Genomic DNA, 67,248 nt, shown 5'->3' with positions numbered 1-67,248 from the left:
ATTCACCAGTTAACACTTGTTGTAATATCTGTAAATTTAGATTAAACTTATCCTTGCGTAGGACTCGTTGGATTCTTTACCAGTTAAGGCCATGCCTGGTAATATCTTTTGCTTTGGGATTTGTCTTTCTTCAAGTTCACATTCTTGCAATACCTCTTGCCAGAGACACAAGTCTCCTCTACAGATGAAAACATGACCCCCAAATCATGGATTTGAAAATGTGACTATTAAAAATGCATATCTCTTTAAACAATACAACAAATTTCTGGCCAATATTCTCATATTGGGATATTTTTGTCCAAAATTTTGTTCTTCTTTCAGAGGAGGGATAGATCATATGCCATGGAAGTACTGTAAAAGCACATTTTTGCGCTCAGCGGGTTATGGTGAATTTTGCATGTTTTTGATTTCACAAACAGTCAGGACAATTGAGTGAGCATTTCAAGTAGCTCATCACTGCCATGGTGGTTATGGGCTGTAGCAAAACATACTACGGTAAAAAAGCAATGGGCCCACATTTCGGCAGCAAATTCACTTACGCTAAAAGAATAGCAAACATGAAGAAAACTACAAGTAATATTCATAGCAGTTACACCCCTACAATAAACCAATCTTGAAACCAAAAATATGAAATGATATTGCATAGAACAGGCAAAAAAAAAAAAGAAAGAAATGTGCAATATTATTTTCATGTAAGTTTATGTCACAAGAATTGTGCAAAATTTTCCACTTTTAGGATATTCAGGCATTGTATCAACATGTGCGATGACTGTCTATAGGAGTTCATTCAGTGTACCTGTAAACATCAATCCATATAATTTTTAAGCACACTCCCACAAAAGAAAGATATTGCTTTGTGCCATCAATAGAGCAAGTCCTTAGAATTTCCATGTTAATGTTGTTAATTTCCTGCGCCTGCACAAATTTTGGATTATATTTCTCCTGTGAGATTTTGTTATGTGCTACACAATGCATACTTACCATGTAGCTACACATTGTAGTATTATCAAGAGCATTGCAAGTATTGTGCTAAGAGCTTGAAATGTTCAAATTGTTCATTGTGTGTGCTTTTGCTATCTAGGTCAGAGTCACAAAGAACACTTTGTCCATAATATGTTATAAAGTTTTCTTTTTGGTGGATACTAGATAGTAGCTTATTGCCAGCACCATCATTATGTATGCCTATGGGTTTCATGTTTGTGAAAAAAACAGTGTGAAGTTTCATAAAGAATTTTATGGAACAAAAAGTTTCAAGAAATCTTTGTTGATCATGTGACATATTGAAAGTCCTGGGTGTGAGAAGCTGCATCCAGAAAAGATGCAGTTGGCGTAATATAACCGACTAATTTCATTTGTAACAGCTTTGCGAGAACAAGTACACTAATGATGGACTGCAGTGCATAGAAATTCAGGTCATGTGGTATGTGGAAGATATCATGTTTATATGGATTCCACCTGTTTCAGTCTTATAGTAGTAGGTAAGATATAATTCCTGGATCAAACTTGAATTTATGGATGTGATTTTTTTTTTTTGTCAAGGGAAAGTAACCAAGTGGAAATTTTAAGGTCTTATTCAGAAGTATGCAAACCCAATTTTCCTAGAATTTCAACTTCAATTCATTAAATCCAACTTGTGTGATGCTTCTGTTGATAACCTTTTCCAGTGTACAATGTGCATTAAGTCTTCATTTCTTGTTTCTTTGTTTGTTTGTTTGTTTGTTTGTTTATTAGACTGGTTTACTTATCATCAAATGTCTTGTACAACAGGACCACAGTCTTATGTTATTTATCAACAGCTAAGAATCAGATTAATGTAGTGGTATTCTAATGTTGAGTCTGAGTTACCTAATTGTAAAGGAAATTTGCAAGCAAAGCCACTTTCCACTTTCCTTGCTTGGCCAAACCCTCATATAGGATTTTGCACCCTAATCTCCCTTTTCCCCAAAGAACCAGAAGCGAAACATGATTTTGATGTGGGGCATGAGGAGTAATTGTATGTCATGAGCTCAAACTTGTAAGCTGTTGGAAGATGACTTTCGTGGCATAGAGTGCTTACAATTACACGGTATTGTGGTATACTTACTGCCCATTAAATCTTTCTTTTTTAAATTTCTCTTTCCCTTTCAAGGGATGGCAAAGAGAGAGAGAGATTGAAAGAGATTTCAAGTACAGATGTTGCGTTCATGTACCAATTCATTATCACAGGGTCATTCGTAGGTAGTAGCAAGAATTTTTATGTCACCTCCAAGCTCCGAAGGAAAATATTCCCCTTATATAAGGCGCCGCATTGTTCCTGACAAGTAGGTGCCAAATTCTCTGTGAACTAGCTGTAAAAAGTGAGAGAAGGCAGATGAACTTTGACAAAGTGCATCAGGGCCCTGTTTTATCAAAAGATGAAATCAATTTTAAATTTCCCTACAACACAGGCTGCCATAGACTTACAGTTGAAATCAACTATATAATCAATTTTAACTCTTCATAAAACAGGGCCCAGGTGTCTTTAGTGTGTGGTACATTGGCTGTACCGATGATGACGGCCATAGTCCGATGCGTAGTGAGTTTTTGTTTGTCATCTGGGTTATTGAGAGGAAGAAATGGCATATAGTTTTCTCATTACACTGCATTTCAATTCCCTTTCAAAGACATTCTAGTGGTGCAGTGAGAAAGAAACATATTTTATTGTTTTGTACAATACTTCTAATGAAAGCACATGTTGTGCAAATTTTGATTGTGTATAATGTGCACAGATAATCTTATGACAATAAAATAGTTGTGTGAGTTTTTCTTTCTTCAGTGCTCAAAAAAAGGGACCACCATGCTAATACTGCCCTCCCCATTGGGCGATATGATTTATTACTGATATGTTAACAATTGGTTTCCTTCATCTACAGAAATTTAGAATGTAGTGCCTTACCTGGATGGCTGCGACTAGTGCATTCTGTTTCAGAAACAGGCATCGTATTGCAGTGACCCCTGCAGTGGAAATGACACATAGATATCTCCTCGAAAGTGCACAAGTATCATCTGTGTGCTATATTTTGTCATTTGTCAATATTGCGTTTGGATCATTGAAATAGTCCAAATTTCTGCCAGTGCATTCCTAATCAACATGAAAGACTCTGTGTAGATGTCGTTGATTTTCCCTGACTCGTGTTGAGAGGATTATGATTGCTTTACAAGTAATACATGTATTAATTATGCAAGCCTTAAGTGAGATATAATTATCAATAAAAGCAAAATACTCTTGAAATCATTGTATACAGCAGTAAAGAACAGAAGAAATTGCAAATAAAAGCTTATTTTGAATTCGAGTCAAGTTGGAGTTTTTGTAAAGCTTGTTTGGCAAGAATTGTGAATGATGCTGATCTATCTTTGTGTGTCGACGGGAAAGAGACCAATAAAGTAAAAGTAAATCAATCATTCCAACTGCATACATTTTGAAGGAGGAATGAGTGTGTTCCTACCTGGGAATTGTGACTTTTGTCTGATTCCACTTTGTCTTATGACTGTTTGGCCTCATCCAACATGATCTAATCCTGTATAGACCAAGTGGGTTTAGCTGTATTGGTGTTAGTCACTGTAGTAATTAGACCAAGTGGTATAGACCAAGATGCTATAAAGATTAGATTGTAAAAACTATGCATGTATATGAAGTGAAACCTGTCATTCAGAACATAAAGTTTTCATACCAATTTTCATTTCAAGGTACACTATTTGTCTTTCATACCAATTTCCATTTTAAGATAGGATACACTCAGTATATTTCACTGCTATATGTTGCTCTTGTAGTTGCAAAAGTAGACTGAAAATACCAACCAAATTTGTGGGGAAGAAGCCTACTCAAAACTAGCCCAAGAACTGTAAAACATAGATATACCCACACTTGAAGGATTATCAACACAATTAATACAGGTATGTCTGATCATTTTGATGAATTTTGTGTAACTACTAATTAAATATTGTGATGATGGTTTACTGTCTTTACATACTTAAATATTTTTTGGGGTGTTTCCCCCTCACAGTATGTTAAAGAAAAAGCAAATTTATGAATCAATGGGTGTTTGTTTTGGTGTGTGTGTGTGTGCTTTTTTATTATTTTAGGGAGGGGTTGTCAGCTTCCTTTGATAAGAATTTGAGCCATCGATATTAACGGGAATATATACAGCTGATACACTCTAATCTGAATGTTTAAAAGAAAATAATTATTGTTACATTGCATTGTGAATACTCAGAACAGAAATTGTTGCCAGTCCAACAGAGGTTGATAGTAAAATGACACGTTGTTATCGATCCACACAAGATGAAAAAGAACCAGTTCTCTTCCTTAAATACCCAACGTCACTTAAAAAAGTTTACAATGACGTGAAGACACATCTTTACTTAATTTAATAGAGATGGTAGAAGTTTTCTTTAGCAGAATAGGGACCCCCTCCCCGATCTCTGATTGGGGGGGGGGGGGGGGGGGAATCGTTCTGTTAACTGAGCCAGAACTAAGCACACACAAGAGAGTCAATTAAGAACACAAAAATAATGTATATGGGTTTGAAATCAGATGGTAAACGTTGCAGACATTGGGGTGTTTTTGTGTCATTGTTGTTTTCAGAGAACGATGATACTGGTGGTTACCGTTGCGCAAGTCTTGATAGATCCGAAGTGATCAAAATAATCTGCAACTCGTGTCTTTTTTTGACGATTAGAATCCGCGAAATGAACTGCGTGCAAATTAACGAAGTTTGTGAAAAAGTACATGTATATAATTATTAACAAGTGTGTATGCGTGTTTTGTGTGTGATGTTTATTTGTTTCAGCGATTGTTTGTTTGTTGTGAGTGTGTCAGAGGAATGCGGATGGCCGTTTGTAATGCCACATTAGTCATGACTGGAGCGGCCGGGGTGGATAAATTGGCATAGTTCGCCATAACAAGAACGCTCCCTGAGAGGGGGAAATAGACTGCGTGGGTGTGAAGCATGCTGACTCAACGCGGTCATTCACTTCCAATACAATCATTCTTCTGGTATTGTTTTAGCACTTTTTCCCCCTTTTCCTGGAGTGATTAATTCCACGCGACGAAAGTGTATCAGACAATCTTATGGACTCAAGGATGACCGCTATACGGGAGACGAATTGTTATTATAAAACTTTATACATCACTCCGTCGGAGGCGGGGTACCAATCGTAATTGACGGCGCACTATCACTCTCACTCAGCCATCGGCAAGTTATACTGTCTATTACATAATATTCAACCATGTCAACAATAGTCAGACAACGTCATTCAAAAACAGCGGACCGTGTAGGGGAGTAAACGTCATTCGCATCAGGAGTCCTGGCTTGTAACTTATCATGATTTCCTTATCATACAGATCAAGGAATGGTTAAGACAAAACAAGGAGCAGATCACAAAATTGACGAAGATGCTTAATTTATACATCAAGTTCGGAACACAGCGATTATACTGCTAACGCAAAAGCACCCTCTAGATATCGAACAAAATCACATTATGTGTATTACCTATATGCTTGAAAGTCAGTGAATAAACTAACATGGCGTCATAATTTAGACAACGCAAGGATGAGGCAGTCTTGGTCATGTGACTTTGCTTTCTTTTGCAAAATACCTAATCACCATGTGCGTCAAAATGACGCGTTGCTTTTTGCTCAGTTCGAACTTTAGGCTGGAAGCTCGTGAATGATCATGTCGGACAGTTGCACTAGTGTATGTCCGCTTCCAATTATTATGAAATAGAACAAAAACAAAAGTAGAACAGCACCGTACGAAAGACCCATGGCTCAAAATAACTGCATCGCACATCTGATTATTATTGTCAATTAATATAATTGTGATCACGATCGATAACGCATCAATCCGAATGTTGTGCGTATAAGACTTAGTGAACGTCTTTGTGCATAATACGTATTTTGACTATAGCTGTTACGAGGAATACCATTTGGCATGTTTTGCTAATCACTACATAAACTTAACTCTGAAAGAAGCAACTTGCGCAATGCCCAATCAGCGATCTATAAACTTGTTTCTCAAGTGATACATCCAGTAACATCTCATTTCGGCGTCGTGGATACAAAAACATGGATGTCTCATAACATTTTGCACGATTCTTTGACCCATTTCATAAACTGGACAATTTCGTCTTGCTTGCATGGTTACACTTTATAGACCAAAATCTCACTTGACATCACCGCTGGGCTGCTGCAGCGTCGCGTTGTCAATAATGATAATGATTTCATCTTTATCTTAATCACAACAACGACACAGAGTTTGTTGATATCTTCTCTCGGACGTGAAATTAGACTTTATTCGCTGACGAGACTTGAGGGAGTATTTGCCAACGTATCAAAACAAACTTCTTGGCAAGGGTGCGCACAAAACTCGTGGAAAGTGATTCGCGTCGCGTCAAAATATCGCCCCCTGTACTCCGTGTTTCCATGAAAGAGACCCGGCTAATGACATCGAGCGATTATTGCTCACTTGTATAAACGGACAGAAACAAAAAGGTGAAACGAATCATAACCAATCACACTCGTAACTGTTGCCATCTTGTTCAGCCGGTTCAATAAACGCGCAACACACACGCAATAGTTGATTCCATGTTTCCATGTCCGGACAACACGCCATGACGATGTCGAGACACATGTTGATATTCGCACGCAACGCGCAGAGTGCGTGGGCGTCACCCATATACGATCCTCCTGTTGGTATTATTTTCGCGCATGGCTGCAAGGACAAGTTGAACACCATTTGCGTCGGTTTGTTTGGGTCTGCACAACACTTTGAAAGCAAGAATGCATAAAATGACGTCAGGAATAGCAAAGACAAATTCAGCCCTTTGATCATCTCGATATCGGCAGAGAGATAAATTAAAGTCGTCCGAAAGAAACACAAACGCATTATTATTACGTTTTACATCTCCTGCGTGTTATCTATCTTTACCAATATATCTCAATACTTTCACCTGACAGCAACAATAAAAAGACGTTTGATATATGTGTGGTATATATATATATATATATATATATATATATACCTACATTATTATGTATAATTATATTCACATATCAATATCTTACATATCTATATATTCATATATTTCATGATCATAATATTATAATCTATGTATGTATGTATATGTATGTATGTATATACATTATAATCCCTTATTTAGCACTATTTATTCATTCATTTACCTATGTATTCATAAATTGATACATTTGTATATTGCTTAATATCCTGTTGAGGTTCTGTGACATCTTCCAATAGTGTCTCGAGACAATTTATCATGAGTTTCTCGACCATTAAAGGAAGTTGAGCGAAGTTGTAATGGTGCTACAGGTGCTCTAATTTAAGAGCTGTAAGTTGTTTTCCAAACTGATCCCATCGAATGAATTACTATACAGACAGCGAAGATGTGCGTAAAAGTCTGCATCCCTTCCATGGCAGAACCAACCATCAGTAATTTTGTCGTCGTCGTTGTTGTTGTTGTTGCTGCTGCTGCTGCTGTTGCTGATGTTGCTGTTATTGTCGTCGTTCCCTTTACCTTTCTAAACATCGCTCAAAATGTCAAGGGTGTATGGGGAATCGGGATAAAGCAGTTCAGCTGGTGGCAACCGTCACGACTAACATTTCGAACGTGGACAGGTGGGTATCATAAGACCTTTTGACTCTGCTTGCAGCTTCGTGTAACTGCTATACAGTATGACAAGGGCATCTAAATTCTAGATTCTGTTCACACAGTCATGTACCCCTAACACAAATCACACACGTTTTGCATTTCAATAATGATTATTGTGTTATAATTTGCTTTGATATTCAAAACCGTGACCAAGAACAACCAGTTCTCGGCATTTTCCAAAACCATAGACACATTCCTTGTTGAGAAACGTTGAATAGTTGGTCCAATGTCTCAGTTATTGATCAGATGATGATAAAGGCAATGAAGGAGGGAAGATAAAACACCTAAAAGCATTGCAATGATATAAGGAGATATAACAAGAATAGCATTAAAATAACAATATGGCGTTTATCGACACACATCATAAGTGGGAATCATTCAAGGGAATACTTACGGCTTATATTGCACAGCACATAAAAGTCATGACATAATAATGAAGTCGTTGAAATCTCATCGATGAAAATTTCATCAGAAAATGTGTATACACTGCAATCAACCCTCTATACCTATTACTCTGATACTGGTTTAGCTGACTTTATATATATACGTCAGAATGAACATTTTTATGAATATAGACTTTAACTATATAATTATCTAAATAGTGAGCACTGCTGTATCCTTTAATGGGTTGGCTATAATGGTGAAGGTTTAGAATATATGTAATGGGAGTCTGATGTGGCATCCTCAGCACACACGCACACATACACATAAGCACGCACATACGCACTCACTTTTTGCATTTACAGTACTGTAATCTTTATTTGATTTCTGTAATTTCACAAACAACAACATTCATCTTGAAAGTGTAAACACAATATACACAAACAGCAATATTTTTGAGGAAAAAAAAAACACAATCTGTTCGTGACCCGAAATACATACAACTTACATTGAAACACATAGACTTACACACACACACACACACACACACACACACACACACACACACACACACACAACTTCCTACAAATGTATTTTGAAATACGTCTTCTGAACAGAGATCTTCACGTAGAATTCATAGAAAGCCATTTTGGTGTGTTTCTTTTACTTCCTTGTTTTATACTATAGATAATCACAATCTATAATAATAAATGTATGGGAATATTCAGTTCATGACCCTAGATTAATGTCATTCTGAATTGATTAAGTACTCGTAGTACTGTTTGGCTTCTACCTTTCGTCTGAACTGAGACGTGATATTGTTTGAAACCACGAAAGCGTACGATTTGGATACGGCTGCATTGATATATCGTGACGTATAAAAGATCATAATGAAGTACTAGTATATGGTTATACTCATTAGCCAGCATTACGACACTGTGGATGGCCATTATGTTTTCGCGTGAATGCACTGAGAAGTAACAATGTGTGAAATATTATTGATTGACACATGTCAGTTATTTGCCACCATCGTCTTCATTGATAAAACCCATGTGTTGAAATTATAATTCTGTGTTCATTTCGTTTCATAAAGTGAGTGATGAAAAACGATGATTATGCCTATTGAAACCAAGTATGCTGAGTACCCATTCGTCACGCTTATCACATTGAGAACAAAAAGAGTTCGACATGGCAGTGTGAACGTCATCAAACCGAGCCGCAAGTGAGATATCCGTCCGCCGAAAGGACCTGTTGAAAAAGTGAAGAATATCACGTCGATATTATTGGATCATGTTAGATTTACAGTAATCGCTCAGTAATGATATTTTAATCTGCTCATAAGAGACAGATAACGGCCGTGAGTAGGCATGTGTCATTCTACTTGAAATTCGGACGTGCATGACCTACTTACTTGCAAGGCCCACTGATGATCTCACAAGCGAGCTCGCCATAATAAAGCTTTAGAAGGACCTCATTCTTTAATCATATAGGGGGAGGTCTGTGAGATCTAGGAAGCATCGTACATAAAGAAGGAAGCCCCGATAGCCTACATTTTGTCGAGCGGCCTGATCACGTTTGCTGATCGTATCTGAAAGACAGTAACGCCCTCAGCCTCCGAAGCAGCGCTATTTTGTGGACGAAAATGTTATTTCGCCTCCAGTAACACTTGGCGTCATACTTCGTTAGTACGCCACTTCGGCGCGTGACGCATAGCCCCCAAAATGCGCGTGTTTCACACTGTTCGCGTTCGATTATTGCTGTCTAATTAAAACTAATCCCAAAGCGGCACTTTTTTGTTTCACATATTTGGCTCAAGTCTGTTTATATCGTAAGCACGGGTTGTGATTAGCGTCGCATCGTCTCCGAGTGTGATTTACTGCCTTCTTTCGGTATACCTCCCGTTGTTTTGTCGCTATTGCTAAATTCATGAAAGAAAATCACCAAGACGTTATCATTATGTAGGCTTATATAAGTCTTATAAGACTGACATCTACACGGTCTTGTTTTTCACTGATCTGTTTTAGGGCCTATATAGCACTGTTGTGTCCTTGAGTGTGAGAGATCATTGAAATTAACATGACAGTCATGTACACACGTGCGCAAACAAACAAACAATTCAAACGTTCTTTCATAAAGCAGCTTCCACCAATGAAACATACTATAACACTGTAATGGGTCGAGGAGCCAACGATATAGGCCTATACTATAATCATTTAACAGCATTCGTTAATGTAAGCAATATGTGACGGCTGTATTATGTTGTTGAAAAATAACAAAAATTGACTATGATATACTATACGAATTAAGGCACTGTTGAATCTCGTTTACCCTTTTCTGGAGAGCCCTCCATACACTTTAATTTCGTTGGTATTGATCTATGACATCATACCTCTTGGGTTTCCCATAGAGAATGACCTGTTTGACGTGTTTATTTATTGCTTCGCTTCGTCGTTATTGTTGGGTTATCAATGCAATTACAACTATTTCTAGAACAGATGATATACCATACGAAGGCACTGTTGAATCTCGTTTACCCTTTTCTGGAGAGCCCTCCATACACTTTAATTTCGTTGGTATTGACATCATACCTCTTGGGTTTCCCATAGAGAATGACCTGTTTGACGTGTTTATTTATTGCTTCGCTTCGTCGTTATTGTTGGGTTATCAATGCAATTTCAACTATTTCTAGAAGTTACAATCCATGAAGGGGCTATAAAACGAATATGTCAAGAAATAAACAAACCTAACATTTTAGTTCTAAGAAAGAGATAATGAATCAAGTGGGACATTAACATAAACCTTCGATGCGCTTTAGCATTAGTATAATTATCAATAATATATAATTCATAATTATTAGCACTAGCTCACCTCGCTTTTTACATAGGCGGGGGCCCGCGAAAGCGGGTGGTTACTCCTCCCCCCCCCCTCCCACAATAATACACAAACTTTTTAAAAAATAAAATGGAACAAAAACAAAAACAAACACCACGTCAGAGAAACCCACGAGTTTCGAGGGTTCCGCCCCGGGGGGTGGGGTGGGGGAGCATTGACCTTGACTCTACCAACCACGAGCGCTACATATTATAGTAGTCTATAGGCTTGCCCCTAGTATACCTACCACTATATCCCACCACCCCCCCCCCCCCCGCGCCTGTGCAGATATTTAAGGAGTTCTGAGCATATAGGCCCTATCTTCTCGATGATTTTATTTTCCTTTTCCCCGAACATTTCCATCAACCTGAAGCAAAAGTGACTGGTCAAAGGTGATCATTCTTTAGATAGACTTGTTCGGCATAGATAATCATTATGTACCAATGATTGAAGCTCTGGATATATCAGAAGCACAGCAGACTATGTACGGTATAATGTACAGTGTAGTTTAGAGATGCTGACCTGTACGAACAAACACAAACCCATGAACCTTTGCCATGAGTATGCCATGAGTATTTGCCGGTTTATCGTCTCTAGAGTCTGCGTGGTTTGCTTTCTTCTATGGAATTGGATGAAGTGTTGGACCTCTAAAGGAATTTTACACGACATGTTCATTGCACCGCTTTCTAGGAGGGGTGATGGGGGGTGGGGGTGAAAACGAAAGTGACTGCACAATTCTGACCTCATCGAGTCACTGGTTCCTTTCTCTACGGTCGGACGAATCTATTGCGTTGGTTTGTACTGACTGGAAGATTGGGGTGCTTTTCTAGGAAACCTTATGAACCACATTTTCGTGACCAAATACAAATATTTTAGCTACATTTTGATATAAAAACCCAAGAAGGGGGAAAAGAACAGAGATTCTCCCGACCCCAGCGGGGTGGTATAGGCTACGATCGCCCTCTGTTTGTACGGGGAGAGCGACACCGCCAGTGTGTCGCCGGAAAAGCTTACGTCACATATTATACTCAGTGTGCTTCGGACCCACCACTACCATCCCAGTTGACCGCAAACAGAGAGTTCACCCTTACTGCCTTCCTCTAATTTCTCACAAATGACCTTGATATTATTTGAATGAGGTATGATTTGCCTGAAAGATGTGCTAAATATATGTAAGTAGACTGGCGAGCTCGCTATTTCGTAGAATTTACGATAAATTGATGAATCAGAAAACGCGGATGAATATCATCATATATTTAGTATACACATTAGAGTAGTCTGGCTGTCGCCGCGACATATAACACAAGGAGTATGTGAGATTGCTTGCTTTGACGGCGTGGAATGTAATCCGCGCGACTCTGGGAAGACGAATGGCTTCATCTATGAATGAAACTTAATTTTCCTTTCGCAGAACCGCATACACTTTGGATGTGATACTTACACCATCTCAGTTTCAGTTAAGGGCTACTGTCAGTGAATCTAGGTAAGTGTCTAGGGCGAAAAACAACAAGTTCTATCGGCAATGCGCCATGTTTTGTGGCTTCTTTGGACGTCGGAGCGGTGTATTGTGCTAGTGGAGCGGCGCGGCGCCGATGGCTGCCTGCCTATGTGTACATGCCTAGCACTAGGATTTACCTGTTCACCACTGACTGTGTTTTGACTCAAGCGGGATCGGGAGTGCCGTATCTGCAAATACTGCATTTATCTCTTGATTGCTGATGATGGTAACTTGTGCATGTGATGCGTTCATTATCTAGCGAATGATTCGAAAGCAGTAGATTAAGGTCTGGTGGTCCTTACACGTAATGGTAAGCTGCTGGTCCGCACTTCTTACTTTAAATCGTTGTTGTGTATATTTTGATGTGATCAGACAACTCATCTCTCACAGTGGCTGTTGCCAGCCAGCAGTGCATGTGCAGTGCTGCCAATGCCGCCCATGGAACTGAAGGGAGTGGAATGCAAATTGGCTGTAAATACTATGGTATTACTAAAGCAATGAACTTCAGCATGTACACTTTGACTCCACAAGACCAGTCACCAGGTTCAACTCAGAGAATAGTTTCCCTTCTCAAAATTTAACAGCGATTTCACAATTTTTAGTCAGTAGACATATGTTTTGAACAATATGATGTAGTAGGCTACAATTCTATGTATTGAAATTTGGACAGCAGTCATACCAGAAAAAAGAACAACAAAATGCTATACAATATAGTACCAGACAGTACTCTCGCATAATCAGGTAATATTGGGCAAAGCATTTCTTCGCTGATTAAGCAAAGTACCTTAGCTGGAGAGCATGTTTCATTCATGTCACAGCTGCCACACTTATTATGCACCTACATGTATCTTCACCACATTACAGCATGCATGGTATGTTACAAAGCCACAGCCTCGTTAAAAGTTTCATATTAATACTATAGCCTTCGCAGAAACCCCAATTACTCGTATGATTGTTTCAAGGAAAGCAACATTTTGCAAATCGACAAATCTACATATAGACTATATGATGTGCATACACGTACACTAGAGCCCCAGAGAAATATGTGCATTCTTATTGGGTAGTAGCGAATTAGTAACTACATGTATATGCGATTTCTGTGGGCATCCAACAATATTTACAGCAATAATTTCATCATTGATTGTTGAATTCTGGTTGAGAAGCATTGTTGTGTTTAGCCAGTAATTGGTTGTAAATGATTAAACCCCTTTATCTAACATTGCCCCTGATCTAATCCTGATTCTTAGTCTTATGTTTAACCTTGCCCATTTACCCATGCTTATGAAGAAGGATTTATTCTCTGTAGAAATTGTTTTGAAAATATTAATGATAGCTGGCATGTGAAGTAGGCCCTATGGTGCTATGGCACTCTTGCCATCGAACAAGACAGCTGGTATTTCTATATTTTATTAATTAAGGGTGCCACTTGGTTTTCTGTTACAGTTGTTACTTTCGTAGTGGTAAATAGTACAGTGCTGCAGGTTTAACATGTTTACATACAGTACCTGGGCTTGGGGTATGTTTATTTATGACATGAGGATTTAAATGATCTTGTGACCCTTCTGTTTTTACATTTATGCAGGTCTGTCTTAAAAATGTAGTCTCTTTGATAGTAAATAGTTAGCTCTTGTTTTTGTTCAGAAGATCTAAACACCTTTTGATGATACATGCATAAAGTACTTTAAGTGTATTGTATGTTCTCTTCTGGAATCCTAGTTGGGTTTTGTTTTGTTTTATTTTGACAACACTGTCACACAACCCTGGCAATACATACATGTATATTGACATGCTTGCATGACAATCCAGATTGTATTCAATCATAGTTTATTCCTGTGTGATCATGCATGTCCTGTTTACAAAAGTTTGCATAAATCTGTGCAATATACTAAGTAACTTGTGTGTACCAGCACACAGATATGAGAAGAGACAAAGTGATGGTTAAGATGCCAATGCTTACCAGTGTGGGGAAGTGAAATGTTCATCAGTGCGGTGACACAACATTTGCTCTTGCGATATTTGCTCAGGTGTTATTTTCTCCAAGGACATTCCAAAATTTTCATTAGCGTTGTTATAGAGTTTTAAGTTTAGTTTGATGTGAGGATTAGAATTAGGTTTATGTTTGTGGATAGAATTTATGTTTGGCTTAGCATGCAGATATCTAATGGGAGCAATTGTCGCAGGAACAAATGTCATGGAACCCATCAGTACAGATGATTATGTAATTATGTATCAAACTTTGTGCTCAGTCAGCCTATTTTCAAGCAAATTTTTCTTGAAACATTCAGAGGCAGTTACAAGTGAAAAAAAAAGATATACAGGTTTTGGTATCTGTGTGTTTATGTGTACGGTATATAGTAGCATATTTAATTCTTCATGTAATGAGAGGGAAAGTGTTTTTTGTGATTTGAATACATGCTTCATATTATCCTATGTTGAGAAAAAGGGATGTTTTCATTCTTACTAGAATACAGTGGATGAAGTAAGGGGGGGGGGGCAGCTCTCTGGTGAAGGACAGGATTCCTGCAAAGAAAATCTTTTCATTATGATAGCTGCAATATAAACAAAAAGAAGGAAAAGGTGAACATATCAGCGATATGATTAGTCAGTTGCCAACAGGCGGGTGTTGATATCACATAGCTGTCGTGTCAGTATAATCAGCTTGTATAAGAATGAGTGCAAAAGGTGTTGAACAATTTACTGCTTGAGCCACTGGGTTTCTGTGGCAACAGCCATAACAGGAATGTCTCATTGTCTTGTGGTAGTTTTTGGAATGAATTCTTCTAGGCCAGGCAAATGCACTAACTGTATGTGAACCCAAAAATGCTCGGCAAACTCAACATAATGATATTGATGTAATGTTTTCTTTTATATGCCGGAACCGTGTGAGGAAAAAAAAAATGAATTTGCTCATACTTGGAGGTAAAAGATCTTCCAACTGTCTCACTTTTTTCTTCAAATAGACATATTTTATTGGTTGCAGTGGTATGAAAAGAAAGTTTCCTAAGCCATGAATGTACTTGTTTGAAAGTATGCTGCAAGGGTTCTCAGATCCAGACAGTGCATGATGTGCTCAATATATTATGTGGGTATATGGTGTATTTCATGTATTGGGAGTTGTAGGGCAATTTGGTGTGAGGTTGAATTTGCAAACAGGAACCATAGTTATTGAGTTGGAAATTTAAAGTTTTAGCCCCTGTCCTCAGAAGACAACTTTGTGATTTCCAAACTTGGGAGACGATGTACAGTGCATCTTTTCTTTCTTTTTAAATACATGAGGCAATATTTTCATGAGTTGGTAATTTTGCAGTTATATTGGTTGACTTGTCAATTTTGCAACAATAAAAACACTGCAAAATGTACATGTACATCGTACAAGTGTATGAGGAAAAAAAAAAGGAACTGGGAACTTGCTGTGAACATGCCATCATATATAATCAGATATTTTGATGGATCAAGGCAGTGAACATTGTATGTAGGTAGATAAAGCTTTCTGAACTGTTGTATGGAGGCAAGAACTGTTAGCCTGGAATACACTAGTTAGCGTACATTAAGCATGTTTCCTCAGTCCATGCCAGTAAACAGTGTGTACAACTGTACACTATTGGTAGTGTGTGTGGGGAAAAGGGCTGCAAACTTGCCTTCTTGTATCAAATATCATCAACTCGACACGACTGTTGAAAATCCTACCAAATACGCATATTTGATCCTGTGCCAGGAGATACTAGGAAATTCTCTAATCATGTCATTCAGAGGTTATTAGCTTGTTACTGTTAGATCATTTCCCTTGTTGTAGGGGTTGCTGATATACATGAACATCAGTTAGTGTTTTGTGAAAACTGAGAAGAGCTGAACTGAGGGAGAAAAACACAAACAAAATACTTAAATGCTATCCCAAGCTTTGCTCTACTACATTTGTATTTATTACATTAAACACACTGCACTATTTACAGTTTATATTCAGTTATGAAACTTGTAGAGGTTTTGATATAATGGATTTGTAATGAGCTTGCTTGCCCTATTGCAAGGTTTTACTATAATCGTTGATGTCAAACGAAATGTTAGAATCTACAGTACAGGACGTAATATCTAGAAATGACTGTAATCTTGATTTCAAAATCTCTTCTAAGTTGTATATACAAGTTGTAGTGCACAATTATTACCTGTGTTGTGTTTGACTGGTAAGTGTGTGACATAATCATGGCCAATGGAATCCCTTCAAACATGACAAACATTAATACATGGAGATAATTTGTATCATGTGTTTATGATCCAAAGCTTTCTTGGACTAGACAGACAGGACTTGTTACAAGTTGGCAATCATTTTAGATTGCTGCAATTGTAAATACTGTGAGACCAGAAACATTTGTGGCATGAAACTTACATGAATTGGCACAGGCATTCAGTGCATTGTGTAGACAAGAACTTTTGCATGCATTTTTCTTTTGCACATCTTGGCTCTTTGTGAAATTTGTGAAAGTGTCATGCACTTGAAATGTTCTGGTTTTATTGTATTAAAGTGCTTTTTGAAGCTTATTCCCAGTGATCACTGGGACATATATGCAGCTTGTCCCAGTAAACCACTTTGTTATCAAGTTTTCAAGAATTTTCATTGATTCAATTAATTGTTAAAGAGGTGGATGGCAAGCAGGTTGTGTTATAAATGCAGCTGGTGGAAGGCATAATTTACACAATATGTTCCATTTTGGAATGAGATCATCACAAATATTACATTGTATGTGTATGTGGCACACTTTTACATAATTATTAGTGCATCTGTCTATCCCTGTCATCATCAAGAGATTGTGGGTCCTTAGATTTAAAACGGGCAGTGTTTTTTGTACATTGGCTCTCAGCATTTGTTTGCGATGACATGGTATGAGTGACGTGCACGGTAAACCCTAAGAGGCTTTGCTGCTGTCACACATCACTTCCATTTCTTTTCAGTGTAATCAAAGAATGTTCAGAGAGCCCATACCACTATGCTGCACTCTCACTATTCTTTGATTTGGGACACAAGTCCTTAGCTGACACCCTTTGGAACTCCAATAGGAATTTGTAACACTTCTTATGTTCCATCAATTGGTTGTTGTTCTATAAACCTCACTGGATAAGAAAGATATTAAATTTTGTGTTATGTTGTAAAGTAGGTCCAAAAGGAGCAAGGTATTATATTTTTGGAACAAGGAGTCCAAATCCTTTTAAGTGAATAAGCCCCTGTTCTTGTTTGATAAACAAGTGACCTGAACTTAGCACCAATTATAATTTAATTTTAACTTATGGGCTTATTTTATTTTACAAAGAAAGTAAAAATCAAACACTGTAAACAAGAATTTGTAGACGTTACAACTTTGCTGTAATCTTGAGTTGGTTAGGGGAGCAAGCCTCCATAACAGTGATTAAGGATATTTATCGTTTTCCCGGAACTCGTAACTGAATTTCTGATTTAGGAATTGGATGTCATTGTGAAGTGTGAAGAGAAGCCGTGACTGCTGTAAGAGAACGACAAACTGATAATTCAATCAGTTTAATTTCACCCTCACTGGTGGCAAGCCTCTGTGACAGGTCTGCTTTCCAGTTGATGATTGTTGAAGGGGTGCCAGGAAGGTCGTCCGAGGAGGAAACATACGTTTGCCAACAAACACAAGATCCGACCTGTCAAATTACACTCCTCTGGAGTCGGGGTTTGAATTCTGAGTCTCTCTAGTGTCAGGAAGCAATGGAGGGGTTCTCCATCAGAGCACATCAGAGGAATGAAATCTTTCAAATTAGTCAAGATGATGGTGGACTGATGCATGTAGACAAGGAAAATACAAGTGTATGGCTGAGCCAGCTGCTTTCCTTTCTTAGAATGTGTGGTACAATGCAGTATGGGGCATTTAAGAGACTGTCTTCAGTGCAAAATACAACATTCATACTTTTGCAGTTATAGCACTGTGGCAGGAGTATCCAACATATGTAATTAAATATTTTACATGTACAATTTGTAAGTCTTATATGCATTTCTAAGACCTTATTTTGTTGAGAATCATTGATGGAATACATGTGGAATAAATGTTTATAAAATCTGATTTATTTAATATTCTATTCACAAATATACAAGGGTTTAAGCAGCAGCATGGTTACATGATTTAGACCACTTAGCTTCTATGCCCTAATCCCTAACTACTCATACCAGTAAAGCGCTACTCTGAAAAAGATTTTGGATTGTGTGCATTCATTTTGTTCACTGTTAGCAATGAAATGGCTGTTATGCTTGTTCTACAGTCTTTACAACAGTACCACATTTGAATGGCCATGTATGTACATGTATAGTAATGTTGAATTCAGTGGAATTCTCACTGGTCTGTTGCCTTATTTTTTTGTGGGTGGATGTGAAACAGCTTTCTCCTTGGATTGATTCTCATTAGACTAACATCATTTCTGTTTGTTTTTCTCCCTCTCTTTTGTGTGCATGCGTCACCAACGTCACAGATCCTGGACTGCACTGATAGCCAGGAAAAAGATCACTCCATCCACTGACCGCTTGCACATAACTCGCGCATTTTGGAATTCACACATTTCTACTCTTGTCCTGCACATTTCCCCGGTGGGGTAAAAACCCAGGAGCTGCGAGCTCTGAGACAAAGATGACGATGGCAAGTCTCTTCTCCTTCACGAGCCCAGTGGTGAAGCGGCTGCTGGGCTGGAAGCAGGGCGACGAGGAAGAGAAGTGGGCGGAGAAGGCCGTGGACTCGCTGGTGAAGAAGCTGAAGAAGAAGAAGGGGGCCATGGAGGAACTGGAACGGGCCCTCTCGTGCCCCGGTGAGCTGAGCAAGTGCGTGACGATACCCCGCTCGCTGGACGGCCGCCTGCAGGTGTCGCACAGGAAGGGGCTGCCCCACGTCATATACTGCAGGGTCTGGCGCTGGCCGGACCTGCAGAGCCACCATGAACTCAAGGCACTGGACTGTTGTGAATATGCATTTGGGAAGAAGCAAAAAGAGGTCTGCATCAATCCCTATCACTACAAGAGAGTTGAGAGTCCTGGTGAGTTAAACGACTGTTTAATATTAATCTATTCCACTCTTAGTTTAATGTTTCACATTCTTTTGATATAATCATATTTCACATTCAGTATTATTTTCATGGTCAAAGTTGCAAAAACGTGTACCTTTGGCTTGAAAGAGAATATCAAGGAGACCCTAATATGTTATGAAATTTAAGATACACAAAGAGGCACAGGGTATTTTCATGGTGTCAGTAAATGGACCTGGGGGCAGTTGAGAAAAATTTCCTTCACAACGTTGCTCTATTCTACATGGCAATTTCTGGAGAAATAGAATAAAGAGTCCATCTTGTATAGTGTCACACTCCCTTCCTCTTAATTTTGTCACCTAAAATTAGTCATGGAGTTATACCCGAAGATCTATGCTGTCACTGTGTAAGGTGAACTGTATTCACAAGGTGATACTCTCATAATGTGATACCTGTGAAATTGATATTTGTTCTGTCTGATTAAATGTAGTATTTTTCTTCTCAAAGAGCTTTTGGTGTGGACAGAATTCCTTTGCGAAGTGAAGAGAGAATTCCTTCACAAAGACTGATCAGAGCTTTACGCATACTATGCTGAAAATATGATTCTCCACTACACTAAAGAGAAGGCTCAGTAAAGGGGCTTTATTGTAATCATTTTCTCTTTGCAGTTATGTAGCTCACTCAGAATGACCAGTATACTTAATATGCTCAACACAGGCAAGTTCAGTGTAAGTTTAACTTAGTATATATTGAAAAAAAAAAAATCACAATAGTGTATGCTACAAACAAGAAATATGGTGCTGTCAGTATGTACATTTCATTTCTCATTCATTGACAAATTCTTTTTGTCTCAGAAATCTTTACTGTTTCACAGTTACATTCATGTAAAATGCTTCAGGGATATCACTACCAATCTGCCCCTTAAACGACAGCACCTGTCTATTGATTTGTGCACCAATAAGACCAAGTAAAAGCAATTTCCGTACAGTAAAGCAGAGGACCATTGTAAAGCTGTTCTGCACATACAAGTAGGCGTGAGTCATGCATCATTTCTATTTGTTGCATTTCAATTCCCAATCGAACTCAAAATGCCTCGCGACACCTTTCTCCTGTTGTTGTCTAACCTTGATGATTAATGGTCGAGCAATGAATAACTGGGAACGAAGGCTGCCAATACACCGGAGATGCCATTGAATAAAAGCACTTCCTGTGAGCTCAACAATAGGGGAATTATTGGAGTAGACTGATCATCCGTAAGATGTTTCAAGACTGGGCGAAGAGGAATCAATAATATAAGTGAAGTCAGTGAATATTCCAAGAAAGAAACCTTCAATTGAACAACCCGCCCACACATACACACCAGAGAGTCCCTACAGCCAGTAGAATGAAGCATGTCAACTGCTGGCATTAGAAACTTAACTCTTGAGAGTGGTATTTGTGTGCATGTGTTTGTGTGTGTGTGTGTGTGTGTGTGTTTTTGCATGGGTCAACTGTATTTTTAGCACTGTGTCTTGATGTTTGTGTGCTAGGAGAAAAAGAACATGCTTTTTATGTGAGTGTATGTGTGTGTTTGTGAGTAAGGTCTGATTGGGTTTGTGTGTTCACTCCAGTGCACAAAGACTCTGAAAGAAAGCCCAGGATTAGCGGAAGTAACTGAAAATAAACTTAGAAATGTAGTCATACGCCAGGGGGTCACATATGAGACAGAGAGAGATAGAGAAAAAAAAAGAAAGAAAAGACATAGGCATTGAAATCTCCATGTCCATTAAATACTAAAGCCGGAAATATACATTTCTCATCTAAGATTAATGATTCTGTACATGAGTCCCTTTTTTGACACATAGAAAATGTCGAGAGATGCTCCCCAAAGTGCAATATGTTGTACTGAAATATATCCCCATCATTTCAATACAAAATGCTGACTAGTGCAAGCCTCTTGGCTATGCTGAAAAGCTCATTCTACAAAATAACTGGATCAGTTCTTGACATGATGAAAGTACTGTATCACTTGTGCAAGTGTAGATAGAGACGTGAAAGTGAAAATATTGTATGTTCCAATGCTACTCATGTCTACACATACAAACAATATCCTGTATGCCAGGGTACAGCATATGGAGTTGAAACCATGCAATTCTCAGATATGATAACTTCATTTTTGACTGGCAGATAGCATCCGTGGACAGGTGTGCACGGCGTGGTTGCCTCTGGCTGTGCTGTCCAATCCCTGCCTATCCTCCCGGCCTGTGTGAAAACCAATCCTGCCATCCCAGTATGACTCATGCAGTCTCGCACTAACCCCTCTCTCCTCTTGCTTACTTTTACCCCATCCTCTTTATCTCTCACTCTCTCTCTCTCTCCTTCTCTCTCCATCTCTGTTTTTTTCTCTCTCGCTCTCTCGCTGTCTCGCCGGTCTGCCCTCCCTCATCGCATCACTCGTTTGCGTTCACTTGCCTCTCTCTACAGGATGTGTTTTCAGTTGGGTCTGTCATTATGCCCATCGTGTTAACAACATAACACCTCCGTGTATGCTAATTCATGGCACTTGCAGATCACACTGCAGTATAATTATATGAAGTAGCTACTTACAATGGGTTTCTTCACTGCAGACTAAGCCAGTGGAAGTCTGTGTAAAATAGAAATTGTATAATTCAAGATGACATGTCTTTACATGATATCGTCAGCTGGGAACCAGAAGGGCGCCTTTGTATTCTAAGATTTGAGCACAAATAAAAACAAAACAATCAATTTTCATCAAATGAAAAGTTTATTTGATCAAAAGTGGGTACATTTATAAGCATTGTTCCAATAGATGAAATCATTTGATTGAAAATGAAAATAGTTAAAAAAATTGACATCATAATGCAGAGGAGATGGAGCTCTACTGCACAACATGATACTGTGCACACCAACAACTCAGTACCCCTCAAAATTGTGATAAAGCCTTGCTGGTTCTTGCCCGACGATGTTCTTCCCACTTTATATGTGTTTTGTTACGTTAACTCATGTGTTGTCAGAGGTAATGTATTGAGCAATACATCAGATAATCCCACTAAATTGAAGGTAAACCAAAACTCAAAAGAAGTTGAAAATGAATTAGAGCATCTAGAAGAAATTCTGTTATTGTATTATGGGTACTTTTTAGAAGAATGATTTAAAGAGTTGTGCAGTCAGAAGTTCTACAAATTTGACACACCATCCTTCATTTATATAAACGTAGGCCTATATCTCAGTCTTTCTAACCTCAAAACATCACTTTTGTGGGACTAGTGATTGATAGTCTTACATGACACCAGACACACCTCTCAATCAGTCTAAATGATGTTTGTAATATCTAGATTTTACGGAATTTCTGTGTAGTTGCCAAAACCGTGTAATGCACACGCTAATAGATCATGCATGAAGATAAAATGCGTAATGGTTTCTGCTATAAATGTCTGTGCTGTTCTCCCATTCCTTTACCCTTGCTCTTCACTCAGACCTCATATAATCATCTTCAAGCTGGTCATGTATTGTCCCCCCTCCTCCCCACCCCCAACCTATCCCCAACCTACCCCCCCCCCAAACCGTCTTCTGTCCCCCAGCGACACACATTCTTTGTCGTGCCATGTGCCACGCTGACAGCTCATCATCACCCTGAGGCTGCCATAAGCTGGATCAGGCAAATGCAGCATGGAAAGGTTTTATTGAATTAGGACACCCCCTGTTCTCTCTCTCTCTTTCCATTTCTCCCCTTCTGTTTAGGGGGTTCATTGGTTTTCTCTCCCCATCCTTTTTTTTTTCTCCTTTTTCTGTCTCTCAGCTCCACATTATGAATGTTGGCCCGCAGACAAAATGCCTTGATTTCCACTGTGTTGCCAGTGTAGTGGGGTAGCTGGAGAGTATTGGGGGGTGGGCGCTATGCCAGCATGTCTGACCCCAAGAGTGACAGAAGAGTGATGATATGTAGTATTGGGGGGGGGGGGGGGGGATTTGATTGTTTAGCAAAGGTTCATTTGCAAGACCTACATAAGGGGATCATATTCATATTACATTTGCAATTATTATCATATTTCCGCTGATGTACACTGAATTTAACATTTGGCAGTTACTGTAAAACACGATATATTCGCGGCATGAAAATTTCACGTATTGGAGCTGACTCCCTTTCTCGCAGCATGAAATTTTCGCGAATTGCCACTGGCACTCAATGCATATTGTGTAGGCAAGAACTTTCGCGTGCATTTTAATTTTGCGAGTGTTGGCGCTCGCAAAATTCGCGAAATTAAAATGCACGCAAACATTCCTTGTTTTACAGTATATAACTGACTGCTTGTCACCACTTCTTTTAATCACATAATTATGGTGTAGTCTTCAGTTAGATTTAGCATTTAAACAGAGACTCCAACCCAAAGTACCTTCTGATCTGGAGATTCTCCCGCCTGAAACCCCGAGCAAACGGGAGACTCAAAGTTGATGTGTGCGAAGCGCGAAATTCCCAGGGTTCTAGATGCTCTCTGGTGCTATCTAAGGCTTATTTTTTCAACATACGATAGAAATATGTAAGAAATCCTTTCCAACGGGAGACAAAGAGCCAGGGCGGGAGAAATTAAATCTCAAACGGGAGAACGGGAGATTTTGCAAAAATGGGTTTTCGGCGGGAGATCTCCCGTCGAAAACGGGAGAGTTGGAGTCTCTGTTTAAACCATTGAATGATCTGCATAGGTATACACTGTTATGTATGGCCAAAATGCCAAATATTCCAATGGATTTTTTTTTTTTAAAGTTATTTCTCTGTGGTACTCAGAAGTCATGTAACTGATCGGCTGCTACATGTATACGTGCACCAATATAGTTTCACCATAGTGTTCCAAGAAGTGAAGCAAAAATGATGGTACATGTACTGTACATAACTACAGTGTACAATAATGCTGCTATAATCAGAGCCAGTTTGCACGCAAATGGGATAAGATTTCAGCCCGACTTTGCATTGCTCATGACAGAGCCTATGTTGGCACACATCTGTACTTCTAAGGGTCTAAAATATGCTTAGCCATGCACGTGCAGATATTGCGTTTGGCGCATGCATAAAGATTTGAATACATGTGAGGACATTTGTCTAAAAGTAAGGTGATTATCTCGTGTGCTGGTGTTGTAGGTAGTGTACAATGTAGTATCTCTTTCTGTGTAGCAGTGAGAGATAGCATGCAGGCCTTTATATGCTAGGCAATGTTTGTGGTGTTTTATGTGGGTTATTGTATGTGATTCCCCCTCAAAAAAAAAGAAATGAAGAATAGATTAAAAAAAAGAGAATGAGGAAACACAATCTATAACGTTCTGCAATAGTTCAATTGTGGTTGATTATTCCATTGTGCTTCTAGTGTATCTTGCCTGTTGTGTGGTCTTGTCTGGTCAGTGATTATATTACATGTGATTTCTCAGAAATGATTAATAACAGCACTCAAGTCAAAGCCTAAAATGATAGTGTATTGATTTGGGGGAAGGCCATGAGATGCCTTGTGGCTTCATGTTTAGTCGTACAGCAGAGAATTAAGTAGGTTGTTGAATTGATCAGCCATGGATTTAGTGCTTACAAAACAAATTGTGTCAAACTGTGTGTTGCTTTTTACAGTGGCTCAAGCTAGCTGTACCGGTAGTCACTTTATGTGGCTGTTAGAATCATGCCACCATATTACATAAACTATTCTTAATTTCACTGAAGTAATGCTTGATGGTCAAATACCTATTTGAATAGACTGCTTCTTTGTTGAAAAACAACAACAACAACAACAACACCCTTTTTTGTGCCATTTCAGTTCCTTTTCTATACTACTGTATACGCCAAATATTTCGCGAGGTTTTTATTTTAGCAAATTTCGCGAGTCAAGTGCTATTCGCGAAATTAAAGACACGCGAAAATATTGACTCTGGTCCTGATAAGAATGTGGCGTATGCGTGTACACTTCTCCGTTCAGTGTACAGGACTCCACGATCGCGAATTTAACCACTTGCGAAATCGTCCGGAAGTCCCAATTCGCGAACATTTAGACTCGCGAAATATATGGCGTATACAGTATGTAGCAAGTATATGTATGAATCTCTGAAAAGTGTCCAAGTTCAAATTCATGTCCTTTTTCATGCCATTTTGTATGCAGTAGTACATGAGGAAGAGGTGCAAAAGTTTGAGGTTCTTTTGTTTGTGTGTGCATTTGTAGATCTTGATGTGTATAGAATTACAAATGTTCAAGTATCTTGTTTTCATGGGTACCCTGTTCAAGTGTACACTGCTTCCACTGCTGGCTAGCAGTTTTCCTTGACATAGAGTGAGTAAATAAGGGAGGTCATGGCTGATACATTCATTCACCTTTTCACTACTCAAGGCTGGACTTGATTGCCCACATTATGTGGGCATTTGCAGTAGGGGCCAGTACACAGTATTGACCTCTGTGATATTGTTTAACAAATCAAACAAACCTTGTGTATATATGTGTGTGTGTCTGTCTGTCTGTGTGTGTTAGGGGTGGTGAGGTAGGCTGTTCAGGAAATCTGTAAATTGCATTAACTGGAACAAGACAAAAGGCTAGATATTCCTAAATTCAGTTGACACCACCTCCTTCTAAGCCCCAACAGAATTCTACAAACTGTGTGATGAGAGAGGGAAAAGGATCAGACCCTTCATAAAACAAGGGAAAAGCATGCCTACTATGCTTGCACACTTACCTTGTACAATGCACATGTACAATTGATTTGTGCACCCACTGTGTAGGCCCTATGTGATTTCAAAAGGGCCAAAGGGTAGATGATTGAGTGAAAACTGCAGTAATGCCATCTTTCCACACTGGACAGATTGGTGAACGCTGAAAACAAAAGAGTCTTTTGTAGTGTTCGGTGTTTGGTGTCAACAAAGTGACAAGCACTTGGAGTCATGGCTGACAAAGTTTCAGCACTGTGCAACATGCTGATCAAAAGGTGCATTCACATTTGAATTACTGTAGTATTAGGCCTAAATATCATTGTAACTTCTTAATAGCACCATTCTCATTGACAAAATTCTACTGTAATGCATACTGCAGTAATTCACGTGGTACCATTCTCATTCACAAAATACCATGGCATTTCACCCTCAATGTGAATGCACCTAAAGTTTACAAGTGAGTGAACAGTGTGAACACATGTATGCACTCTTGTGCATTGTTTTTTTTTTGTTTATTTCAGCGTGTTTTACATTCTATGCAACCTTGTCTGTAAAAACAAGCTTAAATTTTAGAAAAAGAAGCGCTCGCCTTTTACCTCTTGTTTGTTTCTTTCAATGCTGTGTATTTGCCTTTGGTACACTTTTACTGAGTTGTAACTGTACTTTATCATCCAGGAAAATTACATCCTGGAAATTTTGCATTGCACTATGTGCCGCTTGACTAATGTGAAATTATGCCTAACATTCTTTCAGTCATTAACAGCATAGTGATATCCCTATACCCAGCAGAGTACAAGTGACTGTTGGTTGGCGAGTGAAATTTTGAAGATGTAAGAGAAAATAGTATATGAACTGCTTTGTAGTGTTCTTCTAGGTGTGTGAAGAGACTAGTCTGTCAACAAGCATGGTCACTGTGTAGCCTTTGTCACAGGTCCCTTTGCTGCTGTAGTGTTTGCAAGAGAAGCAAGCAGAGGGTTATATGTGAGACTAGTCGAGCCACCAGTGAGAGCCAAGACCCAGCTAGAAGGCCTTTGCTGATCCTTATAATATTTGAATGTGCGTCTTTGAATTATGGAAGTTTGCTGCCAGTGTTAGGTAGCAAACATCACAGCCAATCAGCTGTTTGAAGAAACTCATACTTGCACCTTACACACTGACAGCCAATGTGCATATCAAACAAAATTTTTCACTGGTCAAAGTGACTAACCTTTGTAAGCTGCGTTACTAGTAATCAAACTGATTTTAATATTCAGTGTTTGTAATGAGGAGGTTAGACATTCTCCTAGTCATTAATAATGTTTATAATGATCATAATTGCAGATCTGAAGTCTTACTGTATGTACTGTTTATGGGCTCAGCTTCCAGCTCCCCAGCTCCTAGTTCTTAGCTTACAATTGTCAGTGCCAACTTTTAACAGCTTAAGCATTCAGGGCCTTTGAAAAAGGCTAGGTCTGGATGATGACCCTAGCTGAACCACACTGTGGAAGCTTGATCACCACCATTTGGGAAAACAGGGATAATAGCATATGTGTGTGTGTGTGTGTGTGTGTGTGTGTGTGTGTGTGTGTTTGCCTACATGTATGTTTATGCAAGTTCAAGTTTGTGTAGGAGTGGGTTTGCAGATTGCGTGTGTATGTGTGTGTGTATGTGTTTGAGGTGTGCTTACTTATAAATGGCTGAGTTTTTGCCAACCTCTGAATATATTTTGACCTAGTTGGGGTAAAAATTTATGAATGATAAGAAAATATTGCCTTGACCCACAATTGTCTGCAGGTGAATGCAGTTTAGTATTTTTGATAGTGTACTATGTTTAAATGTTGTTGGGTTATCACTACGAAGCCAGGTCAGAGAGCTGTACACAAGAAGTATTAGGAGTTGAATCCTAAAATTGAATAAAATGTGGACATCCTTGATGTGACAAGTGACACATTTATGAGTAATGTGCCTGTGAAATTGATGAAACATGTGTGAGTTTTTGATCTCAAATGGCATCTCTTTTTGACTCATGTTCTGAAACCCCGTGCCTCTGAGGCCCATCACATGGCATTGTAATGAAATACACCATAGATATTTACAGTATTACTGTATTTCCAGAAATAACATTTCCTGCATCCTTTCTCATCACAGAACAAACAAAGTAATGATAGATTTATTGAATTACAGTGCATACTTTCGACTTTAATGATTACAGTAACTTCAGACCAGAGTGTATTAGTTCATGGTTATTTTCGTGTTGCATTATGTACAAGTTTGTGTGGGCGTGTGAGTGTTTATTGGCAAAACACTTGACTCTTCACCTTCTTCAAACTATAGTTTATATGACAAGTATCATATTAAGCTCTCGTTGGAGTTTCGAGTTCGTACATTTTTGGAACATCGTCTATTAATTTAGAAACCAAGTAGGTGGTATCTATCACAACATCAGTGTGACCTTCTTTTGTGGCAGAGAACTAAAGACAGGGAGGCATATTTTAGGAAGTTCCTGAATCGCAAATAAACATTGTGCATGTATTAATATCCACGGAGCAAAATTCACACTAATCTCCAAATTATCGGCAGGTTCCCGTGGCAGAGCTAGGCATAATGCGATTTGTGCAAGCCAGGTATCTCTGGTTGCGTCGGCAGCCCTTGTGAAAGTATTGTGGTGAACCCGGGTCTGTGCGGTTGGTTTGCGTCACCTGGTCGTGAATCACCGGGCCAGGGGGGTGTGCAAGGCGTTTATGACACAACAAGGGATGTTTCCTCCCGTTGCTAATTGGGGGGCAATGTAACACAATCAAGCCCAATCCTGCAACATAATCCCCCTACCCCTCTCTCCGTTTGTGGGCTCTTAATGACCCGTGATTATTGGGCGTTGTGAGTCGTTGATGGAGGTTGTTTCCATTTGTTAGAAAGTGATGGAAAGAGGGGCCTTCATCATTCAGCAGCATTAGCTTGGGCAAATGATAAGTTTCTCATGCCACTTTAACCAGATTTACAGGCTTGCCTCATATGCAGTTATTCTTGTGAGCTAATGAGTTATATAGGCTATAGAAATCATGCTCTTAAAATTATTTTCCTGTGAGAACTGTTTATTGTTGGTTAGCTCTGCAAATTATGTGTGCCATAACAGATTTCTGAATAGATGAGCAAAACAGAATTTGTGTCACAGACATGTAAGAAGCATACATGCATACAGTTTGTACTTCACATTCTTAGTTATAACTCATGCCGCTGTACAAATGTACCTAAATTTCACATGAATGTCTTTATGCATACTATGTGCTTGAAAATGATATGGTTGTTGCATCTTGTGTAAGTGAAGGATTTCAAGCTATCATTCAGGAACAATTAATTGATAATTAAAAGGTCTGAGATATTGTACACATAGCACAAGGTGTGATGCCTACAGTACATTAGTACTATTACGGACTGGAATAGTTTCTACCACCACAGTGTAGTCAGGTCATTTGTGATTTTTGCTTTTCTCTCTCAGTTCTTCCACCGGTCCTTGTGCCGCGCCACAGCGAGTCGATACCTTCACACAGTCTGCTGCCCTACCGGAGCCTCCCCGAGCCGGCCTACCCGCACAACGCCACGTATCCGCAGAGCTTTCAGCAGCAGAATTCGCCCCCTCCTCCGCCAACTCACCCGGGTTCGCCCCACAGCTCCAACCAGCCGCAGGCATCGCCAGCCAGCTCAAATCCTAACAGTCCCTATGGTTTGCCAGGTAGGTACCATGTGCCTGGATGATCCAGGGGGGTGGGGCAAAGAGAATTCAAGGGGTGGAGGACTGGGTGTGTCTAAGGAGTGCATTGTCGATGTTGATCCAGTTCTTTATTCCCATAGTGCTCAAAATGTGTCTGTTATGAAATTATAGTAGGACAGGCTGCCAAGGAGCATGACTAAATCTCTTGTGCTAACAACAACAACAAATTTCAATGATGCAGTTCTGCTCGTCCCAACGATGAGCTGTGTAGAATTTTGTGTTCATGAGCGGTATGGTACACTGACTACATCTACTAGTGAGCGTTTGAACTGCGATAACTTTACCCTTGTTGAGTAAGCACAAAAACGCCAACAAACTGATGACTCCCGTAGTTCAGAAGCTGTCAGTTGAATGAATCACAAACATGATGCCCTTATGTAGGCCATTGTTTGCATTGTCATGAAAACACTATCCTTGACAAGTTTAAGGCATTAACCCTTTAGCAGCTATGTTGGATTCTCGCAATGTCAACTTCTGTTTGCTGAAAAGAACAGGCAATTTTCACACAATTTGGAAGGGTATGGACAAATTGAGCATGCATTTATGGAGATGACCTGAAGAGTAGGGTGGATGCAGGGTTCGTATGATTAAAGCTGAGAACCGTATTTGCCACATACTGTATAAGCTGTTATTTTCATGAGGGTTTAATTTTCACAAATTCTGCAAATCATTGTTGATCCGGGAATTTATCAACCACACAAGAAAATGTTGCCATGCACTAGGGCAATTGTGCGCTTACGATAGCCTCTCTGTCAATTCACGAAAACAACATCTCGCTAAATTGTCTGTGACTTCATTCACAAAAATATCTGGATGCATAAGCAACAGCTTATACAATTGAGTGATATTTGGGAGAGTGCTAAAGGGTTAATCAGTATGTGTACAAGAGCTATGCATCCTCTATGTGCAGTAGAATGGGACTTGCAAAGTTGACAAGAGTCCAGCATCCTTGGCAGCATTGTCTAGTTTGGAACAATACTTTTGTGCAAGGAAAAATTGGCAGCAAACAAACACCTTTGTTCTAAAGAAAGCCATTTCTTAGTAAACCCGAGAAATTGTTATGAGGTGTTTATGGGTTGGCTTCTTGTGCCAGTTTTGTCACCTTGGACTTGTTTGCTCAAATCCCCTCCCCCCCCCCCCCCCCCCACACACACACACACACTCACACACACAATCCAGCCAGGAGGTTGGATTACAGCTTACTACCACATGATTGATGTTATGCATTTTTCAAATAAGCACCATGATAGCTCATATTACAATTTAATCCCATCTTTTGAAGTGTGGGGGAGGGAAGAATGGATGTAGCCATGTTACAGTGCTTCTTCTTACACACACAAGATCGTTGGCTGAATGCAAGGCAGGCAACATTCGTGCAGGCATCTATTCATCAGATAACATTGTGTAAGCCAATGTGGCATTTGTCTAAATAACCGGGAACCTGCACATACATGGGTTTTATTCCATACATGCATACATACAAGCATAGGCCCAGTCATGCCACATCCTTTGTGGTGTATAAAGGACTTCCAAGGACGATGCACTAAAAGTAGAGTGGTAGTGGTTCAGCTTTTCTACGTATTAAAAAAAAAACATACGGGCATTGTTTCAGAGAGGACAGACCAGACTGTGTTTACAGTGGGTGTCTCGTCTGTGAACCTTCCCCTACTTGACTAGATAATCATTGACTGCACGACATTATTGCGGTAATGCCAATTAGATTCCAGCCCAGGTCGTCGTAACCAACTCATTCATTGCTTCAATAAAGATGCAGGGTGGCACTCCTGCTTCCCATTAATTAGCTAACACTCCTGGTTTATGTGGGCGATGACCTGCCTCAGGGACTGCGGGGGATGGCTCGTTCAAACCACTTCTTGGACCTGGATAGTGATAGTGTGACACATCAATTGGCTCAGTCATTCAAAGCAGTTCAGTGGGAAAACTCTTGGCTTTGATATCCTTTGTATTTTCCTTTATCAAGCATTAACTAATATGTGCATTCGTCTCTCTCAAAGTACTTGTAGGCCTACAGTCAAGTTTTGCCCACAGTCATTGGTGCAAATATGGCGGAGAATGGAAGGATTCAGCAGTGACATAATAGAGTACTAAAGTGATGATGTCACAGTCATTTGTTCGAGTATGGCTACCAACCATTGTGTTCACAGATATTCAGGCTATTGGAGGTTGTTTGGAACCAGTATCCTTGTCATTGAGTGGCTATGATATCACACATCATTACTCTGCATTATATCCAAACTTGTAGACTATTAGTGTGTTCATTAAAGAGTTCCGCTAGGCGAGGACTTTGTTTCTGCTATTTGACAGATACACCACTCATAAATATATTTCACAACTTTTTTCATCGCAATAATTCTAACTGACTCCATGAGAGGACAATCTTTTGCCAGGTTGACTATAACGTCCTGCTGCTGCATGATTGTTTCGTATGCCATTTAAGTAGAAACTGAAGTATTGCTTGAACGAGATCAGCTCCAATTTTTTTGATCACGCCAAGTGCCTCTCATGTCACTCTTATACTCTATGTAGGCGGTGATTGATCCATATAATCTCAGTTTAAGTCTTCTGTTTACTTTGCGTTTGGCTTTTCTAGGCCAGGGTTCATCTCAGCGGAAGAAGTTATTGTGGTTTACCCTTTGCTTTGTTGTTGATTTTAACTTATGTTGAGGGGATGACATGAAGACATTTGCTTGGACAGCATCTCGGGGTATTCGTCCGGGGCTCTGCCTTGTCGGATAAACCAGATGTAGTTAGTCAGGACCCTTGTTAATTATCACCACATCCAATTACCAAGGCGAGTAAATCCCGCCAAGGTTGCACGGATCTCGTTAAACAAGTGAGTGAGACCGGGGCGTCTGTGCTGCGCCCTCAAATGAGGCTCTACGTGAATAATGAGCCGAATACTTAAAACCCAGGTACTGGCACGAACTGGGGTGACGATACAAATCCGTAACCAAAATAACATTGCGCTAAGTAAGCCTTCAAAGTAATGGCTGAGTCTGCATCACGAGTGATGCTGTGCATATCGCTGTCATAAGAGCCCCCCCCCCCCCCCCCCATCGTTACCATCAATGTCTTGAAATATAATCAACATTTCTATTCTCAAGATGGTTCTCCATCCTCTGTAATCATGACTGCTCTGTAAAGCCCTGAAAATTAAGTGTCCTGTACTGTTATGCAACACAATTCATTGCTCCTCTACAAGTTACCATATTTACCATATTAAAATGATTTTGGTCTTTGACACCTTTTTGAGGGGAGATTCATTGTCATCATCTCAAAAGATGGAGCTGATAACATGATTATACAATTAAACATCAACATTTGCATTAGATACATTGTAGACGATTGTTTCCTGTTTACAAATGCTAAGTTATATGGGGGAGGGGGAGAGAACAAATCGGACATGACAAACTTAATGCATGAGGGGGAAGGTGACAGTTTCTGGAGAATGGTCAAAACTATTCAAAGTCAAAGTTCACATCAATCAACATGTAAAGAAACCTAACAGTAATGCTGGCTTTCACATCATCAAATATTCTGAATGAATTGCCCATAATTCAACACATACCTTTTTATTTATTAACTGTGTTATATTGCTATACTATACTCTGCCAGTCCTGTGTTTGTTGTATGAAAAGCTCTAAAATATTGAACATGCTTCAGTATTGCTAAGAATTTATTGCCACTTTGGAATGTGCCTATTGATTTCTGTTACATTCCATCATTATTTGTAGCCTGTTCATGTTCCATTGGATTGCAGAGAGATGTGTTGATTACCTAGGTTACTGCAACATGATCATGACTTGTGCATTGATGCCCCTCCCCCTTTCTCTCTTCCTTCCAGCTGACACGCCTCCCCCAGCGTACATGCCACCCGAAGATGGCGGCCCTAACCAGAATGACAACAGCTCCACGCCAATGGACACCAATCCACCCTCACTTGTGCAACCAAACCAGCTCATGGGTAATTTTGATGTTCTTGTACTTGATTGTGTAACCCTGGTGTAAATGGGGTTCCATGTACCTATGTTTGCTTGTTAATGTGTTTGTTTGTGTTGTCAGTTTACTTTTTAAAATGTCATTCTTTGTGATGTTGATTCCTTGGCATTGAATGGTTCTCCTACTAAGTCTCCTCCAGGAACTGCTGCAGAGATTTGGCTTATTTTTTTTTTTCAGCGGGGAGGGGATGGTTCATCCTCCTGTAATTGAACTGAACTGAAGTGTCTTGATAGACATCAATTGTGAAGCTTATTGTGAAAGTATGTGACTACGTGATGGTGGAGTGACCTTAAGGAGGGTACATGGGGTTACACTTCAGATAGCACATCAAACTGAATGGAAGCATGATACAAATACAATCCACTTAGTCCTTTGTTTCCCCTTTTTGAATGGCATCTTGAGATCTTGGGGAAAGCATCGAGCCAAAGGTTAAGGTCACATTTGGAAATTATTTACTGCACATGCAAAAGTTTATGACAAATGTCATCAATGTTTTGTTATCTAGGGCAATTTTTTTTTTCTATTCTTCTTTTTGAAAAGAAACCAATGTGATGGTTTTTACGTGGCATCGTGCCTTGATAGTAATTCCCAGTGAAAACTGCAAAAGTTTAATCATGAAATTGCACTGTCATAGCCATTTGGTTTTCCCAGGTGCATTTTTCTGCTTTGAAAGCAGTTGTGAATGTAATGTATATAAAGGTTCAAGTTCGATTTGATTGGTCAACACCTGAGGTTTGATTGAGCAATTCTGTTCAAGCCTGGAACTCTGAACTGGCATGAAATACTAGGATCTGAAAATCTAAAATCTGATTGTATTACTGCCAATTGTTATGTCTTGGGTAGTGTAGTTTCCCCCCAGCATAATATGTAGTATTGCTCAGCTTGACACAAGTTACAGCTCCATGACAGGTTTCTTGTAGACATGTTTTCCCCACAGATGTTTGAGGAAGATCATGTTACCAGATTGCATAGCAACTGTGAAGTCTTAGTTATGAGCTGTCCCAAGCAACGTTTCTTTCCCTTATTTAACATTCAATCAAGCCCCGTAGTCATCAATGTGCACATTGGTGTGAAATGGGACCCCGAGAAAGGGTAAAAGGGCATTCACTTCTGTGCGATCTGGAACAGCACATGTCGAATCAGGCCAGAGTTCCCAGCGATTCTCGGGGAATGTAATTTTTCTCTTCCCGTCTCCATTCCCCGTCCCATCTCACTTTCTATTCCGTGGAGTATCTCGTGGCACAGAATAGCTCCTGGTGAAGGCACGAACAGTGTGCTCCCAGTTGCTTCCCCCCTGGCAACCGTGATGGCAATGAATAGACATGTAGTCCGACACCTCCAAGATAAATGCTTCCACATGCTGCAACAGGAACAAATTATCACCTCGGCTGCATGCGAAGGAAGGGGTGCGCTCACGTGCCGCGAACATTGCAGAGGACTCGGAAGATGGATAAAAAAGGGCACGCGAGTCCATGAATGTGCTTCCGTCTTTCGCCGTTGTAACGCCTGAACAGAATATTCCAGCTGCTCAATGCATGGGCTCGAAGTGTTGGTAATGCCGATTTAAACAAGTATGCACTATCAGTGAAAATGTGCTATCCTATGAATTGGTGCTACAGAGATTAAGAAATGAAAGCTGTATGCTTGCATTTTAAAAAAAAAAGAAAAGAAAAGAAAATGAGATATTTCTTAGTTGTTTGAACTAAAGCAATGCATGAAAAGCAAGTGATGTGCATACAGAATAGGAACAAAAAGGTATCTTACAAATGGGAACCTTTTATCTAAAACAAAGATGTTTATTCAAATTCATGAAATTCTTCCGTCAAGATGTTTTTCATTCCAACTGATTGACAATCAGTTGCAAAGTTGTTAATGTTTTTCTTTTCTTTAGCATGGCCTATTCTTTCTGTTGTCAGTAATCTAATTCTTGTCCATTCGGTATGTTGTGAACACACTATTACTTCAGTCAGTGTGTTTCATGATTTGGTTTTTTTAGTAAACAGTCTATGTTCGGCTACCTACTAGGTCTGAACAATAAAACAACATAAGCATTACTTGCACAATAGTGCATTAGTAAACATTAAAAGGAAGCGAAGGGCTTTGGTAAAAGGCATCCACGCCATAGAACAGGAAATAAGCAATTACAGTATGTTGATGGCTGTAACCTGTGCAACACAGAAACCAGGGCAGAGATTTGTGATGTGACGGACAGAAAGTCATCGTGCCACACATTTTATATTTGATAGCTGCCAGTGTTGTGGTTAAGGAGACTTGGATTTGTAAATCAGCACTCAGAAGTACTGTATCCGCCAAATATTTCGTGAGGTTTTTATTTTCGTGAATTTTGCGAGTCAGCTGCTATTCGCGAAATTAAAAACACACGAAAATATTGACTCTAATGCCGAAATGAATATGACGTACGTGTACTTCTCCGTTCAGTACAGGACTTCACAATCACGAAATTGTCGAGAAGTCCTGATTCACAAAAATTTAGACTCTTGAAATATATGGCGTATACATTATATTATCAGGGCAGCTGAAGTTTGTCCCTTTTTTAACTGTAAAATTTGAAAAAATTTGATTGTATATCAGTTTAACGAAGTATGTCGCCGTCTTAACTCGTTGAGGACGAGTCCCGAGTATACTCGGGCAGGTGTATATGGGAAATGTGTGTTATAGCAAAATCAGCCCGTCCTCAACGGGGTAATGATGGTTGTGAATAGTGCTTAGATGGCGGGGGGGGGGGGGGGGGGGGGCATTTGCTGTAGCTCTGTAAACTGTCTAAGGAAGCAAGGCAGGGATGGTGGTGCATAGACAGAGAAAAACTACCTTCACATGTGTGTGGAACGTCCTAGTTACTACAAAGCATGCCTCATCGACTGAATGACTTGCAAATCTTGGTGAAAGCGGCATAGTTATTGGTAGTAGGGCTTTCTCATTAGATCTCTGGAACCGAGCTGAACAGAAGGACTTCATGTGAAAAGAATAAGAAAGAAAGGGAGGGAGGGAGGGGGGGGGGGGAAGATGTTGGTATGACCTTGAATTATAAGGCGAGCAGAAGTTTGTCTTAGAGCCTGTCGCTCATTACTGTGGATCCCTTAATTAACAAGCGACAGGCGCGTAAACATCACCGCTGCCGAGAGTGGCGGCATCTGTGTTTTGTGTCTCTCCATGCCTGGACAAGCGAAGTGCGCTGGCAAGTGGCTGATGATCTGGACAAGACTTCCGACGGAATTACGTGTGGAATGGTTGCCTCAGCCCGTCAGAGGGGATTGCACCTTGTTATAAGGGACGTGACAGAATTTGAATGATGATGCTAAATTCAAGGCAGGATTAGTATGCGCATGCAAGACAATTTGATTGGTGTAACACTGTTAGGGTATAGGAGATTTTGCGGATTACCGAAAGAATACTGTTCAAAAAGTTGTCATGATTGTGACTGATTATGATGACTTCAAAGCAAGGCGGGGGGGGGGGGGGGGGGGGGGGGGGCCTTAAAAGAAATTATTCAAGCTAAAATAGGGCTTGACATTAGTGATGGCTCGGTGGCCCAGGACCACTTTGATATTGGACCCCCAAATTTCCCCAGAGTATGTATTTTGGTGGCCCGAAGGGGCAACTGATATTCTAAATGGGTTGTTATGTTTTCTTTATTTTAGGACAATACATTTCTTTTTGGAGCCACCAAAATTTGTATTGACCCAAATGGGCTGCCAAAGGAAAGAGTGAGTGCTAAACCCTGTAAAAGAAAGGCAAATGGTTTGAAAGTCAAAGGAGTGATGTTATAGTACTTCTCCAGACTGACGTTACTGTTTAAAAATCATGTGATTCTGACATTCCCTACGCCACAATCCTGGTTTGCAATGTAAATTATATGTAAGAGCAACATACGATTGAACTTAAACCTATGGAAGGGTTGGACTTGCCCCATATGTAAATATGGAGATATGGCTGACTGTACAAGTCTTTCAGGGTTGGAAGGAGGGGGTGTGTATGGGAAAAGTTGTTAGGGAATCCAAACCTTGTGATGTATCATCCGGAGAATATGTCTGTAATAGTTCTTTCCAGTGCAGTGCAGAATGACAGCAATTTTGCTCAAATTATTTTTCATTTATTGCTTCTTTTTTTTTTTTGTTCTTGCTAAAAGACAGTGAATGGAAGATTTCCTCAGGGAAACTGTCTTCTTTCTTGACTGGACTTTGCATGCATTTTAGATCTGGAGAAATATGATTTGGGACTTCTCTCAACTCTGTTCAAATGTACTAGGCAAAGGCAATCTGTCATCATGCAAGTGCCATGAAGTCACACCCAAATGCAAAACCAGTGCAGTTGTGCAGAGTATTCATCGCTGGGGATCAAACATTGCTTTTCCAAGGTATGCCCATAAATGGGTCGGTGTTTTAATAGTGATATGCCTCTGCGACACACTGGATGGATGTACTAACTATCAGCTCACCTAGGACAATTGGCTTCCTCAGGTGAGTGCGCTTCCTTCCTTGACACATTGTACCTTGATAAAGCCAGATGTTTGGCGCTTCCCCTGCCAGCGCCTGGAACAAAGGACAGACAAGGCATCAATAACAACAAGTCGGGATCCTGAGGACAGCTGGACGAATTTACAAAGTAAACTCTCCAAAGGGAATAAAGGATATTGTACATCAGCTAGAGGTTTCCGACATCATTACCGCACTACCTGTGCGTGCTGTTTGTCAAAACATCAGGAGCATTTCCATCAGAGCAGCCAATGAAAAAGAGAGGGAGAGGTAGAGAGGTATCGATATTGCACTGTTTTCGTGAAGGCCGGTGACTTTGTGAACCAGGATATATCAAGGCAAATTTTAGTGCTGGTACGGGTTAAATTTGTCGGCGGCAGTGATCGCAATTCGTACCTGAATAAACATATAAAAGTTAATTGTGTGGACTCAAAGAGGAAAAGGTAGTCTTTCATGCATTCTTGAAACCGACTGGTTTGTCACTACGCAGTGTCTGAAATCAATATTAGAGGATGAAATTTTACACCTAGGGAAGAAAATACACATTGTAAGATTAGTCACTCCTGTAATTTAAGTGTCATAATGCTATGTCCCTTACCAAAAACACATAAAGAGGAATAGGTAGATTTTAGGGGGATTTTTTTTTTTTCCTGCAACAGTAATAACATGAGATTTGAACTAACAAGTCTACTAGCATGCCCTTACCTGTACAGTCTTTGAGCAATAGTCATAGGTGGTGTGATATTTCTTATTTAAAGCTGATTATCTTTTGTGCGTCAAGGTAACTATTACCTCTATCAAGGAAGTTATGGTTTTTGCCGGCATTTGTGTATTTGTTTGTTTATCTGCCAGCAATATTACTAAAAAAAAATATTTCAAATGGATATTGGTGACATTTTTAGGATATAGGTCCGTTGTGGTAAAAGGGAAAGGTGATTAGTATATGGGATTGATATGGATCGTGATTCAGATCCAGGATTTTTTTTGTTAAAGAATGCGTGCACAAGTTCTGTACCGTAAGTGACCCTATGGCTTTGGAACAAATTTGGGTTGGTTTTCTCCAGGTGCTTCCAGTTGGTAAAGCGTCTTCAGTTTTTCAAGTAGGAACCTCTGCCTTACTTTCAGTGTCTGAGATTGGGAGGAAATTGCTAAATTAGTAAGTGTGTCACATTTTTGTCCTTACCAACCCTTACCAGTGTCATGAGAAATTTAGCTCATTTATGTTTTTAGCTACTTAATTTCTGTATGGTACATGGATGTATATGCTTTCATTCATTTTCACCTTCAGTTTTTAATAGTGCATTGCTACACTGTATGATAATAATAATAATAATAACTATTTCTTATTGAGCGCTTTTACAGGACCTGATCAAAGCGCTGTACATACATCAACAAACAATATTTACAAAGTATAGGAACAACATACTGTAGTTACAATTGAAATAGTTCAGTCTTCAGTTTCTTCTAAACATTTCTTCTGAATTACATAGACGGAGTTGTTTTGGTAGAGTGTTCCAGACAACAGATCCAGCATATGAAAATGTACGTTCGAAAACTTTGGTTTTTACTTGTGGGATTTGTAAGACTGTCTTATGACTCTATGAAATATTACCCACCACTGGTGCCACCCTCGTGCAAGTTTGGTAAAAGTTTCTCCAGCGGTTGTTGCATGAGCTTTAAGAGCAGGTAGTGAGAGGACTCGGGGAACAGGCTCAATGTTTCAGTCATGCTCCTGTCCGCTCGCTGTGAATCAAAGATTTTTGTCAAAGAATGGAGCAGGAAGAAGAATTAAGTGAAGAAACAGCCCGCCTCCCCTTTCATCATCACCTCTAGTTTCTACCCTTCAAAATCTGTTGACCAACTGACAGGAACATTTTCTTCAGTGAAGATTTAACAACAAATGTCCCATCCTCCTAACAATGTTTATACCCCTCACCCCCCCCCCCCCCCCCCCCCCAAAAAAAAAAAAAAAAGAGAAAAGGAAAGAAACTGCTTGTTCATCTTGTCTGGCCATAATGAGGCATTGTGGAAAGAGATATGACGTTACCACACCACAAACTGCTTCGGTGCATGTCTGCAGTTAAGTGCTGAGCAAACCCAAGAACTCTTCCCTTATCAATTTGAAAATGACTTCATTCTTTGACCCTTGGTTTAGTGGCAAACTCTCAAATTCAGCTTTCAAATCTTCAAGCATTTCAAGCGACATCTCAGTTTCAGATCATGTTACCTACGTGCAGATCGGCATTGTTTTGGCACTTCTTTGCAAAAATAATTTCACTTGTGATATCCAATTTGTTGACATTCATTAAAGTTTATAGTGTTATTTTGTTCATATTAAGGTGTTAACATGAAAGTAATATTTAATGGGCATGAATCAATGACTTAATTGCTCTGTAAGTTTTGCATGCATACCTTCTTCGAAATGGGTTACTGTAGAAGTATAATCACAGAGTATTGAATGTTTTGTGGGGTTCTTTTTTGGCACAGCCAAATCATCGTGTTTCAAAATTTTCAAATGGCTTTTTTTTTTTCAAGATAGCATGTAGAACACATTTTACAAGCCATACTCACAAAGGCTAGTCACATGGTGCAGGGAAGTGTCACTATTACCAGAATTAGCCTTCAGTAACAACTTCAGTGCCTGCTCTATGACCTTTTTTATTGTTATTTATAGTGAGGAGTCGGTCAGACGGCGCTGGAGATTTTGGGCAGTCCGCCACCGAATTGCATCTCACTCGCTTTGCCTATCAGGCGTCAGAGAACTTTATGACCCCGTGTGTGCAGAGCAAAATGATGGTGCACGAATTTGAGGTTTAGACCATATGTTTGCTATGCAGAGAGAAAAAAAAGTAGATATATATATATATATATATATATATATATATATATATATATATAGCCTTTCCAAGGTCTCTGGGCAATTAATTCCCAAGCTGTTGTCCAATAGAGCAGTATGTGTGCTCTCATGGTCAGAGCGTTATTATAGGAGGTGTTGATGCTGTCCTCCCTGGCTATGAGTCATGACGGGTAAATCTTTGTTTGAGTTGTCGCTGCGAAGAGCTCCAGAGGCGCCGCCCGTTCACTCCTCCACAAACAGGTGGAGGGATATCGTTTAGCCCTCTCGTCCAATCAGAACGGCCGTTTGTTTCGCATGAGAGCACTGCCCGGCATATACCCGTAACAAGTGTGTAGCTTCATAATGGCATCTCACAAGTTGATTTTGGTGTACTTTGGCTCTTAATAATATCAGAAGGGACGTGCATATTGCTAAAACTTATGTCAGGGTTATTGGTACTGTCAAGTCCAACGACAGTAATTGTTATCTGTAGGGAAGGTGGACAGTAGAGGAATAACTTCAGGCCTTTTAGATCCTGCAAAATTTGACATGCAATCACACCGAAAGATAATGCAAGGTTTTTATGGTTTTATCTGGCAAATATTAAATGAGATAAAAGCAGCATCATCTTTGAAAGGGGAGGCAGTTGATCCACATCATGGAGACAAAAATTGTCCATTGATGTAAGGCTACAATTGACAGTTTTATTGGTCATTGTAAGATGATGTCATAAGTGATTGTCTTAAATCGATTTGCCCTGTACTTGCCCCTGATTGGCTGTATGCAGTCATGTGATGTGAATCCATTTTGGCATGTCCTGTTGAAATAAAAAGCATTGTCAAAAGTGAAGACAGAGAGATTTGAACAATTTTGCGTCTGTTACAAAAAGGACAAGATCAAATGCAACATCATTTGGTATATTCCCATGCTGCTGGTATTAGAGTTTACGTGAAATCTTTTGACAAAAGCACCATTTTTCTGACAAATTAGGACATGTATAGGTCCTATTACTTGAGACAGTACAGGGTACAGGAAATGCTGTTGCAACTGCATTCAATGGGCCACTACTGGCAACAAAGAATTTTGTTTTCCTCATTAAGACTGCTCCAACCTCCATCAGTCACTGGTAGCATTGTTATGATCATTAGTGACACCAGACTGTCTCACATCAAGGGGGAGAAGAGAAAGGAAGTCCATGCACAGGTCTTGGCACTGTTTGATTCTTTTGGCATGTCTGGTATTGAAACTGATCTATGATGGTGCTACTATGGTGGATTTTATTATGTATTACTGGAGCTTGCTGGTTTGGCACCTCCGACACTTTAGCAAGTTTAATACCTTCATCTTCATACATCCAGTAGGATTTTGTTTGAACTATTCAAATCTATGCCTATCCAACTCATGATGAGAAGAGGCCACGCAACTTGCTGAATTTAATAGCACAACTGTGATATGAGTGAGCAAAGGCCATTACTAACGTGAATCTGCTTTCCACTAAACACTCTAACTTTACTTTTCCCAACTATCATTTTGTTTCACTCTCTCAAGGCGTGGAAGTTGTCTGTTGAATTGCAAAATGAATCAGCACTCTTAGCCTCACCTGACATCCTAGCCTCTGGAATAGATTCTATCCAAAACACATCAGTTTCTTGCCATGTCTTTGAGGGAAGAATTGCCCATGCACGGGCAAGCCTTCACAACACATAATGCTATGTTCAAATGGGACAGGATTAGGGAATACTTTTTGTTATTGTTGTCCATACACAGTGCATGCAAGTTATTGATGCATTTTACTAACCCAATCCGCCAATATTGATTTTGTAGTTTGCCGATCTGCTGAGTTTCCATTGGTCTCCCAATTTACTCTACATTCAGATCCATCTTTATTGATCTATGATAAGACATAAAGATTTGTTTGTACTGACATTTTTACAAAAAGAAATCACATCACAGTATGGTAATACTCATTTCCATGGCAACCACAATAGGCATGTGTAACATATGAATCAACTAGATATATCTGGCGCCTGGTGTGCCTTGGCTATGTCACATTATTCGCACTATGCTTGCATTAGGTCTATAGCACAACTTGACAAGTGAGATGACAGTTTCATGTGATTTGCAAGGAGCTGACATGATTCCAACATTTGTCCAGTGGTTATACTGTACATTCCTTGAAACAAGTTTCATTTGGATGACAAAATTGTTTCAAAGAGCAATTATTATGGAATTTGAGCATTTGCCCATATCCTGTACAGACTACCCAAATCTGTTTTATTTCACAAAGGTTTCAATAAATCCATGGGTTTATGGACACTTACAGTATAGCCTTTGTATCAAGTATGCATCATACATGAGCCGCCCTTTTGCCGTACCCGACCTGTCAAAGCTGCATATCGCACCAGGAAAGGGTTGCAAAGTTGACGGGTGCGGCGCGTGGTCGTAATGCCGGCGGCCCTAGATCGGCCGTGCAGGTGTGAATAATTGCCTGAATCACAGGTGAGGTATTTAGAGGGATTAACCGTGGACAGATCTTTTGGGTTGGTACCACTGCTAACAAGTGAATGTGGTGACTCCTTCGATACACACCTGACCACAGCAAGATGAAAGGTAGACAATTTGAACATGAATTCTCACCCCACCTGAAAGTTGAACATTGTTCTTCCTTACATTAGCCGTATGTGATTCAGCCGCACATTAAAAGAGTAAGAGCCACATGACAGATACTATGTACATACACAATGTGTCCCTCATCCCTCTGTCTCTGTCACTCAATGGTACATAAATCATGTATCACTGAAAACCAAGTGCTGGAATGTTGCTGAAGTCATGGAAGGTGCATCGTTTTAGTGATGTATGGGTTGGAAGTGACCATGCAGAGCAACAGGAAGGACTAAAGAATGTCGTATTGATTGTGGGTAGTTATACAATCGGGGCATTCACTTGCAAAAGAAACTTTATAATAGTACCATGAACATTCATCTCCACATTAGTCGACACAAGTTTCGGTAATTCAATGTATTCAGTTTGTGTCAAGACAGAAGTTCAATGAGTGATTCTGTCTGCGGGGGAAGAAGGGAAAGTGAAATGTGTTCCACACGTGGGCATTTCTCTTATCTGTTTTGACTTTCACCAGGAAATTATACTGGCACTATTGCCTGATGTGGAAGATCCTTATCGTGCCTGTTTACATCACAGTTGATGAAAACAAAATCTCCCGACACAGTTTCCACTCTGTTTTTGGGTTTGGGCATTTTTTCGTCTTTTTTTTTTTCAAACTCGATATAGAATATCCCACCCTATCCACGCTTTGACACATTTCTCGAAAACATTAAGCCCTCTGCAAGATAGTTTTTTCCTGAGTTTGCATGCATTATGTATGTGTGCCTGTCTGCTGAACAGACTGCAACTGTACCGGCCGCGTCGCATGTTACCGTGTTGACAGTAAAGGGGGGGGGGGGGGGGGGGGAAGGGGTGGAGTGGATGGGCTGAACCGAGAGGGCATAGACGCAAATCGACCTTCTGGATTGCACACTGTGTGCATGCTAGAGCCCCCGAATACCTTTAAGGTTGTCTGCCTGAGACGACGACGGTAGATGGGGAAGGTGTTGGTGAGGGACAGGTGATTACCGTCTTGTTTTGTCTAACAGCCGACTCCCCAAGAGGAAGCCGAGCAGACTGAGGTGTTCCGTTACAAGAAGGTCTAGAACTTCCTGGCCCATGGAGGGAAGAAGGAAAGAGGGAAAGAGAGAGATCAGCACGCTTTATATCATTCTGCTTCTCTCTGCTCTAATAGAATGTATGTGGGCGACACCCCATGTATTCTCGCCCTCAGACCCTTGCCGTTTTAAGGGTCAAAGTTGATGCCACGTAGGGCAACAGCCATACCTTGCTTCCATTGTTTTCCTTCTTTCTTCTTCTTCTTCCTTATTTTCTTCTTTTTTGTCTTCTTCATCATTCCCTTCTCCTTTCTCTTCTTCTACTTCTTCTTTCCCCTTTTAGTGGTATCCATCGGTGGTATCACTTATTTGCAAACGTTTTTGGGAGGGTGATGAATGTCTCATGAAAGATGCTGCTGTCATCTCCAAATAGCATCTCATCCTGTAAATAATGCATAGTCATGTTCCAGGTGATGCATTGGCATTAGATGCTAGACACTTCCACCTTTGGACATGTGACAGACAGCTCTCATTGCTGGGGAGAAATATGAGAAAAATCATGTTTGTTTGTGTGTTTGGTTAGCATAATGGCACAGGGGCATGCATCCAAAGTCTTTCAGAGGTTAGACCTTGAGGAGGCATTTCATGAAACGTTTTGTCAGATATTTCGTCTGACAAAATGTTAAAAGCTGCTGAAATCCTTGCATCTGATTGGCTGAGAGCAAATTTGTCCCTTCATGAAATGCCCCCCCCCCCTGTAAGTTTCCGGTCCTCGTCACAAGTTTCTTGCTTGTACGCACGTACGAGATAGGTTTGATGAGCAGTGTGTGTGATCCCACTCACTCTTGACCACAGTGTGTGTGATGTACCCTTTGATGGCTACACTATACAATATTAAGCAAAACGACAAAATTCTTAAGTTCTGTCATTGAAATATGTCTCCCCTCTGTATGTGAAGGAAATTCTAGTGTTAATAATAATGGTGAGGCAGAAATACTCTTCTGCTTGAGACTGTTATAAAGTCATTTTAGTGGCAAGTTCATCTGAAAGTCATAACCGCAAGGGACTGCCTGGAAGAAGACATGAAGTATTCTGTATGTGTTAGAAACAAGGCAGAAGAAGCAGATGTTATCATTGGCGTAGCATTGAATTTCTCTTGTTGGGGGTAGGTCAGAGGTGGAATTGCTGCATTCGGATAGATACAGATTGTTTACTTCATGTTGACATTTACAGCGCTGTAATAAATGATATACTGTATTAAAGGGAGTCTGCAGTAACATGGTGCCTTGGGCCTTTTCTTCTTTGTCAACCGTGAAAATGGACCAGTCGTAGCAAATTACTGACTTTGGAATTGACCACTTTATGATTTTTTCTACATTGTCCAGTAGGACGGGCATTGGTTATGTTGACCCAATATTGATTTTAAGTTGTCTAAGGGATTAACTCTGAGAGGACGAGTCCCGAGTATACTCGGGCAGGTTTCTATGGGAAGTCCCAATGCGTGTTGTAGCAAAGAATCTGTCCTTAACGGGTTAAAGGTTTTTGTTGTTTTTTTTACGGGGGAGATGCATATTACCACTCCCGGATGAAGCTGGAAACAATATGCTATTCCTGAAACATGAGTGGGTACTAATTTTTTCTTATGTGTTTTTGAAAGGTATTGTTTCATTTTTTATTGAAGTAATTGACTGTAAATTTGTAATCAAGTGTACGGCTTGCCCCAGGAAGGTGACAGGCATACATGTATTCACAAATTACACTCTTTTACAGCTGACATTTAATGCCAACCCATAGGTGTTCTGTTTTTATTGAGGTAGATGTAAAAACGACTAGATGTTATGGCATGTCATAAGTCTTGTAAATCAAGATGATATGGTAGCACCAGGGAAGAATGAATTTTATCTACATTCTGAATGATTCATGTTTGCTATGGTGTAAGCTGTATATTTTCTGCCATGAGACACAAATCGTAAGACAGCAATGTAAAGCAGCTGAAATACAGCCTTAAAGGGGAATCCTGGACCAGTTAAAAGTTGAAAGAAAGAGTAAAATTCTATAACCACAATGGTGAAAATGTGATCAAAACTGGATGACAAGGAAGCTATGATGTCGTGAAGTTTTACTAATTTGCAGAAAACACTTCTCTTAAGCAGTCGATATGAATGTACAAATGAGTAATTTGATGATATCAACACCTCACAACTTATAACAACTTTTAACTGGTTCGGAATGATTTTTCCCTTTTAAGGCAAGCCGTGTCTCTCTAGAAGTGTGCTCAGCTGCTCTGTGGAGTCTTTGCACTTTTCTTGAGCAAGCAATTCTTCCTCCATGTCCCTTTACATTTCTTTCCTAAAACCTGACACACAACTGCTCATGGCAATGAAAGGGAGCTATTTTTTGTTTTCTCTTTTTTTTTTTCATGTATGGTGTCGTTTTCTTGTACTCATGTATTGTTTTTAAATGATAACTGATTTTTCTTTTTTTATTTGTATAATTTTTGTAAAAGTCCTGTCAGAGATGGGCATGCCTGCTGTTTGTACTGAAACACATTTGTGCAGTGGGCTCTGCGCACATGAACTCTAGCAAAGTATGAATCTCATGCAGATTGAAGTAGTTGTTCAAAGTGTCCATTTGTGAGGTGATTAAAAGACACATCCCCCCCCCTCGCAAACAGTAGGATAAAAATGTATCTCCAGTAAATTTGTGGACAAACATTGTACATGTGGCGACACTATGTACACACCTTGTATGCTCACCTCCCCATAAAAAAAAAATAAAAAATAAATAAAAAAAGATTGAGTAGGGGTGGTTGGTATAAGGACAATGCATTTTCAAAGTAATCACAGATGAAGAGACAGACAACCTGGTTGAAATCATTCTTGGAAAAGGATAGTAAATTCAGAGTTTCATGAGTGATGATGTAGCTCTCATTGGTCTGAGCTTCATGACGATATCTTCAATAAAGTAGATTTTTACTTAGTTTTTTTTTTTTACTCAAAATTTATATGAAATGTTCACACAGTAAAAATGTCTGAGTTGCTGCATGACCACAGAAAAATTTAATCTCTGACATTGTTAATTTTTGAGTGAACAAAATGTCAAACTGTTGGAATAGAACTTAATCATGCCTGTTGTTGCAAGTGCTTCTAATATCACCTTTCAGTATTGTAACAGTTTCTCATTTCACTATTTTGTGCTTCTTTTTCTCCTCCAGTACCTACTTGAAATTGATGATTTATGAATGCGCAGATACCAAGGATTTCATAAGGGGTAATTTTTTTTTTTTTTTTGGGGGGGGAGGGGGTGAGGGACTGCGGTTAGCAACCCCCCACTTACCAAACTCACACCACACTGAGAAAATAATCCTTCACCTCTCTGGATCCCATAAAATTTCATTGAATTCACATCTACTTTGTTTCCTAGTATTGGGGTGGGGGGAGGGTTGGGGTTGGAAGAGGTAATCCTGCTTACGAAGACATTTTTGAGTGTATGATGTAGTTGTTTTTTAACAGCATTTGAACATTAGACAATGGGAGATCATATTTTATTTTCATATGTATACTTTATTATATTCAGTGATTAAACCATATGGGAGTAATCTCACATAAGCACCCTGGAAGATGAGGCCCTGTCACGATTTGTACGTCACAGTAAGCTAAATCACAGTGCAGCTGTATTTACTGTCAATTCATGTATGTCTGTATGACATTCACAACAGTACTTTCATTTTCATCGAGAAAGATACCAATTGTGGCATTCAAAGTGTGGAATGTTGGAGAAGGAGTTTGTTTGGACAAAGTATCAGAACACTGGAAAAGACCAACTACTCCTTGGATTTGATATGAAAGTTTGCTTTGCGTGGTCTAGGCTTTGCGGAGTTTCTTAAAGGGGAAATCCAGTTCAAATATAAGTTAGTCTGATAAGAAAGAGTAAAATATTACTAGTTCAACGGTATAATTTTGTTCGAAATCGGATGAAAAATAAGGAAGTTATGACATTTTGAAGTTTTGCTGTGGGGGGGGGGGGAGAACAATTCTTGAACAGTCAATATGAATATGCAAATGGCAAAGTGAGCATGTCATTCCCTCACAACTTGCCATATAGTTTCAACATAATATTGTGAAATTTCCAGTTTTTCATTCAAACGCAATTATGCCCGAGGCTCAAATCCTGGTATATCTAACTGATCACTATTCTGAAGTTATTCAACCAGGAATAACATCATGTTTCAGACTTCAATGACAAAAACATTGAGTTTTCGTCATTTTTATGTACACGATCAATGTAAAATTGTGAGGGTATGACATGGTTAGCTCACTCATTTGCATATTCATATCCACTGTACAAGAACTGTTTTGCAGAGATTAGCAAAACTTCAAAATGTCATAACTTCCTTATTTTTCATCCGATTTCAGCCAAATCTTTACCGCTGAACTCATAAGATTTTACTCTTTTTTATCAGTCTAACTTATATTTGGACTTGATTTCCCCTTTAAGATTGGCTGTACTTTGTATCATCAAAGGAAATACAAGTACATTGTAGCACAAGTTTTAAAGGTTTATCAGGGTAATGAACAATTAGCATTGCCTGCATTCCAAATTTTGTCATAAACAAGCCTTTGGAAAGACAAAACGATCTGATGGTGTAATATTAGCAGCGACACTCCCGCCCAATGCATATTGATTCGCTTGAAACACATTGTTGTATGTAGTTTATTGCCAGGGACCCTTTTGTTGTCGGGGTGCATTCTTTGCTTTCCATATCGTATTGACACGTCCGGGAGAGGGAGAGAGGGAGGCTGACGTAAATCCACCAACCCCCTGCCTTCTGCCAATAAGAAAACATTCCAAGATGTAAAGGCAACCGTAGAGATGGGGTGGTCTGAGATGACTGCTGTGAGTACACTGTGCACACTTTCTCTCTATCCATCCCTCCCCCCCCCCCCCCCCCCATCCCTCTTTCTCTTACTTCACATATGACACTAAAAATCAGTGAGGCCATAGCTTGTATCTTCTGCCCATGTATCACGCAACCATCCGATACACACTCAAACGGAATGTCTTTTGTGTAGCAAGTTGCATAAAATATCCCAAAAGTGAAAGGAGATTGTTCAAGCTTTGTAACCAAATATTTGGCTCTCTGCACGTCAACAGGTCTTCCCATCATTTTGGATTTCTATTTCTCGATATACGATATGTCAGAATGCCATTGAGCATATGACTCATCCTAATGGATGATGAGCACAAAATACCAGAGATATACATTCTTACTGTGACTTCATCTTGTTCCCAAATGGCAAAGTTGATTATCTTGGAGGAAAGAATCTAGGAATTCTCAGGGGCGCTAAAGACAGGGAATGGGAAATGTACCTTCTTCTGCGTTCTGTGAAAGTGGGATTTTTCAGGAGGGTGAGACATGATGTGAATGCAGAGTGATGAGAAGTGTACCTTCTCCTGCATTCTTTAAGTGGGATTTTTTATAGGAGAGTGAGACACAATGTGAACGCAGCCCTCCAGGTTGCCCGGTGTTGCATAGCGGCTGAATTCCGTGGCGACTGTCACGGAACATTGATAGCTTGATGGGGGATATGGAATACTTGTTCTCTACGGCTGAATCTGCAAGGGGGAGGGGGTGGGGGAGGGAACTAGTTGATGATCACGAGGCTTTGTTCTGTGCCCGTCATCACGGTTGGCATTGAAACCAGCTCTGATGCTCAACAAAGATAGGAGTGGAGGTTAATGTCGGAAAGCAGATCTTCCAGTTTCATGGTGGATGTGATTTCACCAGGATTCATGCCATGCCCACACCTATCATGTCGGGCCAACACTCGATGCTTTCTGTAGTGAAACTGCATTCCGTGTTCAAGGAGGCTACAGTAATTTGAATAAAGTAAAACGTACAGAATAAGGAAAGTTTGAAGTTTGGAAAGTTGGAGAAAAAGATACAATGTAAGAATGTGATATTTTTTTCGGAAACAATGATATTAGTCACAAACTTGAGTTAGATGAGGTAACTATATCTTCACTTCCTAAATCTTTCATCGAATTACAATGCACGAATCGCCACACATTTCACTTTCTTTACTGGTTTGTAAACTTTCAATCAAATCATTCAAGAGTTGTGGTATTATGGCAAGAATTACTTCTGTATGGAGCACCTGTGAATTTGCTAGATTACGGAAAACATCCTTTTTTATATATCTTTACACAAAAAAATCATAAAAAGAATAGATACAGTATCTTGCAGCTTCATCTGCTATGCATATTGTGAATGTTATAAATATCAAAATATTGTTAAACCCTGTGAAACTGAATTATTTGAAGATTTTTTCATTTTTACTTGGATGTTGAAATGGCACTGATTTCTTCGTAGAGTTTTTTTTTTTTTTTTTTTTCAGAGTCCCCAAGTCTTCCTGCTCCCTGAAAGCTTCAATATCTCTTCATGTCTAGATACGAGAAGAGAAAAATCTCCCATATTCAGGAATTATTTTGCTAGTTGAGATGCATGTATTACATATGTGTCTCGTAATTGATCATTGAAATCTCCCTGATGTTGGTGGGGAAATGTTAGCAGCCTTGTTAATGTCTCTTTTTACCTAGAGATGCAAACTTGGGTGTAGAATTTCACTTGTTCGAATGAATGAATTCTTATTTCAAGTTGTTTTTACCGCAAGTGATTGACAAATTGCCCTTCTTCCACGTAATTAAGCACTTGTTATTCAGTGTTTTAATCATAGCTATGATAAAATTCAAGAAATCCACGTTTAAGAAATGAATGCACACATTGCGTGCCATGTCATTCTTGGCTGCTTGATTTAATTCTTGCAATGAGGAAGGGGTGGTGGAGTCACATGGAAAATGCCTGCGTAACACAAGGCTGGTGTTCAAGATTGAATTCTCCTTCACGGAATCGTGAGCAGCCCACCCCCTGACAACTGACAGCACAGCATGCTGCAGCGCGCATCATGTGTTTGCCGCTGCAACATTTGCTGCCCGCGAGTTAGGAAGGCAGAGCATGGGGCGGTTTCATTATAAAAGCGCAGAGTTGACGGCGCAATGAGCGGCGGGATGACTCCAGACTGACTCACCCCCAATGATCGGTTGGCCATATCGACGAGAAAAAGAGTCCATTCACACATGAATTCTGGATTGGATTGAGTCATTACTTATCACGTAACTCCTCGCTCCGTGACGGGGACGCTCTCACGCCGTTCGTGAGTTTTCGCCCGGCGAGGGAATCTGCTGAAATTCAGGCACGTACCAACACTGTAAGACCAATGAGGCAGTCGCTGGGTGCCAAGTCTCATGAACACCTCTGGGGGGTCCCTGCCAAATTACATTCCACACCATCTATTGTGTGCAAAAGGTATCATCTGTCTCCTTGATTTAAAGAACACTTTTCGACTATGGCGCTGTTGCCCGTAATTGAAAAATAAATGAGCTCTCTGTCATTTTTCCACCCATTTTGTTTGCTGTTGTTTTTGTGTTCCCCTTTTGCACTGTTCTTTAGCTGCCATTTTATAGGAAATGTGTCAAAGGATATTTTTAGCCCAAATGACTGCTTACGTTATTTTAGCTGTATTGAATGCAGCTTGGCTATTGTACTTTTAATTTTTGGAAAACTTGTTATGAAAGCCTGTGCTAGCTGAGATTATTATTTTATTCCATTATCATTACCTTTATACTTCTATTTTTTCATTGTGGATAATGGTTCTCTTCTATATAGTGTTATTCATTATTTTCATTTTTCATTTTGAAATTTGCATTTTACAATTCCCCATTTGTATGTGTGTGTATGAGTGTTTGTGGATGTGTGTGTGTAAGTGTATGTAAGTGTTACCATGCAAGTCACTTTTTGGTTGCAGTCGGGCAGTTGCCTTTCAAGATATCTGAACTTTTCCTCCACGGTGATATCACATTCAGTATGGCCTGTGAAGTGCAGTGGTGGGCTCAATGTGCACTTCCGTTATTCATCCTAACAGGTGTAGTTATTGGAATAGCTATAACCTTGGTGATGGCATTGAGCCCTGCTTGCGCTGCACCCCCATGACAAATATGAACAGGGCATCTTGGCAGGCAGCAGGAGTGTCAATATTGGATATAGTCAAACTTTCAGCTGCTAGTAGCTCAGCTATGTTATGATTTTGTGGACATCCCTGTTATATCTTTCTTCACTTAAGATGCTTTTTTTTGGTGGGGGGGGGGGGGGGGCTGGGGAGTATGATGATCACCTCATCTAATGAAATTCAGTGTTTTGATGTAAAACGGAGTAGAATATGTCTCTCACCCATTTGCAAGATGATTCTTAAATTTCCTATGGCATGATATCTGTTTTTAATGTAAAAGCACCAACCCCCCCCCCCCCCCCAAATAGATCTATTATTTTATGCATAATAATGACACCCTGAATATGTTTTACCCCATTGATATGGAAGCACAGTGAGAATGCTGTTTTTCTAATAAATTGTATCAACGAATCCCATTTACAACCACCTCACCAGAGAACGAAGCGAAATCTCTTTCTGAAGACTTTCCTGATGTAGTCATTTATTTACCTTGATGTTGCTTTCCATCAAATAGGAATGAATAAAAATATTTGCTCACCAAAAGATACTTCGTGAAGGGAGGCTATACTGAGCTATGTATACCAGTAAAAAGCTTGCCGAAAAAAATCCTGACACTCTTTTAACGTGTTGATGTAAGACCGTGGCTAGTATGGTGAACTCTTGAGACTACGCGTACAGACTTGATCATTGCATTGTCAAGTATATTACCTGGAGTTGTTTTTCAATGATTCTTCTTAGTACAGAAAATTGATATCTCTAGACATGAAAATGACATTGCTGAGGTGCAATAAAATCTTTCTTTGTAACTCATGAGCCTATTCTTGGTAGTGAAGAGGCAACTTCTGGCAATATTATCGCTCACTTCCTCTTCCTCTTGTAATCACATCTTCTCATTTCCAAGAGCCGGTCCAGGACCTGGAATCTCAGGTCGTGTGTTTCTTTCAAAAATTTGCCGGAATCTTACCTGTCCCCTTGCTTTTTTGATGCATGGAGTATAATCGAGCCTCTCTCTTCTTCTTCGCTTCGCAGCTGCTGTGGAGCGCGGCGATGTCGCCCCTGTCACGTATCAGGAACCGCAGTCCTGGTGCTCCATCGCATACTATGAGCTGAACAACCGTGTGGGGGAGCCCTTCCACGCCACCACTACCAGTGTCATTGTGGACGGCTTCACGGACCCATCCAACAACCATGACCGCTTCTGCCTCGGTCTTCTGTCCAACGTCAACCGTAATTCCACAATTGAGAACACCAGAAGACACATCGGCAAAGGTGGGTGTCCCTATGAGCTCTCGCTGAGTTGAGCTCTGGAAGAGCTGATTTCTTTGCCAGTCTTGTTTTCAACGTAATTTTTGTTTTTGTTTGGAAGGAAAGGAATCAAAATATTTAGTTTTATTAATTTAGATATGAATGGTGCATTTTGCGGATATTTTTGACAAGTTTTTTTTTTTCAGATGTAAAGGTTTTGTTTACTTTCTCACTGAGATTGTGGATGTTCTTTTGAAGCTAAAAAGAAATAATAGATTTGATGTCATTTCTCTATTTCTTTGTAGTGATTAAGAGATGGCTTTTTCTGGATTGTGTCAAATTATTCGGGGAAAAGAGCACCTAGTTTTCCAACCTGTCTTGTCTAGTAGTCTAGCTCTCAGCACTCTGTTCACATTCTGCCTGTATCTAATTCCAGCTTTTTGACCAAATTTTGGTCAGCAGTCTAACTGTTTGTATTCTATATTCGACCTAGGTGTGCATCTGTACTACGTAGGTGGTGAGGTGTATGCCGAGTGTCTCAGCGACAGCAGCATCTTCGTGCAGAGCCGCAACTGCAACCACCGGCACGGCTTTCACCCGACCACAGTGTGCAAGATCCCGCCCGGCTGCTCGCTCAAGATCTTCAACAACCAGGAGTTCGCTGCTCTGCTCTCCCAGTACGTCAACCACGGCTTCGAGATGGTCTATGAGCTGACGAAGATGTGCACCATCCGCATGAGCTTCGTGAAGGGCTGGGGGGCGGAGTACCACCGCCAGGACGTGACCTCCACCCCGTGCTGGATCGAGATCCACCTGAACGGACCCTTGCAGTGGCTGGACAAGGTCCTGACCCAGATGGGCTCACCCCACAACCCCATCTCCTCGGTTTCGTGATTTACGGACACTCTGTTTTTTGCCCTAGTTGTCATATGTTGTTCCTTGAGGAAAAGGTTTGAGAAGAAAAGAAAAGAGTGAGAATCCTTCTCATTATGAGTGTATATCAGTCTGAAAAACAAAAGAAGAAAAAGATTTGAGATCATCTTGGAGGCAGCCTGCCTATCTTGTCCTCTCTTTCTGGTCTCCAGGTTGTTCCTTCTCCAGCCAAGATACCATTGCATATCATTCATTTATGTCAATTGAACTGTGAAACAGGGGTAAGAATAGAAAGCCACTGTATGCACAGCACTTGCCCAGCAGAGAAAATTATCGACCAGACATTTGACATTTGACACTTTATCCAACCCCACCCCACTTCCCAAAACCGAAAGGTTAGGGCTTTCATGGGAGCATTAAAATAGAAGCAGGTGTACTATACGAGCAGAGCACAAACCACACTGCCATGAACCTTTTGGGTTTGTGCTCATCGTGCTAGTTCGCCGTCTTTATCCGTTCATGATCAGCCATTCGAAGAGGGCACATTTACGGGAATGACATTAACTCTCTCACTGCTGTGGCTGAGCAATGTCCACACAATGTCATTGACACTGTCAACCGGTTGTCTTGAAAGGATTATGGAGGCAGTTAGTAAAAGACAATATCCAAAGTGATCGGAATCATACACACAGGACAAACCCCCAACTCCAATACGATGTGTGTTTCGGTATTGCAAAAGTCAAAGTCTGTCCCCCTGTCTTCAAAGTGGCAAGCGACCTCAAAGTCATGTTGCCGATGAAAAAGTGAATCATGCAAAAATGTGCAACTCAGAAAGTATTTCGGCAAATGGCAGTGTCTGATTCTTCCGGCCACCAACTCGGAGTCTCTGTGGATTTGACAGATGTTTGAGAAAATCTTGGTTTGCCTAATGAGTCTCTTCATAAACCAGGGTGTGAGCTCACACAGCTGTGGGCGCAGGCACAGGAAAGTGTCATCTGACATAAGGATTCAAAGTTTTGAAAGCCCAACAGTAGGATAGAAACTGCTAAGTCTAATGATTGTTCATACTAAATGCCTTGGGTATCACATGTTGCAAGTCGAATGGAGCTTGTTATGAGCAGCCTCTTAAGGAACTTCCTACACGCGGGGTAGCGCTATTCATCGGCATGAAGTATCGGGGTAGTGGGGGTGGCATTGAATGACAATCGACAATCATCCCAGATGAAAAGAACGATGGCCTCCAATGATCAGGTTTTAGGGGGAAAAAAGGATAAGGAAATGAACACTCTTTCATGAAGTCTCGGAAGTATAAAACAAATAGCGCCCTGTCGAGGCAAATGCACCTCAGCATTTGCTCTAGTTCCTTGCTTCTTGCTTGCAGGACGATGGAACATGAATTCTTGAGTTCAACTCATTTAATCTCTGTAAGTTGCCATGATCCAAACAAGATGGGCAACCTAGTGAAGGATACATGTTTTGAGAGAGCAGGAGCCGTTGCTGTTTCCTCTGAAAGGGAAGAAGAGTGTTTTCCTCAGTGTACATAACTTGAATTTTTATGTCAATCATGATTACATAATCTGTATGATAATTTAAGTTTGATTTATTTTGTATTTTCCGTCATCCAATACTTTGCTATATTCTTCCAGATATCGTTCTCTCTCTCTCTCACTCTCACTTTTCTTCTGCTTTTCTCTCGTTCTCTCTTTCCTCTGTCTCTGTTACTTCTCAAATTATTTTGTATGTATTCAAGATTGTTTGGACTGCTTTTAAATTATACATACCATCATGATTTCTTACTCATGTTTTCCAGATGTAAGGAGATAATTATGCTATGTGATGAAATTTAACAACTGTGTCATTGTAAATATGTAAAACATAATCAAGTTTTCTGGGCTTTATACCAAATATCTGTTCTGCAAACTTTTTATTCTGTGCGCATTTTGTCGTTATTTTTCTCTCTCTTTTTTTTTTTTTATTTGTCGTTCTGAGTTTACTGAATATGCAGTCCACCCGCAGATGACGGATGACTGTATTCATTTAGCTGCGGCCATTTTGAAATAGGCTCTAATTGATATTGTACTTTGAATAGAAGCTGCAGCAAAGCGTTGAAGTGCAACCACACCTAGCTTGCTGTATTTATCATTCAATTATGCCAAATCTCTGTCGATTTGTGTTATTTTTTTTATTTTCGTTTCTTTCTCAGTTGAAAGCGGTTATCGTTTCAGAAATTCTGTGCAAAATGTCAGCACCTCTTGTCAGCAGCCCTGTTGGGGGATTCCATTCACACTTTTCAGTTTTTTTGTACGATGACGGCCCACTAGTAGTAGGTTTTGTGTGTTTTTTATAACTTATGAAATTGGCAGTCAATCTCATCAGTAATTTTGTGAGTTTTGTGGGAAGAAAAAAAAATTAGGAAAGAGAAAAAAAAATCATGTTTCATGATTGAGGTGTACTTGTTTGATGTCAGAGTGTATGTGTTTCCTTCTGCGATTTTCCCGGTTTTCTACAACCCCCCCCCCCCTTCCCCCGAGTAATGTGGTGTTGTAGCTAAGTAGCCATAATGTACAGTGTACCATGTGACTGGGTCTACTGCATGTCAGTCCGGGAAGTGTGTTTTTTTGTAGCTGTCTGCACCCTCTGTGAGTGCAATTGTGATGCAGACTTTTTGGGGCGGGAAGCAACATTTCCAATCGCATTTTGGATGATGTTGTGATTATTTCACACTGCTTGAATTTTTTTTAAATTCTGTACTTGATGCAGCTTCTGTTATGCAGAGGGAAATTTTCGACATACCAGTTTCCTATTGAAGGGTTTAACTTTTTATACTAAACTGCCGGTAGTTAAAGAAGAATCTTCACAAATGAAGTGTTTCATGAATTTTCTATGTCTTTAAGCTGAGTGAAACTCTTATTCATTGGTCCTTTTATTAAAGAGACTTGCTTCATTTTGGTAGTAATATTTTTTTTTTTTTTTTTTTTGTAGAGGGTTGTTGATTCTGTGTCTTACATTGTGCTCTTATTCTACCCCAAAATCTTGTTGACCTTCCAGTATCAGTATTGTGAAAACAGTGGTTGAAAAAAAAAGAACTGAAATATTCTTTTCTCTGTGATAAAAGTAGTAAGGTATGTCTTCAAGCTGTTCTAACAGGTTCAAAGTAACTTTCCTTTTTTTTTCTTTTTTTTTTAGATACTTATAGCATTTGACATCAAGATAGGATGAAATTATTTCATGATAGAAAATGTGGTCATCTGAGCCAAAGCTGAACCTGATTGTTATAAATACATGTCTGATGTTAGCATGTTTGAATATTCACCTGGCAAGGCTAGTGTCGGAATGTATTTTGCTTTCATTTGCCATGAATCATTGACCACCTCCCCCCTCCTCCTCTCTCCTCCCCTCCCCTGACATTGCTCTTTCTGATATACATGCAAAAGTTTAGTGTCCTCCTCTAAGCAGTTGTTTGCCTTCCCGTCCAACATCCGAGCAAACGTTTGTCAGTGCAACCCTTTCTAAACCCTTTGCAAATTGAGATCATCGTCAAAATGTTGCCTTGTGCAAAGGGGAGAGTTTCATCCTGCCATAGTCATTCTGCCAGCATATGTGTTCTCTGTAAAGCTTGCATAAGTGTGACATTCTAGTATGCCCTCCTTTTTTATTTGTCAAAAGGGGTGCTTTTTTCTTTTGCAGTAAGTCACCAGTTAGAGGTTAACCAGTAACACCGGTCTTGAACCGCATGTATTTACTTCTACCATCGAGATGAAGTCAATTTATCATACGAGGATTTGTCTGTTCAGTTGTCGTGAACAAAAGTGGAAGATGCAAGGCCATTTAGGTCGGGTCTGTGCTCACAAATTACTCAACTGACTCAGAAAGATTAACCTGCACAAAATCAGACTTACAGGTACAGGGTTATCTCTCGCTCAAATTTTTAACATGAAGCGGGACCGCCCAGACATCTTATTTCTTCTGATTTCAACTGCGACAAGAAAAACCCTGTTTACAACATGCTCACTTTCAAAGAGGAACTGCTTTTAACAGGGTGAATTTGGCGGTCCTGATTGTCCACTACTGTATGTGGCTATTCTCTTTTAGTACGTTTACATCGAGGTACTGGTTATAACAAGGTAAAATTGGCAGTCCCGGCAGTCTCGTTATAATGGTATTTCCTTGTACTTATTTTGTGTGTTTTATCCTGTTAACCTTTTTTTTTTTTAAAGACACATTCCGAAACTAGCTTAATACAGCCTTTTCCTTGCCTCGTGGCAGACAAGTTCAGCATTAACTGTGGCCATTGCATGATATGAACAATTTTGAATATGACATCATTGTTTTATGAATACAAGAGTAACTTCAGAGTAAGATCTTGAGATTGTTGGGGGGGGGGGGGGTGATGAGCAAATTTGTCATGAGTGTCTGAACCTTGCGTATGAGCTTTATTTGTAACAATTCAGAAAAAAAAAAGTCTTGTGGTGAGGCTAGGACATGTAACAAAAGAGACCTTGTCATTTTTCCACCCACTCCACAGGTTTGATCTTGACATAGCATGAATTTCTTTTTTGTGGCGAGCATGCAACATGTATAGCATGCCAATAATAGTGTTGTGTTTTGTGGAAACATTGATCAAGAAATGCCTAGCAACAACACGCATCCAAGCACTATAGAGGAGTAATTGCATTGCCTTGTTAGCTGTTGATGGTGACAACTGTTAAACATCAAGGAAACTTGAATGTCACATTCATATAGCCTTTGTTTCGAGATGATCTTGCACTGAGCACTGTTACAATGTGATTTAAAATCCCTCTGTCACACACAATCAGCTGCCGTATAATTGTAGCCAATCCTTGTCCATTGTAAATTGCTTATGCATTACTGTTGTATTGTATGCCATGAAATGTGAACTCACATCTGTTGCTCCATCTCAAACACACACAACTTCTGCAGCACATATGCGGCACACACACACACAGACACACACATTCATACACTGTAAATGGAAGATGACCAGTCCAGACAAACTATTCCCCCCCCCCCCCCCCCCAAGAAAAAGACAGATATGTGCTTAAGAAAACAGACACAGCACATGAAGAAAAACGTTGGGCTGGTGTGAGTCCAGTATAATTCAAAGTGTTTCAAAAAGGGCGCAAGCGCACCAAGGGAGCTCTTGGCATCATGCCAATTCATGTTAAATTGTCAATGTACTTCAACCATCAGCTGCCATGCAGACTTGCATGTTCTGTCATCTGTTTGAATGACAAGAAGTAGAAAGCCATTCTTAAGGTTACATTGCATCTTCTCTTTTTTTTTTCTTTCCTTGGATGTTAGCAATACTAATCAACTGTGTTCCCTCATCCTCTTCCCCTTAAAAATAATGTACACAGTTATGATTTATCTCACATGGCTTGTAGGAATAAGCTAAGGAGTGTATGTAGAATTGTCAACTTGCCTCTTTTTTTTCAAACTTTTAGAAATATATATATAAGTGTGGTCAGTCCAAAGTGAAAGTGTATGTGTATAAAGGTGAAGTTGATGTACTGTTAAACATTTTCTCCTGTTCTATTGGTTAAATGCTGATGATGACATAACCATTGAAAAAAAAATGTTCCTAGTTAACAGAGATTTGATGTGGAGAGAAAGCTGTAATTTAATTCCTTTTTTTACTTGTGTAGTTGCTACATTGTAGTCTGTCCGATTATTTGTTGAGCAGTCTTGAATAAAAAGGAGGCTTTAGATAAAAGGTAGCCTGTAATTTACACCTTCCACTGAATCTGTGTGATGCATTGGTGTCCCATCTGTGACGTACAGTATGACAAGAGGAATGTGCCACTTTCCTACAACTTACAATATCTTCACAAAGTTGCCACACTCCTCTGTGAAAATACTTGCGGAACCCATTATCACAAGTTTGCTTTATGAGGTAACACTCTTAACAAAGACAAAGGGAATTTGCCGGTCTCAATTTTCCATTGCTGTGTTTAGCTGGTCTCTGTGTAAGTAAGTTTACAACAAAGTATCAGTTATAACGAGGCAAAATGGGCAATCCCATTGATCTTGTCTTAAGGGTTTCCCCGTATTTATTCTCTATCATCCATCTCCCATTTCATGGTAGCTTTTAACAACTCGGTTCTAACTGGCCTCTTTCTGTCTCGAATGACACTGCATATGACATGTAATGCTTTATGTGCCATCTAGAATGTGCAAACTTGGCAATGAGCAAACATAATTATCGTATATGTATACACATCTACGCACATAATTGTGAAATAAAACAACACACACACACACACACACACACACACATACACAAACATTCAGTAGAACAAGAAATGTGACACAGTGGCATAATATTAATGACTCCAAAGTATCCTCCAGAGATCTTGCATCTCCCAGGGTACACAATGAAGGGTGATAATCCTTGTTTGCTTATCATAAAGAGTGGGCGGGGCAGGGTGTGTTTCCACGAAACTTGTCCTTTCCTGAAATGACGCTTTGTGAGGTCACAATACTGAGAGGATTAAGAAGTGTTTCAACAAATCCCTAGTCTGAATGATGCCAGACACTGACATCATCTGGACAAGACCATTGACCCTCAATGTCCCTCTTGACCCAGGTATGAAATAATGGATACGTAATCATGGAAGGTCAAATTATGACATGACTCTGACAGAGTGATGATGACATTTGAGAGGAAGCTACCAAGGACAAATAATACCACATCCATATCATCAGGGCATCGAGTCATGACATGTAGCTTTTATGTGCAAAAGTTGACCCGCCAAGAATTCCTAAAGGTATTAACTGAAACATCATTTCGCTGTTCTGAAGGTGGATAAGTTAATTCACATTTTGATATCCAAAGTCAATGATAAGTCAAGCTGACACACATCTGAGGCAAATACACATTTGTAACAAGAGAGAGGGAGAGAGAGAGTATGAAAGAATGGAAAGATATGATGGACAGTTTGACAAAGAGAAGAAGAGATAGGGGTGACAAATAAATAGAATGGATTGGTAAGTAGGAGATAAATAAATGGATAAATCAATAAGTATGGTGGGGGGGGGGGGGAGAGGAGTTCAAGCACGTAAACTGAATGTAATTCCAGGGCTGTGGGAGAATTCCTGGTAGCCCTCTGTAGGTAAGAAACAAAGAACCAGAAGAAGATCTTGACAGCAACACAGTTTATAGGAAATCACAGAATTTTCATAGATTCATATTTTTTTCTTAACTGTACCGTAACATTAAAAGATGACCCACTCACGATTTACAATTTCTAACCAGATCGGGTTTGTTTTTTTTTTTTTTTTCAAGTCACAACTCCTCAAACGTCAGATAGCATGGTGTTCCAGCAAGAGAGGGAGACATTGCACAAAATAAACCAACCTCATTGAGCTTCTCTCGAGTTTATACGATAAAGCGTACCAAGATTATCAGCAAGTGAGAATATTACTGTGGCATGCGGTTATTAAAATGGCGTCTTATCGCATGTTTTCTTTGATTAATTACAGCATGCCATTTGAAAACTTACAAACAAACAAACAAACAAACAAAACAAAAACAAAAACAAAAGTCATGTAGACATCTACATAACATACGATATGACACTTGTTCCACTGTTAAGTTATTGCATACTGTGCTCTATTATCAACATTGTTCTTACACTATTATGTCTTTCTTTACTTGTTTTATCATACTAGTACTTCTGACACGACGGAAAGTATTTTATCAAGCCCTAACCACTTGTCGGTTTTTCTACGATATCTGTACGTCAGTGTTGCAGGTTGCAAAAGGAATCCCTGAAAGTTCGGCAAACGTTGTCTGCGTTTGGTGACCGCGCGTTCATCGGTTTGGTCTGCTAGAGGTTTTCTGTGATGCATCGAAATCCTTTTGTTGACCAATGCGGTCGTCAAAAAAAAAATGGTGTTTCTGGTCTCTCATCGGCAGTCCAAAGGTGAGCATCATCACTTCGCCGAACTAAGTCATCAGTAATTGCAAATCTTTTAGAAGTTGTTGAGAGCACCAAATCATTTGCCCAAAGGTCTTTTTTTCCCCACATAATATTTATTCACTTCCAATCAATTAATACAAGCAACATCAATCCATTCACTTTGGTATTACTGTACAAACATAAAAGAATAATTCTTTTAAAGATAGCTAAAGTTATTATACATTTTTATGTTTCAATAAAACAAATAACATGGCAATAGTACAGCGATTACCGAAGGAAAAAAAAAAAGGAATGGAAGTACAATATATCTGAAATAAAACCCATCTCCCAAAACAATTCTCCCGAGCTAACCTAACTACCCTTCCTAACCATATGCTACTTTACTATGAACTATCCCCCCCCCCCCAAAAAAAAAGGGGGGGGGGGGGGGGAGAGGTCGCCAAACAGAAATCATCGCTTTCACATGCACTCACAGTCTCCCGTGCGCATAACTTCATCCTGTTCGTGAGAGTCATGGGCTCATGGGTCCCGAAACAGCGCCCTCTTTGAGAGCTGTGTGCCTGGGCCTGATCCATTGCTGTCTTGAATGAGGCATACTTAGCATAGGAGCGGCATGAAGCGGAGTGACATTTGATTCGTTGCACTTCATCTAATTTGCATATACACTGTCCTAGTATGTGGTTGCGATCGATATCACTGTTTAGTGATAGCTTGTCAAACTTTAAATTGCATGCCTTCCTTGTCTTTTGTCCCACCGCTAGGAAATTTGCATAGTTCTTTTTTTTTTTTTTTTTTTTTTTTGCTTTACTATTCCTGTATTTGTTTAATTCAACCTAAACAGGAAGTGGATTTGCTGACTAAATGCGATTTTCTTCCTTTTTCTTTTAAACTGGATGAATTCCATTAGGAAGTCGCCATCTAGTCGGCAAGTGTTTAACAAGTAATCGGCAACCAATCGATGACCTACCAACAACATTTCGCCGATGTAAGAGAAGTTTCCTTCAGAACTATAAAGTTTTTCGTCGCAGGTTTCGTCGCAGGTTCGCGGCAGTTGGTTATCGTTCATGTTGATGGGCACCACTGTTATGTTTGTTGTTGAGGGTATCTGAAGAGACCTGTCAACAAGATCGCTTTTGTGTGACCATAAATTATAGTTTGAATACAGCACATAACATTTATTTAGCGCTTTAATCACTACGAACTAGTGAGCCATAGTGTACTTTTTAATCGTTGCTTTATGGCAATTGATGTGATGTTGTCAAACACAGTTCAGTCGTAAGAGGAGCATAGTAGACACAACTAACATAATAATTATGTATAAGTGCATAATCAAGGATGTGGTATGGACAGGGTATTGTGTTCACGCAAGCAAGCAAATCTGTTAACCCTCTTGTACATAACTCGGTATACTATCATCGTCATATCATGCAGAATGTTGGCAATGACAATGTCAGGGTTAATCTGATGACCGGGGAAGGGGACGGAAGGGTTAAAATGGGATGGGGGATTTAACACCTCTTCTCCTTAACACCAGCTGTGTTGGTATCGAAGCCGCAGGCACTCATCTCTGGAACTCGGTGATGAGATTATGACGCTCATTCCCGAAGCTACACTACATTTTCTTCTTGGTGGTCATATCCGCCCTTATTCTATCTTTGACCCATAGCATTCCCTGCTCCTGTCCTTTAAGCAAAATGAATTAGTTGACGACCTCTGGTCTTCGTCATGTGATTTTGAGAATATTACTTTCCGATATCTGTGCATGGTTTTGTATTCACGTTGTATTTCCAGTTCTCCCATCTGTCTTCAGTCATCTTTATTTTATTTTTTTTTCTATTTCCATCAATTTTTCATATTTTTGTTTGTATATTTCAGTCTCTCCTATCATCCACTGCTCTTTTGGCATTTAATTTTGAATATTCTTTTCACTTGTTTGTTGATGACCTGTTTAATTTCTTGTATAACATCGCATTCATGCCCCCTCCCTAATATTTTTTTTTATGTTTAATCTTTTCTACCATCAATTGAAATACAGTTATTACTCAAACAACAACTACAAACTTCTACATGTTGACAATGATAATGATAATAAGTAATAATGATAATAATAATGATGAAAATGAAGAAAATACGACTACACCAGTATCACTCTTTTGTATCATTATCAGCATGGCTACCGCTACGACTATTTTTACATATCGGGAATTTCGTCACACGTTGTGTCAGCAAAATCCCCATGATTCTCATCATTGTTTGGTGGTGGTTTTTTTTTTTTTTTTTCGTCGTCATTTTCTTCTCTGTTACCGGCTTCGTCACCAATTGAGCACCGTCCATCTGAAGTCATTGCCGATATTTGCCCACTCCTGCATTTATCTTTCACATCTTTATCATAATTATCTCGATTTAGTTAAGTCTAGATTTTTATGATATATGTATTTTTTTCTCTCAATCGATTCCCCATATTTATACTCGCAGTCCATCATCCTTTCTGGAATGAAATCATTGTGTTTGAATTGTAATAAGAAGTGACATGTTGGTAAAAAAGTGATTTCACCTCGTACGGATATAAATGACTTCATAATTTGATTCCCCTTACAAGTTTGTGTACGTTTGTGTGTGTTTGTTTGTTTGAATTTTTGAGCAGTCGAAGTTTAGGGCGTTATGGGTTTCGATTCTTGCTTTGGGTTTGTCAGTACAAAAGTCTGTATATAGTGGACGGATATCATTTAGCAATTCTTCTTCGGGGAGAGAAATGAACCATTTACCCCCCTGCAGTGTTTGTCAACATTCCCCGACTCTCGCGAAGCTATCGAACGCGTTGTTGCCGCCAGCCAGTGGCCAGCATGATCCTATATCATATACTCATAGATAGACAGTGATAGTTCTGGGAGATACCCATTCCTTCCCGGTGGTGTAAACGTTGACAGCTGCGGGTGTCATCATCGGGCGATAAAACGGGAAGGGCCGGGGACTGGCCGGGAGAAAGGGGGTCAGAAAGGGGTGTTGTGTCCTCATATGACCTCCTTACCGACAGCCCAGCTCCATCTGGGGATGCGGAGTTATTTTTGACATCTATAAGGAAACCATTCAATGAGGGATACTTTTAAGCAAGAATCTAGCATAATATGCTTCTTTTTCTTTGCATTCTCTTCAGGATTTCACCAATTCACAATTGACCCCTATCGTCAAACTTGATCAACAGGAAATAAGCCCATAATGCCATTAATATTCACTTCAGTAATGAGCTATTAAAGGCTCATCAAAAATTATTAATCCTTCACTGAATAAGTATGGCGAGTGGCTACCTTTTGTCACCAATCTTCACCCCAGTGATCTCGAGAAAGCAGACAGCAAAAAACTGTGAATAATCACTTGGCTTGAGAGAATTAAGCCCACGCGAGCGGACGAAAGCTTGCCTAATACAAGTTTAAGGTTGGCATAGACGCTCAAACTGCATTATTATCATCATCGGCATCTGCACCATAATCAAATTCTTCGTCCTCAATAAATATTGTTACAGCAGAAAATACCACACTAAAAACAGCATCTCTGGTACCTTCCTCATCCTTAACTTTATCATCGTCATTATCATCCCCCTATTTTGGGTTGTTTAAATAGAACTTCAGATCACTGCTCGTCCCTATTACCGTCATCTATGTAAATGAGCACTCCCAAAGTCAATGGTGTACTTGTCATCGTCATCGGAAACTATGCCCCTGTTCGGATGGTGGGCAACAGTTGCATCCTTCATCCAGAGGGGGCGCCAAGTGAATAAATCCCCAATCCATCAGCAGCGCCTCTCAAGCTCTTATTTGCCTAATGACTTTTGCCTCTGCTGACCACAGGATTCCATGACCCGCGCAGCAAGAACTGTCACTGAGACCTCGTTGCGCCAATGAGGCATTCTGCGGGGCATTAAAGAAGCTATTCACTGGTCACTGCTCTTCCTCCTCTAACCCCTCTTTCCACCCCTAATCTAGTAGACTGTTCAACCTTGCTTGATGACTGTAAGTGAATCTGTAACAAGTAAACAGCTACGATTATTTTGTCAAAAACGGCAAAACGCGACGAAAATAGAAGTGGAGGATGATATCAATTATTCTCTGCAGTGTTTTGTCATTGCATGATTGGAGCAGGGATGTGATCACCTCCCTGGTTTGAGCTTTAGGAAGCATTTCTACTCTCGTTAGATACGAGATATATATAAAAGAAAAACAGGAAAACGTGCCAAATAGAAGAATTTCA

At 39.8% G+C, this 67,248-nt stretch overlaps 1 protein-coding gene across 1 annotated transcript; it reads left to right on the top strand.

Annotated features, from left to right (window-relative positions):
* The first annotated feature begins 12,258 nt into the window (after positions 1-12,258).
* LOC139722283 (mothers against decapentaplegic homolog 9-like) lies at positions 12,259-55,563 on the top strand. The gene is made up of 6 exons (XM_071633592.1): positions 12,259-12,421; positions 18,908-19,462; positions 29,596-29,829; positions 33,734-33,853; positions 53,972-54,211; positions 54,681-55,563. Exons 2-6 carry the CDS (start codon positions 19,063-19,065, stop codon positions 55,079-55,081), a joined length of 1,395 nt encoding a protein of 464 aa, XP_071489693.1. The 5' UTR covers positions 12,259-12,421; positions 18,908-19,062; the 3' UTR covers positions 55,082-55,563.
* The last annotated feature ends 11,685 nt before the right edge of the window (positions 55,564-67,248 follow it).

The sequence above is a fragment of the Diadema antillarum genome, unplaced genomic scaffold, assembly GCF_040938485.1.
Source record: "Diadema antillarum isolate AM-2024a unplaced genomic scaffold, OU_Dant_1.0 scf00000162, whole genome shotgun sequence".
NCBI lineage: Eukaryota > Metazoa > Echinodermata > Echinoidea > Diadematoida > Diadematidae > Diadema > Diadema antillarum.
Note: the sequence above shows the minus strand (reverse complement) of the source record. Positions and strands in the feature narration are given on the sequence as shown.

Excerpts from the sequence above, each read along its gene's own strand:
- LOC139722283 (XM_071633592.1), top strand. The coding sequence starts at position 19,063 with ATGACGATGGCAAGTCTCTTCTCCTTCACGAGCCCAGTGGTGAAGCGG. Across the intron at positions 19,463-29,595 it reads CAAGAGAGTTGAGAGTCCTG|TTCTTCCACCGGTCCTTGTG; the intron begins GTGAGTTAAACG and ends TTTCTCTCTCAG. Across the intron at positions 33,854-53,971 it reads GCAACCAAACCAGCTCATGG|CTGCTGTGGAGCGCGGCGAT; the intron begins GTAATTTTGATG and ends TTCGCTTCGCAG.